At 41.2% G+C, this 72,089-nt stretch overlaps 4 protein-coding genes and 1 long non-coding RNA gene across 11 annotated transcripts in view; all 5 read right to left on the bottom strand.

Annotated features, from left to right (window-relative positions):
* The window catches only part of LOC123723759 (zinc finger protein 239), an 11,402-nt gene extending 4,123 nt beyond the window's left edge, over window positions 1–7,279 (bottom strand). For 2 of the 3 annotated variants that reach the window (XM_045719738.1, XM_045719739.1), the window contains exons 1-2: window positions 7,065–7,279; window positions 6,121–6,156 (exon numbers count right to left, since the gene is read on the bottom strand). In XM_045719738.1, coding sequence (XP_045575694.1) covers window positions 6,121–6,129 — 9 coding nt within the window. In that variant the 5' untranslated portion in view covers window positions 6,130–6,156; window positions 7,065–7,279. Of the gene's footprint in view, window positions 1–469; window positions 3,484–6,120; window positions 6,157–7,064 lie in introns of those variants that run through there. The other variant, XM_045719737.1, reaches the window with a different exon arrangement.
* The window catches only part of LOC123743383 (uncharacterized), a 16,378-nt gene extending 5,826 nt beyond the window's left edge, over window positions 1–10,552 (bottom strand). The window contains exon 1 of the long non-coding RNA XR_006770142.1: window positions 9,791–10,552. This is a non-coding gene — a long non-coding RNA (uncharacterized lncRNA). The remainder of the gene's footprint in view (window positions 1–9,790) is intronic.
* A 12,425-nt stretch (window positions 10,553–22,977) lies between these two features.
* Window positions 22,978–33,450, bottom strand: LOC123723720 (zinc finger protein 883-like). Its single transcript, XM_014202437.2, has 3 exons — window positions 32,960–33,450; window positions 24,631–24,811; window positions 22,978–24,280 (listed from the first exon to the last, which is right to left on the bottom strand). Exons 1-3 carry the CDS (start codon window positions 32,969–32,971, stop codon window positions 23,016–23,018), a joined length of 1,458 nt encoding a protein of 485 aa, XP_014057912.1. The 5' UTR covers window positions 32,972–33,450; the 3' UTR covers window positions 22,978–23,015.
* A 2,066-nt stretch (window positions 33,451–35,516) lies between these two features.
* Window positions 35,517–50,342, bottom strand: LOC106606296 (zinc finger protein 239). 4 transcript variants are annotated; one of them, XM_014202453.2, is made up of 4 exons: window positions 49,599–50,342; window positions 39,671–39,718; window positions 37,979–38,168; window positions 35,517–36,830 (listed from the first exon to the last, which is right to left on the bottom strand). In XM_014202453.2, exons 1-4 carry the CDS (start codon window positions 49,605–49,607, stop codon window positions 35,905–35,907), a joined length of 1,173 nt encoding a protein of 390 aa, XP_014057928.1. In that variant the 5' UTR covers window positions 49,608–50,342; the 3' UTR covers window positions 35,517–35,904. The 4 variants fall into 4 exon arrangements, with proteins under 4 accessions (XP_014057928.1, XP_014057929.1, XP_014057930.1 ...); XM_014202454.2 differs by having other exon boundaries at window positions 37,991–38,168; window positions 49,599–50,340; XM_014202455.2 differs by lacking the exon at window positions 39,671–39,718 and having other exon boundaries at window positions 49,599–50,336.
* A 4,431-nt stretch (window positions 50,343–54,773) lies between these two features.
* On the bottom strand, window positions 54,774–69,502 carry LOC106606293 (zinc finger protein OZF). 2 transcript variants are annotated; one of them, XM_014202447.2, is made up of 3 exons: window positions 69,234–69,502; window positions 57,254–57,434; window positions 54,774–56,922 (listed from the first exon to the last, which is right to left on the bottom strand). In XM_014202447.2, the coding sequence occupies exons 1-3, from the start codon at window positions 69,240–69,242 to the stop codon at window positions 55,772–55,774; spliced, it is 1,341 nt and encodes a 446-aa protein (XP_014057922.2). In that variant the 5' UTR covers window positions 69,243–69,502; the 3' UTR covers window positions 54,774–55,771. The 2 variants fall into 2 exon arrangements, with proteins under 2 accessions (XP_014057922.2, XP_045575712.1); XM_045719756.1 differs by having other exon boundaries at window positions 56,646–56,922; window positions 57,240–57,434.
* Window positions 69,503–72,089: the final 2,587 nt, after the last annotated feature.

Here is a 72,089-nt window from a genome sequence, read left to right as displayed (position 1 = left end):
TTGACAAACTGACTTGTTGGAAAGATGGCATCTTATGACGGCACCACATTGAAAGTCACTGATCTCTTCAGTAAGGCCATTCTACTGCCAATGTGGGTCTATGGAGGTTGCATGGCTGTGTGCTCAATTTTATACACCTGTCAGCAACGGGTGTGGCTGAAATAGCCAAATCGAATAATTTGAAGGGGTGTCCACACACTTATGAATGTACTGTATTTATACTGTGGACTCCGACATTGCTCGTCCTAATATGTATATATTTCCTAATTCCATTCTTTTAAATTTGTGCAACGTTATTGTTGTGAATTGTTAGATATTACTGCACTGTTGGAACTAGGAACACAAGCATTTTGCTACACCTGTAATAAGATCTGATATGTATGTGTATGGACCAATACAATCTGATTTGTTTCCTCAGCTACAGTTTGAGTTGTGTCCTGTCTGACAGTGAAATATGGCTAGCACTTACTGTAGCTTGGACTATGGAGTAGCTAGCTACCGTTGCAGAAGTCCATTGCGTTGCATGCACTCTAAGGTAGCAGTGTGACAATTTTGTTTTGAACTGATGTAGTTCAATGCTGTGGGGCTTCCAGGCAGCCGCCCGAGAGTAACACGTATTACAATGTTTGTGTTGTTTTTTCATTTTTTGTGACGCACTGCATACTGTTCCTTGCTCTTTTAACGGATTAAGCATGACTTTGACAACGATGAACTGTACAAACGTTGTGGAATACTCATCACATTTCCTATGGTTTGACGAAAACATGCACCTCCACTGGCACCGCATATCCGAGACAAACTTTAGTGCTTCGGGATAATGCGCGTAAAAAGCCGGGTGAGATGGACTACAGCTGGTAAGGGCAGAGGGAGCAAAATACTGACAATAGAAGGTAACAGACCTAAAACACATCAAAAACACAATCACTCACGTGAATGCAGAATTCTAACTGAATTACGTGACGTCACAAAGACGTCCCAGAATGCCCCAGAGACCCCGAATGTGCTTGTTTGTAATCCAAGATCATTGAAAAACAAAGTGGATGAAGTTGAACTGCTTCTTCAAATCAGTAAATGCAGACATTGGATGCGTCACTGAAACTTGGGCCCACGAAAATATCCCAGATTAATCTATTTTCATATATAACTATCAGCTGTTCCGAAATGACAGGTCCAGAGAGGGGATGTGGCTATGTATGTGAACCACAGTATGCAGGCAAAGAGAAGAACTGACCCAGAGAAAGAGGAATTTGAGTGTATGTGGCGTCGGCTCCGTCCTAAACGACTCCCAAACTCAGTTTCAACTCTGTTCGTGAGAATACTCTACCATCCACCACGGGCAAATGAGAAAACACTTCGGTAGAACACTGTGGATTATCTCATCAACACTGTCGATGTGATCAGAATGTCCTATACCTAAAGTGTCAAACCCATGTACAACGAGTGACTGAAGGTCCATCTCTCTAACGTCATGCCTTGGAAAAATCCAGGAGAACTTAATTAAAAGAAAACTCATGCCAACAGTTTTATCTGAGTGCACAAATCAGTATGCCTGCCTACCTACCAAAGTCTGGCACTACTACCGCCCTTGTGAAAGACACACACTCCTGGCTGACTGCTAGACTCCAAAAAAAACCCAACAAGGTGAGGGTGTTACTTGCTGATATGTCCAAAGCCTTTGGTCGAGTAGATCACGCAAAGCTCCTGCAACATCTGTCTAACATTGAACTGTGTCCAAGGTTACTAGCCTGGCTCAACAGCTACACCACAGGAAGAAGGCAGAGGGTGATGGTTACTAGCCTGGCTCCACAGCTACACCACAGGAAGAAGGCAGAGGGTGATGGCAAATGGCACTTTTAGCCCTTGGTCAGAGGTGATCTCTGTTGTGCCACAAGGGGGCGTGGCCTCACCATATCTGTTTCTCCTTCACATGTCCACCCAAAAAGTTGTCTTCAGTGACACTCTGGACACTGGGTATGCAGACAGTGTAGGGCTGTCCCGAGTCATACCATTAACCAGCATCAAAGAGGACATTTCCATGGGCTTTGAGGCAAAGCAGCTGGAAGAGTGGGCCACATCCAACATGCTCCTGAATGGGAAAACGTCTGTGGAAATTGGGATATGTTTTTCTAGAGACCATCCACAACCTGCACCACTAATCCTAGGACAGGAAGTAACAGTGGTAACAACACCTAAGTATCTTGGTTTTCTGTTAGACTCGAAACTCAGTGGCGACACGTGGAGCAGTCAGTGAGGAAGGCCTCAAAAGGCCTGCACTTTTTGACTGTTCTTTCCAGAAATGGCATAGCCACTGAAGATCTGGTCACAGTCTATAATACACTGGTCTTTGTCTGGAATACGGTGGAGTGCTGTTAGTTGGATGCAGTAAAAAGCAGCAGGCCCAACTAGACAGGGTGCAGAGGAGGGCCTTGATCATCTCCAGAGGTGAAGCAGTCCAACCACAGCTCCCCTCACTGCAGAGCAGGCTGCAGTGCGTCTGGTGATGACCATCCACTGAATGACTTGCTCCCTCCAAAAAGCAGTAACTGCACCACCATGCTCCTGAGAAACAGCAACCAACTGTCCTGTATAACTGCCGTACGAATCGCCTGCGAAACGCCACTCCACCCACTGCTATGAGACTGTAATAACTCTAGATCTTAAATGGTTCACAATTATAGTTAGCTACCTTTCTTTGCCTTTTCGTTAGCTAGCTAGCTAGCTTCCAGCTGACTTGTGTTAGCTACCTAGCTGCAGAGGCTAGCTGCTTAAGCATCTAACGTTAGCTAATAGCAGCTGTATTGCTGCCAAGCATCCAAGTTGCTGACCAGGTTAGATAGTTTCAGCCAAATTTCAGAGTTCTAAGTTAGCATTGTCAGAAATACTACAAAAAAGGTAGCACATTGTTGGTTCTTAATGGACAGAAATGTGCACGTGATATTGATAAATTATAAATGTAATAAAAACTGTGGCACCTACAAGGTTAGTCAAACATTTCAGTCCAATGGTCACTTTATGGAAGCTAGTGACATTTTAATCCGCTAATTCTTTTTAGCTAAGTAGGAGCAAGAAATTCTGAACACACTACTAGAATATAATGAAATATATGACAATAAAATAGAAAATAATAATTGTGGTGACAGTCATTTTTATCTTAGCCAGGAAGACTAAGACAACAAAAACTAAAAAAGTGTGTACTGTATGACTGACTAATAGACCGTTCAGGGAACATGAAAGATGAGGATGGCATTAGCGTTTCTCTACAAGTTGGGTGAGTCAACATGTTATTTTTATTTTATATTTGCAAGCACACACAGAAATCAGTACCATGGATAGACGCATCCTATTCAGCTTAGGTTGATTGAACTAAATCGTTTTTGGCAGGGGAGCATCTTTGGTTTTATAAGTGGGGGGACATATATTTAAAACATTTTATCCAGTCGGATAAACACTCCAAACAGCCTACCCGACCTCTATCATGGTCCTAAAGCACACCGTTGCCTCGTTTTGTATCACATTCCAATTCTAACATTGGGGGGGACAAAAAAGCTATTTCAGAATGTGGGGGGACATGTCTCCCCGCCCCCAGTGAAAGTTGCACGTCTGATTGTTTGTATATTTTAGTTGTCACTGTAGTAGACTAAACATAGGTGATTAAAAACATATCAAGAATGTTTCAAGGACAGCTTTTTTCCATCTACGTAACATCACACAAAATCTGAAACTTTCTGTCCAAAAATGATGCAGAAAAATGTATCCATGCTTTTGTCACTTCTAGATTAGACTACTGCAATGCTCTACTTTCCGGCTACCCGGATAAAGCACTAAATAAACTTCAGTTAGTGCTAAACGCGGCTGCTATAATCTAGAACTCCAAAATTGTATCATATTACTCCAGTGCTAGCCTCTCTACACTGGCTTCCTGTTAAGGCTTGGACTGATTTCAAGGTTTTACTGCTAACCTACAAAGCATTACACAGGCTTGCTCCTATCCATCTTTCCGATTTGGTCCTGCCGTACATACCCACATGTACGTTCCGGTCACAAGACGCAGGCCTCCTTACTGTCCCGAGAATTTCTAAGTAAACAGCTGGAGGCAGGGCTTTCTCCTATAGAGCTCCATTTTTATGGAACGGTCTGCCTATCCATGTGAGAGACGCAGACTCGGTGTAATGGAAATTATATGATTAAAGGTTTGACTAAATGATTTCACTCAGAAACCATATAACCTGTTGAAATGTATTAGAAATAATAATGTGTTAAAGACTATAATCCAATGATGTGTGTGAGTAGACTTTTTAAGACTAGGACACTGTTACTACTTCAAAAGCAGGGCAGAGTTGATACGACAACCTTGGGAAAGGAACAGGAGAAGAGGCCTCCCTAAGTTAGAGAGAGAAACAACGGCCTGAGAAAGGCTTAGCTGGCAGGAGATTAGAAGACAGGTTGCAAGGTTTGATAATGAATGTATGTGTACTGTGGAAAAATACAGCCGCCTAAAGCGGGGTGGAGTTCTCTACTGATGAGAGTTCATTTGGGTGTGTGTGTGGTAATATAAAAGGCTTTGTGCATTGTATGGATTTTAGAGCTCTCATAAATAAACGTCCTGACCATTGTTAGCTGGGTCTCAGTCTGTTTCTTTCAACCGGAACCTTACACCTTCTGGTACAAACTGAGTAGTTAAATTGAAGTTCGGTTTAAGAATATTGATAACTTAATTCCCGTAACACTCGGTCGTGACCTTTTAAGTCTTTATTGAAGACTCATCTCTTCAGTAGGTCCTATGATTGAGTGTAGTCTGGCCCAGGGGTGTGAAGGTGAACAGAAAGGCACTGGAGCGACGAATCGCCCTTGCTGTCTCTGCCTAGCCGGTTCCTCTCTCTCCACTGGGATTCTCTGCCTCTAACCCTATTATGGGGGCTAAGTCACTGGTGTTCTTCCATGCCTTCCCTAGGAGCGGTGCGTCACTTGAGTGGGTTGAGTCACTGACGTGATCTTCCTGTCCGGGTTGGCGCCCCCCTCGGGTTTGTACCGTGGGGGAGATCTTCATGGGCTATACTCGGCCTTGTCTCAGGGTAGTAAGTTGGTGGTTTGAAGATATCCCTCTAGTGGTGTGGGGGCTGTGCTTTGGCAAAGTGGGTGGGGTTATATCCTGCCTGTTTGGCCCTGTCCGCAGGTATCGTCCAAATGGGGCCAGTGTCTCCCGACCCCTCCTGTCTCAGCCTCCAGTATTTATGCTGCAACAGTATATGTGTCGGGGGGCTAGGGTCAGTCTGTTATATCTGGATTATTTCTTCTGTCTTAACCAATGTGAATTTAAGTTCTCTCTATCTCAAAAGCCAACTGACATTTACTCCTGAGGTGCTGACCTGTTGCACCCTCTACAACCACTGTGATTATTATTATTTGACCCTGCTGGTCATCTAAGAACATTTGAACATCTTGGCCATGTTCTGTTATAATCTCCACCCGGCACAGCCAGAAGAGGACTGGCCACCCCTCATAGCCTGGTTCCTCTCTAGGTTTCTTTCTAGGTTCTGGCCTTTCTATGGAGTTTTTCCTAGCCACCGTGCTTCTACACCTGCATTGCTTGCTGTTTGAGGTTTTAGGCTGGGTTTCTGTACAGCACTTTGTGACATCGGCTGATGTAAAAAGGGCTTTATATATACATTTGATTGAATGATTAGATGATGTTGAAATGGTGCTTGAATAGTGGAGGCAGCGCCTGTTTTCTTTGCGTTAACAATAATTCAATAGTTATTTAGTAGTCTGAAAACATGCAAACCATTCACTTGCTTGACCATTCTGTAGGTCATGTAACTGTTTGTTACATGCAACATGTTTTGTTAACCTAACATGAAAGATGTTGCTCTCCGGTTTTATGATTAAAACAAAAAGGTGTGGTTGAATTTATTCTGCCACTGTCTTCTTGTCACGTCTGTGCCAAAGCATATGAACGAACAGGTTAGAGCAAACAAAATATCCCAAGTTTTTAATTACCATGATTGTTTATTTTGTCCAGCTGTTCAAATGGAAAAGGAAGATCAAAGATGACGAAAAGCAGGCCTAGACATGTTATACACCACAGTAGGCATACTGTTAATAAAATAAAACCAAACTTACCCGATCCATGTTGAAGCTATTTTTTCTTCAACATTTCTTAAAATAAAAAAACGTGACAGTAAATCTGTAGCTAGCCTACACTAGTTACTTTCTTTGCTACAACGTTCAGATAAAGAACACCTAGACCAGAGCAATCACACGTCCTTTTAAATATCAAAACTAGATTTAAAATTGTGACAAATAAATGTCCGATGTAAGCTAATAAGATCCTGGATAAGATCTTACCTGATCTATTAAAGTCAGGAAAACGTTTAACACCCTATTCACCAAGAATCCTGATGTCTGTTATCGTCTAACTCTACCCGAGAGTCTGTTGGAACAACGTCCTCTTCGAGATTCCAGATAGTTTTAATTGTCTGAGGCCCAGTAAGGGAAGCCTATAAAATACCAAACTGATTACAGCAGCGCTATCCGTGTACCGAACCAGTAAAACCCAAAGTATGTTCAATCCGACGTCCGCAGTGGCCATGCAGCCCTTACAGCAATGCAACCTCCGCAGTAGTCAGTGCATTTATACTTCCGTTTCACGGAGCAGCCTCAAATCAGTTGAGAAGGAAGTGGTCTTCTTTCTTTTGGTATTATGGCGGTCCGCCATAAACAATTGTTATAGGTTCATACATCCATCAAGTGTATTTGCTGTGTATCAGTCTACTATTCTGTAGTATTAATTCATTGCACTTAGTGAAAAACCAACTAACCCTACACCCATTACAACCTCATTATTCCACTACTTTGTCCCTCTGTTCCTACACCAGGCCAGCAGCCTGGGAGGACGGGATATTATCGTTCAAAACACCTTGGAACTCTGCAGTAAAATATTGTACACCCAAATACTTCTCTGCAGCTGCCACCACAACATATATCCACTGTGTTTTACATTCTATTCCTGCGGTACAGTTGACAACCATAGCTATGAACGCCCCAACAAAACAAAAAAAACTTACTGAAGCATGTTATTCCTATCACTCTCTATTGACATCGGCGTAATCACAGGAATCCTCTGGAGATCCTCAGGATCTCCAGCACCATGTGTAACCCTATAGTTTACACACACAACTTGTTCCATGAATACTACACATTAATTTCGCTCAGGTCCTCCTGCACACGTCTCACATCTATGAATCTCCCTGCTACACACTGCTGGAAGGAAGTAGTCAAGGAACGGAGCTTGTGTTTATACAGGAAGTACCGCCCCCACTTACCGTCAACCAATCATGTCAATGTCGAGCTATACAGAGCTTTAGATCTCGCCAGCTTGTTGTTTTAATACTCGAAAATTAGTTACTTTTGGCTCGTTCAGCCATCCTTGAGGGAAAAAAATGAAGGGGGAAAATGTGGGTTTTGGATTAAACGCCCAAAATAGGGTCAGGACAGGCTAAGGAGATCTTATACGTTTATTCTATGAGATAATAGCAGTCAGTTAATATGACCTTTATTAATTATGAATCCTTTATGTGATTGAAATGCTTTTTTATTGCATAAAGGATAGCTGATAAAGATTGATGAACAAAACGAACAAGATCTCCTAAACCTGTGTTTACAACAGTCCTTATTTTTGGCATTTATCAAAACAGCATACAAAACCGCCATTCATTTTCCCCATTTTGCCATGGTCCAACGAACCATGGCAAAATTTGTGCCTATAGAAAGATGCCATTACTATTTCTCGCTATAGAGCCCCACAGTGGACGAGTCATAATACCCATAAAACCTAGTGGCCAAACAGGGAAATGGTTCCAATTGTTTTCCACCATTCACTTTTCCCATAGGGGATTTTCCATAGGCTTACCCTGGCGAGACGTTTTGAGAACCATTTCAATCTCTCTTGGACAAGGTGACTTGTATCAATATAACCGTCTCTATTACACTCAAATGTCGCAAATGCAAATTAGGATAAAAGTAGACCATGCAAGACTAGAAATCCCTGGAAGCTCCTGCACATCTCCAGCTGACACCTTTGCTAACAGGTATTGTGTCATTTCAAATCTTGCCCATGACAGGTCACAGAATTGTCAATTTAAAAAAAGTTTGCCAATTTATTTATTACTACATTTAGCTTACATTAGATAGTTAATCCAGAGATTCTTACCTTTAATGCTAGGTCATTGATTGCAAGATATTAGCTGTTGTCCCTTAGTCTTTTAATGAATGCATAACGGTAAACCTAGACACTTGCATCCTATAGTATTCTGAGTGGTGACTCAAGGCTCGCTACTTTTGCTAGATTCATTGATACAATTATGGGTCTTTAGCATTCACATAATATTGGAGTCAGAGTCAAAATGTTCTTCACTCTTCACCTTCTTCTGGCATCTGTCCATACTTGGTCCCTTGCTCTTTTTAACTTACTTCAATGATCTTCACCTTTTCCTAATGTGTATTTTGGTCCTGTTTCATCCAACTGACAACACATTACATTATCAAAGTATGTTTGTCTATTTTATGTTTCTATCTGGAAACATCAGAGTCCTCTGAGGCGTGGGGTGGGGGTGGGGGTCCGGTCGGGGGTTCTCCCCGCCCGAGGCCTGGACACTTTTGAAAGGTAATTTATGACTTTTCAGAACCACTTGTCAAACAAAGTTTAAATGTATAATTTTCTTTTAAAAGCTATGACAGCTAATTTTGATATGCATACTAGAGGTCAAATATCAAATTTCTGTCAATCTGAACATTCTGAAGATGTGTCTGATGGATAGCTATGAATCTAATATTTCCAATGATATATGATTAAAGGGTAAACATGAGTAATAACCTGATGTACTGTATGCTGACGTTGTCATAGGGTAAAACCTCTATGGGAAAACTGAATGGGATCGAGGGATGAATAGAAATAGTGATAAAACACAGAAAGCTACCATTGCTGCAATGATAGAACACATTTTCAACTCCAGGGACATAGACCTTCAAAAAAAACACTATGAGACATTTTCACCCCAAGTGAGACAACCGAGCCCCCTGACTCATTGAATATAAGGCCTACAGATTCATTCAGTTTATTTCTGATCAATGTATGTGTATGAATGTACATGTGTGTACATTTCAAGAATTCCATTATTTTACTTTTGTATTTGTGTGTATTGTTGTATTTTTTTAGATATTACTGGACTGTTGGAGCTAGGAACACAAGCATTTCTACAGCCGCAATAACATCTGCTAAACATGTGTATGTGACAAATACAATTTTGAGGATTAGAGTGTGTGTTTGTGTGTGAGTACAGGTGCATAGGTTTGTAATTGGTGGAGGGTGGTATGTGCATTAACGTTAGTGAAGTAACACATAAAACATTGGTTTAGGAGTTATTACATGATCGGTTGAAATTATTACATTACTCATTAAAAAAAAGTTGTTACTCACATAATGTAACTTATTACATTAAATGTAGAAAGTTATTACGACAATCCAACATTTTATCATATTAACCAACAAGATATTACATTTACCGGTTTTATTACATTATAAATCTAAAAGTTATTACATTAACCGTTGTTACAAGACACAACATGCATAGTTCCTTCCTTGACCTCATGGATATTATTGTCCAAAGTATTATTGATCAGTTCAAGGAGCATTTTAATCAATTTAGATATTATTATAAAAATAAAGTGATAACTTCTTGTTCAGAAGATAACGGATTTCATTTATTGATCAATTGAATACATGAATATGCACCTATTGTTGAAACATTATTCTACATAATGACATTTAATAATAATAGAATCATAAGTATATGAAAGATACAATTATCAACATCCCCCCACACAAACAGGTTCACTATGACATTTTCTATAATATTTATCCACTTAGATCCCAATGTGTGATATTACATAGACACAGGGGAGACCTGATCCTAGATCAGAGCTGCATATTATGCTGCACAGAGGTTACCATGGTGATCAGACTAAGTCAACTGTTTAACAATAGGAGATGGATATGACTGTTCACTAGATGTTTTCTACTGATCCTTTATTTAGGGATCTGGAACTGGTGTCGGATAGGAGGGAGATGAAACATGCCATGTTTGTGCTTTTTGGTGTTGTCTCATTGGTCCTAAATTAACAAAGCTCTTCCCACATATATCTAAGGCTTCTGTCCTGTGTGTGTGTTCGCTGGTGTCTAATCAGGGCGGAAGCTAGAGCAAAGCTCTTCCCACATAGACAGACATAAATTCTTGATAGCATTTGTGTGTTATAAAAAAAGTAAATTTACAAAAGAAACATACTGCAATTTGACATACCAGGTATAAAGCAGAAATTCACTTGAAAAATAAAAATCATTTTGGTGCCCCCATCAATATTACAAACTTACAGTATCATATTTATGCTCATATTTATGCTCATATATATATATATATATATATATATATATATATACTGCTCAAAAAAATAAAGGGAACACTTATACAACACATCCTAGATCTGAATGAAAGAAATAATCTTATTAAATACTTTTTTCTTTACATAGTTGAATGTGCTGACAACAAAATCACACAAAAATAATCAATGGAAATCCAATTTATCAACCCATGGCGGTCTGGATTTGGAGTCACACTCAAAATTAAAGTGGAAAACCACACTACAGGCTGATCCAACATTGATGTAATGTCCTTAAAACAAGTCAAAATGAGGCTCAGTAGTGTGTGTGGCCTCCACGTGCCTGTATGACCTCCCTACAACGCCTGGGCATGCTCCAGATGAGGTGGCGGATGGTCTCCTGAGGGATCTCCTCCCAGACCTGGACTAAAGCATCCGCCAACTCCTGGACAGTCTGTGGTGCAACGTGGCGTTGGTGGATGGAGCGAGACATGATGTCCCAGATGTTCTCAATTGGATTCAGGTCTGGGAAACGGGCGGGCCAGTCCATAGCATCAATGCCTTCCTCTTGCAGGAACTGCTGACACACTCCAGCCACATGAGGTCTAGCATTGTCTTGCATTAGGAGGAACCCAGGGCCAACCGCACCAGCATATGGTCTCACAAGGGGTCTGAGGATCTCATCTCGGTACCTAATGGCAGTCAGGCTACCTCTGGCGAGTACATGGAGGGCTGTTCGGCCCCCCAAAGAAATGCCACCCCACACCATGACTGACCCACCGCCAAACCGGTCATGCTGGAGGATGTTGCAGGCAGCAGAATGTTCTCCACGGCGTCTCCAGACTCTGTCACGTCTGTCACGTGCTCAGTGTGAACCTGCTTTCATCTGTGAAGAGCACAGGGCGCCGGTGGCGAATTTGCCAATCTTGGTGTTCTCTGGCAAATGCCAAACGTCCTGCACGGTGTTGGGCTGTAAGCACAACTCCCACCTGTGGACGTCGGGCCCTCATACCACCCTCATGGAGTCTGTTTCTGACCGTTTGAGCAGACACATGCACATTTGTGGCCTGCTGGAGGTCAATTTGCAGGGCTCTGGCAGTGCTCCTCCTGCTCCTCCTTGCACAAAGGCGGAGGTAGCGGTCCTGCTGCTGGGTTGTTGCCCTCCTACAGCCTCCTCCACGTCTCCTGATGTACTGGCCTGTCTCCTGGTAGCGCCTCCATGCTCTGGACACTATGCTGACAGACACAGCAAACCTTCTTGCCTCAGCTCGCATTGATGTGCCATCCTGGATGAGCTGCACTACCTGAGCCACTTGTGTGGGTTGTAGACTCCGTCTCATGCTACCACTAGAGTGAAAGCACCGGCAGCATTCAAAAGTGACCAAAACATCAGCCAGGAAGCATAGGAACTGAGAAGTGGTCTGTGGTCAGCACCTGCAGAACCACTCCTTTATTGGGGGTGTCTTGCTAATTGCCTATAATTTCCACCTGTTGTCTATTCCATTTGCACAACAGCATGTGAAATGTATTGTCAATCAGTGTTGCTTCCTAAGTGGACAGTTTGATTTCACAGAAGTGTGATTGACTTGGAGTTACATTGTGTTGTTTAAGTGTTCCCTTTATTTTTTTGAGCAGTGTATATATATATATTATGTTAACTAATAGCAAAGAACAGTTTTGGAATTGGCCTAATCAAGACCAAATTAAATCTGTGTGACATGATACCCTTTGGCTTTATCATTGTACACAGTGCAGGTTTTAATCATGACCAGAGGGACCGCCTAAGCGCCAAATTATCCTAGGTAGATTTAAAACAGAGTAAATCTGCGGTTCTAGTGAGAACTGGAAAAATGTTTCACAAACTCATTCATGTTGAGGGAGCATGCCCTCCTTGACTCAACACTGAGAATTCTGAGGTGACTTTACCTGTCATCAACCATTGGTGTGTTTTAATCAGTTTTAAAGCTGAGAAGCTTCTCTCGCAAGAAGCACTGCTGACTGATGTAACAACAGAAAACTTACAAAGTCGAAATAGCTCATGGAAGACATCTTTATAAGGTTCTAGAAACACAACAAAGTCAAGGAGAGCAGACGGTCTGTCCCTTCCACTTTTCTCTCTCCTATCAAGAAGCCGTTTGGTCTAAATCTGACTCAGAGGTCTGAGCAAAGGCAAACAGAGGCTCATCATTCAAGAATGTTGTACTCTTTGGGTAGAGAGACTGGACCCCTTGCATTATGTCGCAATTCTTCTTTGAAAAACTCCTCTGCAGCTCAGCTGTGAGACTGTCAAGCACCTGATAAAAGATAGTTCTTTGGAAGCTCTCACCATCACTTTGGTCACTATTTTTCTGTCCTACAGTGCTCATCATCAATGAGTCGTGAAATCTTAAGCTTGTTTTAGGCTGTCTTTTACACACTGTTTGTACACTTATTTTGCAGTGCTCTGCAATCTCTTCAACCTCTTTCCATAATTCTCCAAAGTAACCCTCACTTCTGTAGTCCTGTAATGTGTCTGTAAGGGCACCTACTAGATCCACAGCCCTTGCTAGGTCAAGAGAGCTTGATTGGAGCATGTCAGAAAGACATTTGGCATCAAGCACTTTACAAAAGGTAACCAAAAGCCCTCTGAAATGTAAATCTATCTGAGAAAGAAGGCCCCTTGCCTCCACTGATCTATCACCACTATTTTCAAGTGTGATATCCTGTAGCACTCTCAGAACTGTTGGAAGCCTGTCCTTCAGATTATGGCATGCTATGTATCTGCATGCCCACCTTACATCTGTAAGTCTCTGTAGCTCCCTGGGCTGCTGCTGTGGATACAACTCTTTCTGAACTGCAACTTACAAAAACCTGACAGTGATGTGAAGGCAGATTCAGGTGTATTGGGCAGAGAAAAATGCCTACAGGCGAAACATTAAGTAGAATCTTGACTTACAGAATGTTCAGGCCATGAATTGTCCTCATACCAGGAGTTGTTGAACGCCCTTTTCCTAGTACCATGCTGAGTTCAGGAAATGTCTTCAAACACGGCTTTACGGGACCCTCTTCTCTGGATCTTGAAATGTCTGAAATACACATTAAATAATGTGTCATATCTCTATGGAAATGTATAATTAATTAATTAGATACTAACAGCTGCTAACTAAAATGTGTAGTTTAAAGTATAGGCCTGGCCTACCATTGGGTCCTCTTGTAAGATTATATCTGGTGCTTGATGCAGTTGGGAGGGGCTCGATGACATCTCCTGGCAGCCCTGGCTCACGGTCTTGCTCAGAGCCAGAGGTCTCTGTGTTATCTCTTGATACATCTATTACATTAAAATAACACAGGAACCATTAGTGTATAATCATGTTTAAAGAAAGTGATATCACAAAGATCACAGTGCCCACCAAATCTATGACAATAGAGAATGAATTGTAAGCACCAAAATGTGTTTGTCAAAATGATATCTGAAAATGTCAGTTGTTGAACATAATACTTATATTTGCAATAGCAATTCATGACATATGCAGTTGAGGAATATTCCATGTACCAACACTACATATAGGATGGACATTCCAAAATACAGTATTCCTTTATTTATTTTATTTTTTATTTCACCTTTATTCAACCAGGCAAGCCAGTTGAGAGCAAGTTCTCATTTACAACTGCGACCTGGCCAAGATAAAGCAAAGCAGTGTGACACAAAAACAACAGTTACACATGGAATAAACAAATGTACAGTCAATAACACAATAGAAAAATCTATATACAGTGTGTGCAAATTAAGTAAGATTAGGAGGTAAGGCAATAAATAGGCCGTAGTGGGGAAATAATTACAATTTCGCGAATAAACACTGGAGTGATAGATGTGCAGAAGATGAGTGTGCAAGTAGAGATACTGGGGTGCAAAGAAAATAAAAAAATATAAATAACAATATGGGGATGAGGTAGTTGGATGGGCTATTTACAGATGGGCTATGTACAGGTGCAATGATCTGTAAGCTGCTCTGATAGCTGATGCTTAAAGATAGTGAGGGAGATGAGTCTCCAGCTTCAGTGATTTTTGCAATTCGTTCCAGTCATTGGCAGCAGAGAACTGGAAGGAAAGGCGGCTAAAGGAGGAATTGGCTTTGGGGGTGACCAGTGAGATATACCTGCTGGAGCACGTGCTACGGGTGGGTGCTGCTATGGTGACCAGTGAGCTGAGATAAGGCAGGGCTTTACCTAGCAAGGACTTATAGATGACCTGGAGCCAGTGGGTTTGGCGACGAATATGAAGCGAGGGCCAGCCAACGAGAGCATACAGGTCACAGTGGTGGGTAGTATATGGGGCTTTGGTGATGAAACGGATGGCACTGTGATAGACAGCATCCAATTTGCTGAGTAGAGTGTTGGAGGCTATTTTGTAAATGACATCGCCGAAGTCAAGGATCGGTAGGATAGTCAGTTTTACAAGGGTATGTTTGGCAGCATGAGTGAAGGATGCTTTGTTGCGAAATAGGAAGCCAATTCTAGATTTATTTTTGGATTGGAGATGCTTAATGTGAGTCTGGAAGGAGAGTTTGCAGTCTAACCAGACACTTAGGTATTTGTAGTTGTCCACATATTCTAAGTCGGAACCGTCCAGAGTAGTGATGCTAGGCGGGCGGGCAGGTGCGAGCATCAATCGGTTGAAGAGCATGCATTTAGTTAACTTGCATTTAAGAGCAGTTGGAGGCCACGGAAGAAGAGTTGTATGGCATTGCATCTCGTCTGGAGGTTAGTTAACACAGTGTCCAAAGAAGGGCCAGAAGTATACAGAATGGTGTCGTCTGCGTAGAGGTAGATCAGAGAATCACCAGCCGCAAGAGAGACATTATTGATATATACAGAGAAGAGTCGGCCCGAGAATTGAACCCTGTGGCACCCCCATAGAGACTGCCAGAGGTCCGGACAACAGGCCCTCCGATTTGACACACTAATCTCTATCTGAGAAGTAGTTGGTTAACCAGGCGAGGCAGTCATTTGAGAAACCAAGCCTGTTGAGTCTGCTGATAAGAATACGGTGATTGACAGAGTCGAAAGCCTTGGCCAGGTCGACAGCTGCACAGTATTGTCTTTTGTCAATGGCGATTATGATATTGTTTAGGACCTTGAGCGTGGCTGAGGTGCACCCATGACCAGCTCGGAAACCAGATTGCATAGCGGAGAAGGTACGGTGGGATTCGAAATCGTCGGTGATCTGTTTGTTAACTTGGCTTTCGAAGACCTTAGAAAGACAGGGTAGGATAGATATAGGGCTGTAACAGTTTGGGTCTAGAGTGTCTCCACCTTTGAAGAGGGGGATGACCGCGGTAGCTTTCCAATCTTTGGGGATCACAGATGATACGAAAGAGAGGTTGAACAGGCTAGTAATAGGGGTTGCAACAATTGCGGCAGATAATTTTAGAAAGAGAGGGTCTAGATTGTCTAGCCCAGCTGATTTGTAGGGGTCCAGATTTTGCAGCTCTTTCAGAGCATCAGGTATCTGGATTTGGGTGAAAGAGAAATGGGGGAGGCTTGGGCAAGTTGCTGTGGGGGGTGCAGAGCTGTTGACCGGGGCAGGGGTAGCCAGGTGGAAAGCAAGGCCAGCCATAGAAAAATGCTTATTGAAATTCTCGATAATCATAGATTTATCGGTGGTGACAGTGTTTCCTAGCATCAGTGCAGTGGGCAGCTGGGAGGAGGTGCTCTTATTCTCTTTACAGTGTCCCAGAACTTTTTGGAGTTTGTGCTACAGGATGCAAATTTCTGTTTGAAAAAACTAGCCTTTGCTTTCCTAACTGCCTGTGTATATTGGTTCCTAACTTCCCTGAAAAGTTGCATATCGCGAGGGCTATAATCGATGCTAATGCAGTACGCCACATGATGTTTTTATGCTGGTCAAGGGCAGTCAGGTCTGGAGTGAACCAAGGGCTATATCTGTTCCTGGTTCTAAATTTTCTGAATGGGGCATGCTTATTCATGATGGTGAGGAAAGCACTTTTAAAGAATAACCAGGCATCCTCTACTGACGGAATGAGGCCAATATCTTTCCAGGATACCCGAGCCAGGTCGATTAGAAAGGCCTGCTCGCTGAAGTGTTTTAGGGAGCGTTTGACTGTGATGAGGGGTGGTAGTTTGACCGCGGACCCATTACGGATGCAGGCAATGAGGCAGTGATCGCTGAGATCCTGGTTGAAGATGGCAGAGGTGTATTTAGAGGGCAGGTTGGTCAGGATGATATCTATGAAGGTGCCTGAGTTTACGGATTTGGGGTTGTACCTGGCAGGTTCCATGATAATTTGGGTGAGATTGAGGGCATCTATCTTAGATTGTAGGACGGCCGGGGTGTTAAGCATATCCCAGTTTAGGTCACCTAACAGTACAAACTCTTAAGATAAATGGGGGCAATTAATTCACATATGGTGTCCAGGGCGCAGCTGGGGGCTGAGGGGGGTCTGTAACAAGCGGCAACAGTGAGAGACTTATTTCTGGAAAGGTGGATTTTTAAAAGTAGAAGCTCGAACTGTTTGGGCACAAATCTGGATAGCATGACAGAACTCTGCAGGCTGTCTCTGCAGTAGATTGCAACTCCACCCCATTTGGCAGTTCTGTCTTGGGGGAAATGTATACACATACAGAGAGGCATTTTTCAGCTATGATTTTACCACTCAGAATCCAGAATGGATATGACAATGGGACCAGTACAGGACGTAATACACCCTTACAACAATCTGCTTTTTGATCTTCTTGACTTCTTATCTGGTAAACTGCTACTGTGTGTCAAGAAAAGAGCCCCAATTAGGGGTTAGTGTACTCCAGTAAAAAAGGATTGGTTTAGATTAAAAACTATTGCCCTGTGTCCCCGTTCATAGGGGCATGAGAGACTAGTCAGTGGTAGAATTGAGTTGGCACTTTATTGGCCCAAACACCCACAAGGTTGAGGTTACTCATGGACAGTAATTAATATATATATATATTTTTTGTTGTTGCATTGATGCATTGTGTCTTCTAACTGTCCAAGAATAGGATCCAAAGTGTTAGGAAATATTTGTTCCCATAAATACAAAGGAGGATGTCTCTCCTCATACCTCTGGCACTTTAGTCAGACTGCCAGACTTTACACCACAGAGCCAATCAGGAGAGAATACATACAGGTCAAGGGTGCCAATTGAAAGTCAAGGGCTGTGTCTGTGCCTTTTGGATTACTCTCTCTCTCTTTACAGAGAACCCCTGTGGTTCAAGTCAAGAGCTACCCTTCCCATTTCAGTCTGCTCTGCGCACGTCTGAAAGTGACAGAGCCAGCAGCCAAGATAATTTTTCACAGTATGTCATAAAAAAGTATTACACTTATGAATGTATGTAAAATGCTAATATGTATTAGATCCAGTACAATGGAATAACTAAGACCTGAATTAGAATGTAGCATGTTCCGATTCCTCCTTCTCTTTCTGTCCAGCAGGGTCAACCAAAAACACTTGGCCTGATGGTTCATGCAGATATTGGGGAAGCAATATAGAAACGTATTGATCCCTTAAATTATTTCACTATTAAGTGACCCATATCACAACCCTCATACCTCTTCACAAAAATGTACCTAAATCAATTTTGGAAAAAGGATTTTACTCACAAAAGATGTTGGAATTTATTTTTCCAGTTAGAAATCGTAGGCCATGAATCAAATAACTATTTTCATCAGAAAAACGAACCCTCAAATGCAATATTGCATTTTGTAAGTTGTCTGCAGGTGGCTTGTTGTGAATGCACTCAAATATCAAGTCATTATCAGGTTATGGAAACTGCGTTCTAATACTCAACGTAGAAGGATTTGTCTTAATGTACAGTATATGAAAGTGATGCTATGAAAAGGATTCATTCACGTTATCAAGCTCACTCTGACTGACAAATCACTGCCTATTACTGTGATTAAAAAGACCATATGAAACATTGTTTTGCATGAGGCCTACCTGTGCACCTTCCTTTAAGCACCTCTGTTTGAACACCTCTCCTGTCCTTGATCCATACCACATACAGCCGTTTGCGGATCTTTTCAGTGTCTATGTGAAAGATAGCAAAATGTTCCAGCCTCACAATAACTAACTTTAAAAAAAATATGTAACACCCATGTAAAATGAAGGCCTGCAAGCTTACACTTATATTTTGAAAAATTAATGTAAAATCATGTGAGATGAAAATTGACAAACTATAGGGTGTGCAATGTGTAAGCCCACTGACTGGACATTTTGAACCTTGTTTGAAGTAACTAGGTCACATGACCAAGGAAGGAGCTATTGAAATGTGAATTTTTTTAAAATTCCTATAAAAACGTGAGAGATGAAAACGGACAAACTAAAGGGTGTGCAATATAGAAGGGTAGTAAGTGGACATTCTGAACCTTGTTTGAGTCCAGTAGGTCATATGATTAATGCAAAACAAAAAGGGCGACCCGCCCTGAATTACGGGTCACAAATGGCCATACAGCTGTAACAATGTTCGCTGATAGTCGGGATGCAAGTTCAGGGAGTGAGTATTTTAATAAATAAACGCAACATAATACGAAGCACGAACAACGCATAGACAAGAAACAGAAACAATAACGCTTCGGGAAGGAACCAAAGTGAGTGACATATATAGGGAAGGTAATCAGGGAAGTGAAGTCCAGGTGAGTCTAATGACGCGCAGGTACGCGTAACGATGGTGACAGGTGTGTGCCATAATGAGCAGCCTTGTGACGTAGAGGCCGGAGAGGAAGCACACGTGACAACAGCGATGCAGCCTCCGCAGAAGTCAGGGCATCCATACCTCTTGCGCTTTACCGAGTAGAGTTGTTGTGACGGAAATAGTTTTCTTCTTCGGTGTCATTACGTTTGCACATTTTGTTTGTGCGTGCTGCCACCTACTCTGCAGTAGTAATCAATCACGTTACATGTGACACACACAAAAAATAAAATTGCACCACCAACCCTAAACCTATATTACACTATTTCATAATATATACAGCACTAGTCAATTGTTTGGAAACACCTACTTATTCCAGGGTTTTTCTTTATTTTTGCTATTTTCTACATTGTAGAACAATAGTGAAGACATGTAAACTATTAAATAAGACTCAAGAATCATGTAGTGTAAAAAAAAGAAGATGAAATGTGTTAAGCAAATCTGGAACGCATTTCAATTAACAGGTGTGCCTTGTTGAAAGTTTATTTGTGGAATTTGTTTACTTCTTAATGCGTTTGAGCCAATCAGTTAGGGTGGTATACAGGTAGGGGTGGTATACAGAAGATAGCCCTATTTGGTAAAAGACCAAGTTCACATTATGGAAAGAACGGCTCAAATAAGCAGAGAGAAACTACAGTCGATCATTACTTTATGACATGGTCAGTCAATCTGGAAAATGTCAAGAACTTTGAAAGTTTCTTCAAGTGCAGATACAAAACCCATCCAGCGCTGATGAAGAAACTGGCTCTCATGAGGTCCACCACAGGAAAGGAAGACCCAGTGTCACCTCATTAATTACCAGCATAAAAAAAAAAATCCTTCAGAGTTCAAGTAAGAGACACATCTCAATATCAACTGTTCAGAAGAGACTTGAATCAGGCCTTCATGGACGAATTGCTGCAAAGAAATCACTACTAAAGGACACAAATAAGAAGAAGAGACTTGCTTGGGCAAAGAAACACAAGCAATGAACATTAGACCGGTGGAATTATGTCCTTTCGTCTGAGTCCAAATGAGAGATTTTTGGTTACAACCACCGTGTCTTTGTGAGATGCAGAGTAGGTGAACGGATGATCTCCGCATGTGTGGTTCCCACCGTGAAGCATGGAGGAGGATGTGTGATGGTGCGGGGGTGCTTTGCTGGTGACACTGTCTGTGATTTATTTAGAATTCAAGGCACACTTAACCAGCATGGCTACCACAGCTTTCTGCAGCGATACGCCATACCATCTGGTTTGCACTTAGTCCCACTATCATTTGATTTTCAACAGGACAATGACCCAACACACCTCCAGGCTGTGTAAGGGCTATTTAACCAAGAAGGAGAGTGATGGAGTGCTGCATCAGATGATCTGGCCTCCACTATCACCCAACCTCAAATCAATTGAGATGGTTTGGGATGAGTTGGACTGCTGAGTGAGGGAAAAGCAGCCAACAAGTGCTCAGCATATGTGGGAACTCCTTGAAGACTGTTGGAAAAGCATTCCAGGTGAAGCTGGTTGAGAGAATGCCAAGAGTGTGTAAAGCTGTCAGAAAGGCAAAGGGTGGCTACTTTGAATAATCTCTAAAACAAATCAAAATGTATTTTATATAATACTTTTATGGTTACTACATGATTCCATATGTGTTATTTCATAGTTATAATGTCTTCACTATTATTCTACAATGTAGGAAATAGTAAAAATAAAATACAAAATCTACCTTGAATGAGTAGGTGTGTCCAAACTTTTGACTGGTACTATATATTTTATTCATTTATCTCAAAACATCTTATAACACTTCCCCACTAGCCCTGAATTACAGGTCGCCACTGGTCATACAGCATTCATGGCGATGCAGCCTCTGCAGAAGTCAGGGCATTCATACTTCTTGAGCTTCACGGAGCAGAGCTGTGGTGATGGAAATTGTCTTCTTCGGTCTTATGGCATTTGCACATTTTGTTTGTGGATGTTTCCACCTACTCTGCAGTAGTGAGTGTTTTCAATCACGTAACATGTGACACACATTTAATTGCGCCACCAACCAACCCTACACATACCACTATTTCAGAATATAACACTATATATATATATATATATATATATATATATATATATATAAAATCTCAAAACATCTTATAACTCTTCTGCAGTAAAATATTGTACACCCAGGTACTTCTCAGCAGCTGCCCCTACACTCATTAAAAACCCACTACCCCATGTCAGTTCATGCTGCAAGAGCTCTGATAGGTTGGAGGATGTCCTCCGGAAGTTGTCATAATTACTATGTAAGTGTATGGAAGGGGTTGAGAACCATGAGCCTCCTAGGTTTTGTATTGAAGTCATTGTACCCAGACGAGGATGGAAGCTAGCTGTCTTCCACCTACACCATGGTGCTACCCTACAGAGTGCTGATGAGGCTACTGTAGACCTTCATTGCAAAACAGTACGTTTTAATCAATTACTTGGTGACATGATTATATTTAGTATAGTTTTATCTAAAAAGGATAACTTAAAATGTTTTTTCCCCACTGAAAAATCACTGAGGATGGTTCTCCTCTTCCTCTTCTAAGGAGTATGGTAGTAGGTGCCAGGAGCTCCAGTTTGTCTCAAGAACTGAACCCTAACACGACATCCAGCCAACTTGACAAAAGTGTGGGAAGCATTGAGTCAACATGGGCCAGCATCCCTTTGGAACACTTGACACTTTGTAGAGTCCATGCCCCAAGAAATTAAGGCTGTTCTCAGGGAAATGTGGGGGGGTGCAACTCAATATTAGGAAGGTGTTCTTAATATTTTGTGCACTCAGTGTATACAGGTAAGTCTGTATTCTAGAGGTCGAAGATCAAAGTTCTGTCAATCTAAACATTCTGAAGATGTGTCTGGTGGATAGCTATGAATCTAATATTTCCAATGATATATGATTAAAGGGTAAACATGAGTAATAACCTGATGTACTGTATGCTGACGTTGTCATAGGGTAAAACCTCTATGGGAAAACTGAATGGGATGGAGGGATGAATAGAAATAGTGATAAAACACAGAAAGCTACCATTGCTGCAATGATAGAACACATTTTAAACTCTAGGGACATAGACCTTACAACAAATCTATGAGACATTGTCACCCCAAGTATTTGTATTTACTATGGATCCACATTAGCTCTTGCCAAGGCAGCAGCTACTCTTCCTGGGGTCCAGCAAAATTAAGGCAGTTTATACAATTTTAAAAACATTACAATATATTAACAGATTTCACAACACACTGTGTGTCATCAGGCCCCTACTCCACCACTACCACATATCTACAGTACTAAATCCATATGTATGTGTGTATGTTATCGTGTGTGCATGTGTCTGTGCCTATGTTCGTGTTGCTTCACAGTCCCCGCTGTTCCATAAGGTGTTTTTTAATCTGCTTTTTAAATCTAACTTTACTGCTTGCATCAGTTATTTGATGTGGAATAGAGTTCCATGTAGTCATGGCTCTATGTAGTACTGTGCGCTTCCCATGGTCTGTTCTGGACTTGCGGACTGTGAAGAGACCTCCTGTGGCATGTCTTGTAGGGTATGCGTCGGTGTCCGAGCTGTGTGCCAGTAGTTCAAATAAATAAAAGTAGTGATGAAGTCAATCTCTCCTCCACTTTGAGCCAGGAGACATTGACATGCATATTATTAATATTATCTCTCTGTGTACATCCAAGGGCCAGCCGTGCTGTCCTGTTCTGAGCCAATTGCAATTTTCATAAGTCCTTTTTTGTGGCACCTCACCACACGACTGAACAGTAGTCAAGGTGCGACAAAACTAGGGCCTGTAGGACCTGCCTTGTTGATATTGTTAAGAAAGCAGAGCAAGAATGGGAGATGGATATGACTGTTCAATAGATGTTTTCTATTGATCCTTTATTTAGGGATCTGGAACTGGTGCCGTTTCAGAAGATGAAATACGGCACATTTTTGCTTTCTGGTGTTTTTTCATTGGCCCTAAATGAGCAAAGCTCTTCCCACAAAAACAGACATAGGGTTTCTCTCCAGTGTGTGTTCGCTTGTGTGAATTTAGGCTCCCTGATTGACTGAAACTCTTCCCACACTGATCACAGCTGTAAGGTTTCTCTCCTGTGTGTGTTCGCTGGTGTGAAATCAGGTGTACTGACTGACTGAAGCTCTTCCCACACTGATCACAGCTATAAGGATTCTCTCCAGTGTGTGTTCGCTGGTGTGTATTCAGGTGTACTGATTGACTGAAGCTCTTCCCACACTGATCACAGCTATAAGGCTTTTCTCCTGTGTGTGTTCGCTGGTGTATAGTTAGTTTTTCTGATACAGCAAAGCACTTTCCACACTGATCACAGCTATAGGGCTTCTCTCCTGTGTGTGTTCGCTGGTGTGTAATCAGAGTGGAAGCTAGAGCAAAGCTCTTCCCACATAGACAGACATAAGTTCTCTCTCCAGTGTGTATTGCCTGGTGTCTAATCAGGGAGGAAACTACAGCAAAGCTCTTCCCACACTTATCACAGCTATAAGGCTTCTCTCTCGTGTGTGTTACTTGGTGTCGATTCAGGGTGGAAGATACAGCAAAGCACTTTCCACACTGATCACAGCTATAAGGCTTCACTCCAGTGTGTGCTAGCTTGTGTGTGGTCAGGTGGACTGCCTGATTGAAGCTCTTTCCACACTGATCACAGCTATAAGGCTTCACTCCAGTGTGTGTTAGCTTGTGTGTAGTCAGGTTGCATGACTGGTTGAAGCTCTTTCCACAATCAAGGCAGGGGTAAGGCCGCTCCCCTGTATGAATTCGCAGATGATATTTGAAGGCGTTAGAAGCAGTAAAACACTTCCCACATTCTGAGCATCTGTAAGGCTTCTCTCCAGTATGGATTCTTTGGTGTACTTTAAGACCTCCTGCACAGGTGAAACTCTTCCCACACTGAGAGCAGCAGTACGGTTTCTCTCGGGTGTGAATCCGCTGGTGATTAATGAAGCCACTCAGGCTAGTGAAACTCTTCCCACAGTCAGAGCAGCAGTGGTGAGGTTTCTTCCCTCTACATATCTGCTGGTGTTTCTTGAGATGTTCTGATCTGGAGAGACTCTTCTCTGTCACGTCAGTAACATGTTGAGGCTCCCCAGATGATAAGCTCCTCCCACTGGGAGAATGATGGTTAGGGGTGGCACCTGTGAAACAAAGACACTGAATAACTAGGTTTTGGAAATATGGGTCCATAAACACTTTATTTTTGTTATTTAGCAGACGCTCTTCTCTAGAGCGACTTACAGGAGCAATTTGGGTTTTGTACCTTTCTCAAGGGCACAGACAGATTTTTAACTTATTCGGCTCAGAGATTCGAACAAGCAACTTTTCGATTAGTTGCCCAACGCTTTTAACTACTAGACTACCTGCTGTCCTTATCATCAATATACACTCATTGGACAGTTTATTCAGTATACCCCCCTCCATTCATGAAACTGGATCAACAATTGCAGAAGCATATTGTAGTCTCATCCACACACCCCATTGTTCTTACTTGATGAAATCAAATCTCCCTCCTCCTCGTGTCCTTCTCTCACAGTTCCACTCTGCCCTGGTGTTTTCCTGCAGTCGACCAGCCTCACAGACACCCTCTTCAGACCCAGCAGTAAGGTGCTACCAGGAGAGTTGTGACCAGGGGACTCCAGCAGAGTGGAGGGGGATGGGATAGCTCTGTCCTGGTGACCACAGGAAGTATTGTACTTAGAATATCATTACACCAAACATTTGATTACTTTAGTCTAAATCTCAGATTGGTGCATCCTTATAATACCTCCATTCTCCTGAAGTGTGCAATCGTTCACTACTTTACACATTATCAATCACTCTGGCAAATTTTTCATATGGAAGTGGTATATTTTTTACAAATGTCAAAACTGATAACACTTGTAATGCCTCCTGTCTTACAATGACGGAAAAACGTATTTGATCCCCTGCTGATTTTGTACGTTTGCCCACTGACAAAGAAATTATCAGTCTATCATTTTAATGGTAGGTTTATTTGAACAGTGAGAAACAGAATAACAACAACAAAAATCCAGAAAAACACATGTCAAAAATGTTATAAATGTATTTGCATTTTAATGAGGGAAATAAGTATTTGACCCCCTCTCAATCAGAAAGATGTCTGGCTCCCAGGTGTCTTTTATACAGGTAACAAACTGAGATTAGGAGCACACTCTTAAAGGAAGTGCTCCTAATCTCAGTTTGTTACCTGTATACAAAAGCAATCAATCAATCAGATTCCAAACTCTCCACCATGGCCAAGACCAAAGAGCTCTCCAAGAATGTCAGGGACAAGATTGTAGACCTACACAAGGCTGGAATGGGCTACAAGACCATCGCCAAGCAGCTTGGTGAGAAGGTGACAACAGTTGGTGCGATTGTTCGCAAATGGAAGAAACACAAAAGAACTGTCAATATCCCTCGGCCTGGGGCTCCATACAAGATCTCACCTCGTGGAGTTGCAATGATCATGAGAACGGTGAGGAATGAGCCCAGAACTACATGGGAGGATCTTGTCAATGATCTCAAGGCAGCTGGGACCATAGTCACCAAGAAAACAATTGGTAACACACTATGCCGTGAAGGACTGAAATCCTGCAGCGCCCGCAAGGTCCCCCTGCTCAAGAAAGCACATATACATGCCCGTCTGAAGTTTGCCAATGGACATTGAATGACTCAGAGAACAACTGGGTGAAAGTGTTGTGGTCAGATGAGACCAAAATGGAGCTCTTTGACATCAACTCAACGTGTTTGGAGGAGGAGGAATGCTGCCTATCACCCCAAGAATACCATCCCCGCCGTCAAACATGGTGGTGGAAACATTATGCTTTGGGGGTGTTTTTCTGCTAAGGGGACAGGACAACTTCACCGCATCAAAGGGACGATGGACGGGGCCATGTACCATCAAATCTTGGGTGAGAACCTCCTTCCCTCAGCCAGGGCATTGAAAAAGGGTCGTGGATGGGTATTCCAGCATGACAATGACCCAAAACACACAGCCAAGGCAACAAAGGAGTGGCTCAAGAAGAAGCACATTAAGGTCCTGGAGTGGCCTAGCCAGTCTCCAGACCTTAATCCTATAGAAAATCTGTGGAGGGAGCTGAAGGTTCGAGTTGCCAAACGTCAGCCTCGAAACCTTAATGACTTGGAAAAGATCTGCAAAGAGGAGTGGGACAAAATCCCTCCTGAGATGTGTGCAAACCTGGTGGCCAACTACAAGAAACGTCTGACCTTTGTGATTGCCAACAAGGGTTTTGCCACCAAGTACTAAGTCATGTTTTGCAGAGGGGTCAGATACTTATTTCCCTCATTAAAATGCAAATAATTTTATAACATTTTTGACATGCGTTTTTCTGGATTTTTGTTGTTGTTATTCTGTCTCTCACTGTTCAAATAAACCTACCATTAAAATTATAGACTGATCATTTCTTTGTCAGTGGGCAAACATACAAAATCAGCAGGGGATCAAATACCCGAGTTAAGAACTAATGTCTCACGTAATTGGTCAGCCACACGATTTAGTTCTGGGTTCATACGTGTTAGGAGGAGAGCTTAAGAGATGATGGAACGAGGAGGACGCCAACACCTGCAAAATCGTGATTTGTCAAAATAATCAGATGAAAAACTAAAACATGAACTACTGCTGCTCATTATGATGTAGTATTTGGAGCCAAATTCATTAATTATTTGGTTTTACCTTCCACCGTAAATTAAATTAATGTCAATTTATACAGTTATCCCCATGTACAATAGAGCCACGTCTTTCTGGTGCCTTTTACAGCTTGTTTCTAGCCTAAAGCGTTGCAGAGTTATGCATCCTATATATTTATATAGTCAGAGTTTGGGGAGCATTAGTCCCCTCTCTACCCAAAGCACCACACCACTGGAATGGCCGTTGACAAATATCCAACACATGGGCTTGTCCACCATCCAGATCAGAGCTGTGAATACAATCAAGGCTGTCTAATGGCAGAGTTGTTAATTTGGCACTGTTGACCAGCACAGATTTGGATAAAAAATGTCAAGACAGGAGAAGGAGCATACTAGAATCTATTCTGAATGTCCAAACTGGTGAGTTTCTGATGCTACCCAGCATGCATTTGCACAATGCAGTGGACAATGTGCTGTTTACATGTGTATTTGCCCTCCTCTGTCCTACCTTTGCAAATCAGATCACAACTCCAATCTGGTCCTCTTTGCCCATCCACATTGACTGGGCCGGTCAAGTTCCTTTGTGTACACATCACTGACAATCTGAAATGGTCCACCCACACAGACAGTGTGGTGAAGAAGGCTGAACAGCGCCTCTTCAACCTCAGGAGGCTGAAGAAATTCAGCTTGGCCCCTAAGATCCTCACAAACTTTTACAGATCCACCATTAAGAGCATCCTGTCGGGCTGAATCACCGCCTGGTACGGCAGCTGCACCGTTCACAACTTCAGGGCTCTCCAGAGGGTGGTGCGGTCTGCCCAACGCATCACAATGCCTGCCCTCCAAGACAAAAACAGCACCCAATGTCACAGGAAGGCCAAAAAGATCAAGTTCATCAACCACTCGAGCCACGGCCTGTTCACCCCGCTATCATCCAGAAGGCGAGGTCAGTACAGCTTTTATCTCAAGGCCATCAGACTGTTATATAGCCATCACTAGCTGGCCTCCACCCAGTACCCTGCCCTGAACTTGTCACTAGCTGGCCTCCACCCAGTACCCTGCCCTGAACTTGTCACTAGCTGGCCTCCACCCAGTACCCTGCCCTGAACTTGTCACTAGCTGGCCTCCACCCAGTACCCTGCCCTGAACTTGTCACTAGCTGGCCTCCACCCAGTACCCTGCCCTGAACTTGTCACTAGCTGGCCTCCACCCAGTACCCTGCCCTGAACTTGTCACTAGCTGGCCTCCACCCAGTACCCTGCCCTGAACTTGTCACTAGCTGGCCTCCACCCAGTACCCTGCCCTGAACTTGTCACTAGCTGACTACCACCCGGTTGCGCTACCATGTACCTTAGAGGCTGCTGCCCTATAGACAGAAATGGAACACTGTCACTTTAATAATGTGTACATAATGTTTTAACCACTTCATATGTATATACTATATTCTAGTCAAGTCCATCCTATTCAACTATTGCTGTATATATATACACACACACACACACACACACACACACACACACACACACAATTCTATCCTAAAGGTAGAATATTTAGTATATCCATACTGTCCATAATGTCTCTACATCCTGTGATGGGACATTTTATCATGTGAAGAGCAGCCTTGAAAATGTTCATCTTGTCTTAGTGTCATAAATAATACTTGGTTCCTGCCAATTATTCCTCTTCCACCAAACTTCACAGTTGGCAATATGCATTGCGGCAGGTAGCGTTCTCCCCCCTGCCAAACCCAGATTTGTCCGTCAGCGGCGAGCCTTACACCACTCCAGCTGACGTTTGGCATTGCGCATGGTGATCTTCAGCTTGAGTGCAGCTGCTCAGCTATTGAAACCCATTTCATGAAACTCCTGTTGAACAGTTATTGTGCTGACTTTGCGTCCAGAGGCAGTTTGAAACTCGGTAGGGAGGGTTGCAACCAAGGACGGACAATTTTTACTCGCTACGCGCTTTAGTACTTGGCGGTCCCACTCGGAGATATTGTGTGGCGTACCACTTCTCGATTGAGCCATTGTTAATCCTCGATGTTTCTACTTCACAGTAACAGCACTTACAGTTGACCAGGGAAGCTCTAGCAGGGCAGAAATTTGACAAACTGATTTGTTGGAAAGGTGGCATCCTATGATGGCGCCACATTGAACGTCACTGAGCTCTTCAGTAAGGCCACTCTACTGCCAATGTTTGTCTATGGAGATTGCATGGCTGTGTGCTCAATTGTATACACCTGTCAGCAACACGTGTGGCTGAAATAGCCAAATCTGATCATTTGAAGGGTGGTCCACATACTTATGAATGCACTGTATTTATACTCTGGACTAATATTAACATATTTCTGAATTCCATTCTTTAACTTTTAGATTTGTGTAACGTTATTGTTGTGAATAGTTAGATATTACTGCACTGTTGGAACTAGGAACACAAGCATTTCGCTACACCTGCAATAAGATCTGCTAAGTATGTGCATGCGACCAATAAAATCTGATTTGATTTGTTTTCTCAGCTACAGTTTGAGTTGTGTCCTGTCTGACAGTGAAATATGGCTAGCTCTTACCATAGCTTGGACTATGGCGTAGCTAGCGTTTGTGGTAGAAATTACAACATTGTTATTCAAATGACCTTTTATAGAATATTCTTCAGTTAGTACTTTCACACTGTCTGTTGGCCTGAGAGGAGCCTCTGGTGCTTAATGCTGGCAGTTTTTTTTTACAATGCCTTGATGATAAGACCTAAAGTCTACATTCCACTGCATGATTAGTGTCTGTGTGAAATGCTGGTCTGTCTGCCAGGGAAACTCTCCCTCCAGTTTCTCTCTCCCACATCACAAATGGACACTGGATTTCATCTGTTGAGGGAAGGATCTAAGTGTCCAATGTTGTATAAACAAGCAGTACATGACCTAGAGACTAGAGGTCGACCGATTATGATTTTTCAACGCCGATACCGATTATTGGAGGACCAAAAAAGCCGATACCGATTAATCAGCCGATTTGTTTTATTTATTTATTTATTTGTAATAATGAAAATTACAACAATACTGAATGAACACTTATTTTAACTTAATATAATACATCAATAAAATCAATTTAGCCTCAAATAAATAATGAAACATGTTAAATTTGGTTTAAATAATGCAAAAACAAAGTGTTGGAGAAGAAAGTAAAAGTGCACTATGTGCCATGTAAAAAAAGCTAACGTTTAAGTTCCTTGCTCAGAACATGAGAACATATGAAAGCTGGTGGTTACTTTTATCATGAGTCTTCAATATTCCCAGGTAAGAAGTTTTAGGTTGTAGTTATTATAGGACTATTTCTCTCTATACGATTTGTATTTCATATACCTTTGACTATTGGATGTTCTTATAGGCACTTTAGTATTGCCAGTGTAACAGTATAGCTTCCGTCCCTCTCCTCGCTCCTACCTGGGCTCAAACCAGGAACACATCGACAACAGCCACCCTCGAAGCAGCGTTACCCATGTAGAGGAAGGGGAACAACTACTCCAAGTCTCAGAGCGTGTGACATTTGAAACGCTATTAGCGCGCACCCACTAACTAGCTAGCCATTTCACATCGGTTACACCAGCCTGATCTTGGGAGTTGACAGGCTTGAAGTCATAAACAGCGCAATGCATTGTGAAGGGCTGCTGGCAAAATGCACGAAAATGCTGTATGAATGAATGCTTACGAGCCTGCTGGTGCCTACCATCGCTCAGTCAGACTGCTCTATCAAATCATAGACTTAATTATAACATAATAACACACAGAAACACGAGCCTTAGGTCATTAATACGGTCGAATCCGGAAACTATCATCTCGAAAACAAAACGTTTTTCCTGTCAGTGAAATACGGAACCGTTACGTATTTTATCTAACGGGTGGCATCCCTAAGTCTAAATATTCCTGTTACATTGCACAACCTTCAATGTTACGTCATAATTACGTAAAATTCTGGCAAATTAGTTCGCAACGAGCCAGGCGGCCCAAACTGTTGCATATACCCCGACTCTGCGTGCAATGAACGCAAAATGACACAATTTCACCTGGTTAATATTGCCTGCTAACCTGGATTTCTTTTAGCTAAATATGCAGGTTTAAAAATATATACTTCTGTGTATTGATTTTAAGAAAGGCATTGATGTTTATGGTTAGGTACAGTCGTGCAACGATTGTGCTTTTTTCGCAAATGCGCTTTTGTTAAATCATCCCCCATTTGGCGAAGTCGGCTGTCTTTGTTAGGAAGAAATAGTCTTCACAGTTCGCAACGAGCTAGGCGGCCCAAACTGCTGCATATACCGTGACTCTGTTTGCAAGAGAAGGGACACATTTTCCCTAGTTAAAAGAAATTCAAGTTAGCAGGCAATAATAACTAAATATGCAGGTTTAAAAATATATACTTGTGTATTGATTTTAAGAAAGGCATTGATGTTTATGGTTGGAGCAACGTGTACCTAAGCGATTATATGCAACGCAGGACAGGCTAGATAAAATAGTAATATCATCAACCATGTGTAGTTAACTAGTGATTATGATTGATTGATTGTTTTTTATAAGATAAGTTTAATGCTAGCTAGCAACTTACCTTCTTACTGCATTCGTGTAACAGGCAGGCTCCTCGTGGAGTGCAATGTAAAGCAGGTGGTTAGAGCGTTGGACTAGTTAACCGTAAGGTTGCAAGATTGAATCCCCGAGCTGACAAGGTAAAAATCTGTCGTTCTGCCCCTGAACAAGGCAGTTAACCCACCGTTCCTAGGCCGTCATTGAAAATAAGAATGTGTTCTTAACTGACTTGCCTAGTTAAATAAAGGTCTAAATAAATAAATAAATAATAATAACAATAATAAAAAAATATGGCCAAATCGCCGTCCAAAAATACAGATTTCCGATTGTTATGAAAACTTGAAAATCGGCCCCAATTAATCGGCCATTCCGATTAATCGGTCGACCTCTACTAGAGACAGACATTTGCCGCCATGTAAATCTTGCTGTCTGTACCCTTGTATAATTTCACAAATCTGTTATTTGAGGACTCAGGAGGACTACAAAAAGTTGTAACCCAACACTGCTTATTTGGTCTTTTAGCTCTACACCATTGGGTGACCGTTAACGCTCCATTACTGCAGTAATTATTAATAGTTTGATGGTTTTGTAGAAATCTGTAAGTCTCTCCTTTGATTAGAATAATTACCACAAGTTGCATAAGTCCATTGCATGCATTGTAAGGTAGCAGCGTGACAATTTTGTTTTTAACTGATGTAACTAGCTAACCATGGTTTGTGGGAAAATGGAGGACTGCCATTTAGACATGAACTAGCTATTGTTGTCAGCAGTTCTTGTAAGTTATTTGTGTAAAAAATCTTTCATTATCAATTACAGCTATCAACCTTCCATTGCTTGCTCGTTAGCTAGCTACATAGGTTAGCTGCTGGACTATGGACAAGCAAGCTAACGTTAGCTAATAGCAGCTGTATTGTAGCCAAGCAACAGAGTTGCTGACCGGGTTTGATAGATGAGATGAAGCTGAAAATAAATTAGTATCAGAAATGCTACAAAAAGGTAACACATCATTGGTTCTTAATGGACGGAAATGTGCACCTGAGGTAGTGGAGGCAGCCCCTGTTTTCTTTGCGACTTGGGGTAACTAAATCAATAGTTATTTAGTAGTTCGAAAATGTCGCAAACATTAACTGGCTTGACCATGTTGTTGGTCATGTAACTGTTTGTTACATGCAAAATGTTTTGTGGATTTCACCGGTTTTATGATTGAACAAAGGTAGTTGTTGAATTTATTCTGCCACCTTCTTGTCTCGGCTGTGTCAAGTCATATGAACTAACATGTTATAGAGCAAACACAATTATCACAACACATAGGTTGTAATATGGCTGTTTTTTCTGCCTTGGCTTCCCGGTGACATTACCCACGCACCGGTACAGGAAGGTGTAGCTTTAGCCTCATTATTTCTCCATGGTTCTGACGTAACCTGCTCATTGCCTTGTTTCAATCTGTGTGCTTTAGGCTAGTAGGCTACTTTGCTGAAGGACAAAACAACCCTGGTGTTTATTGGAACGAATGGATATGGAAGATCAAAGATGATAACTAGGCCTAGACATGTTATACACTACAGTAGGCATACTGTTAATAAAAGTAAATCAAACTTACCCGATCCATCATGGAAGCTATTCTTTCTTCAAATAAAAATGTGACAGTAAATCTGTAGCTAGCCTACATTACAGCCACTTTCTTTGTTACAGCGTTCAAATTAAAAAACTAAACAGCAGAGCAATCAGACGTCCTTTTCAATATTAAAACTTCAGTGGCGACAAATAAATGTCTGATGTAGGCTAATCTCATCTAGATTTTACCTGATCTATTAAAGTAAAAACGTTTAACGCCCTATTCACCAAGAATCATGTTGTCTGTTATCGTCTACTTCTACCAGAGTCTGTTGGAACAACGTCCTCTTCGACAGTACAGATAGTTGTAATTCTCTAAGGCCCAGTAAGGGAAGCCTATAAAATACCAGACTGATTACAGCAGCGCTATCCGTGCAGCGGACCAGTAAAATCTGATGTTCAATCCGACGTCTGCGGGGGACTTTTACAGCAATGCAACCGTGGTAGGGCATTCATACTTCCTGCGAGAAGGGCTGTTGAAAAGCAAGGAAACGGTCTTCTTCTTCGGTATTATGGCGGTTTACATACAATTATTATTGGTGCATGCCGCCACCTACTGATTTGTCTGTTCATCAGCTTAGCATTTTGTAGTACTATTCTGTAGTACTAATTATTTACACTTCGTGACAAAAATTGCCCAACCAACCAACCCTACACTCCTTAAAACCTCATTATTCCACTACTTTGTCCCTCTGATTCTACACCAGGCCAGCAGCCTGAAAGGACGGGATATTATCGTTCAAAACACCTTGTAACTCTGCAGTAAAATATTGTACACCCAAGTACTTCTCTGCAGCTGCCACCACCACATCTATCCACTGTTATTTACATTATATTCCTGTGGTACAGTTGAAAACCATGGCCATGAACGCAAAAAAATACAAACTTACTGAAGCATGTTTTTCCTGTCACTCTCTATTGACCTCAGTCTAATCACAGAGATCCTCTCAAGATCCTTCACCCTGGACCCATCTTCCTCTACTACTCTCCTCACTGCCTCAGCATATGACACCTTTTGTGATCCTGGTAACCTCAACCTGTCCTTCTCTCACCGGACACGTCTGACCTCCAGCACCATGTGTACCCCTACAGTTTACACACACAACTTTTTACATCAATACTACACATTCCTTTCTCTCAGGTCCTCCTGCACACTTCTCACATCTAGGAATCTCCCTGATACACACTGCTGGAAGGAAGTAGTCAAGAAAGAGAGTTTGTGTTTATACAGGAAGTACCCCCCCCCATTTACCATCAAATGCTAACTAGCATGAAAGTAGACATCATGCAAGACTACAAACCCTTAAAAGCTCCTGCATGTCATCTCCAGCTGACACCTTTGCTAACATGTATTGTGTAATTTTAAAACTTGCCCATGACAGGTCACAGAACTGTCAATTTAAAGAAATGTAGCCAATTTATTCAATACTACATTTAGCTAACATTAGATAGTTAATCCAGAGATTCTTAACTTCAATGCTAGGTCATTGATTGCAAGATATTAGCTGTTGTCCCTTAGTCGTTTAATGAATGCATAACGGTAAACCTAGACACTTGCATCGTATAGTATTCTGAGGGGTGACTCAAGGCTCGCTACCTTGGCTAGATTCATTGATACAATTATGGGCCTATAGCATTCACATAATATTGGAGTCAGAGTCAAAATGTTCTTCACTCTTCACCTTCTGGCAACAGTCCATACTTGGTCCGTTACTCTTTTTAATTTGCTTTTATGATCTTCATCTTTTTCAAATGTGTATTTTCGTCCTGTTTCGTCCATCTGATAAATACATTACATTATCAAAGTATGTTTGTCTATTTGTCTATTTTTTCCCCTTGCTCTTACATTGACATCAAAGTCCTGAGGCATGTAGTGACCTCTGAAGAGTGGAGGTCAGGGTGGGGGTGGTAGCCCATGATGGGGTGGGAATGCGGTTTGGGGTTCTCCCCGCCCGAGGCCTGGCCACTTTTTAAAGGTAATTTTTATGACGTTTCAGAACCACTTGTCAAACCAAGTTAAAAATGTATAATTTTCCTTTTAAAGCAATGACAGGCAATTCTGATATGCATCCTAGATTTCAAAGATCACATTTCTGTCGATCTGAATATTCTGAAGATGTGTCTGATGGATAGCTATGAATCTAATATTTCCAATGATATATGATTAAAGGGTAAACATGAGTAATAACCTGATGTACTGTATGCTGACGTTGTCATAGGGTAAAACCTCTATGGGAAAACTGAATGGGATGGAGGGATGAATAGAAATAGTGATAAAACACAGAAAGCTACCATTGCTGCAACGATAGAACACATTCAACTCTAGGGACATAGACCTTAAAAGAACATTAATCACTATGAGACATTTTCACCCCGACCGAGCCCCCTGGCTCATTGACTAATTCATTTTATCATTGTGTGTGTGTGATTGTGCAGGTGTGTACATTTCAATATTTCCTTTCTTTTACTTTTAGATGGGTGTATTTTGTGTATTGTTAGATATTACTGCAATTCAACATTTTATCATATTAACCAACAAAATATTACATTTACCGGTTTTATTACATTATAAATCTAAAAGTTTACACATTAACAGTTGTTACAAGACACAGCATACATAGTTCTTTCCTTGACCTCATGAATATTATTATTCAATGCGTCATTGATTAGTAAACACACACGTTGACTATGACATATTCTATGATAAAATGTATCCATTTAAATCCCAAAGTGTGATATTACATAGACACAGGGGAGATCTGATCCTAGATCAGAGCTGCATATTATGCTGCACAGAGGTTACCATGGTGATCAGACTAAGTCAACTGTTTAACAATGGGAGATGGATATGACTGTTCCATAGTTTTTTAAAATGTATTTATCCTTTATTTAGGGTTAGGGTTCACTAGATGTTTTCTATTGAACATTTATTTAGGAATCTGGAACCGGTGTCGGATAGGAAGAAGATGAAATACAGCACGTTTGTGCTTTCTGGTGTTTTCTCATTGGCCCTAAATGAGCAAAGCTCTTTCCACATAGACAGACATAAGGTTTCTCTCCAGTGTGTGTTCGCTGGTGTGTATTTAAGGTCCCTGATAGACTGAAACTCTTCCCACACTGATCACAGCTATAAGGTTTCTCTCCTGTGTGTGTTCGCTGGTGTCTATTCAGGTGTTCTGATAGAGCAAAGCTCTTCCCACACTGATCACAGCTATAAGGTTTCTCTCCAGTGTGTGTTCGCTGGTGTCTATTCAAGTGTCCTGATAGAGCAAAGCTCTTCCCACACAGACATACATAAGGCTTCTCTCCAGTGTGGGTTACCAGGTGTGTAGTCAGCTCTCCTGATCGAGCAAAGCTCTTCCCACAATGATTACAGCTGTAAGGCTTCTCTCCAGTGTGTACACGCTGGTGTATGGTTAAAATTCCCGAGTTAGCAAAGCTTTTACCACAATCAAGGCAGGGGTAAGGCTTCTCCCCTGTATGAATTCTCAGATGAGATTTGAAGGTGTTAGAAGCAGCAAAACTCTTCCCACACTGAGAGCATCTGTAAGGTTTCTCTCCTGTATGAATTCTCAGATGAGATTTGAAGGTGTTAGAAGCAGCAAAACTCTTCCCACACTGAGAGCAACAGTACGGTTTCTCTCCGGTGTGAATCCGTTGGTGCATTATGAAACCACTCCTGCTAGTGAAACTCTTCCCACAGTCAGAGCAGCAGTGGTGAGGTTTCTTCCCTGTACGTCTGTGCTTCTTGAGGTGTTCTGATCGGGAGAGACTCTTCTCTACCTTGTCACAAACATGATGTTGAGGCTCCCCAGATAAGTCCCTCCCATTGAGAGAGCGAAAGTTAAGGGTGTCCCCTGCGAAACAAAGACATTGAATGAATAGTTTTTGGAAATATGGGTCCATAAACAAATATCACCATCAAGATACTCAGTAGCCAGTTTATTAGGTACACTACCCCGTTCATGAAAATAGATCACTCCTACAGACAGTTTCACGCGGCTGTGGCTTGCTATATAAAGCAGGCAGACAGGCATTCAGTTACTGTTTGATTGAACATTAGAATTGGCTAAATAAGTGACCTAAGCGACTGAGTGTGTGGTATGATCGTCGGTGCCAGGTGAGCCGGATCCAGTACCTCAGAAACAGCCGCTCTCCTGGACTTTCACACGACAGTGTCTAGGGTTTACCAAGAATGGTACATCAAACAAAAAACATCCAGTCAGCGGTAGTCCTGTTGGTGAAAACAGCTTGTTGACGAGAGGTCGAAGGAGAATGGCAAGAATTGTGCATACAGACAAATAACGGCGCAGTACAACAGTGGTGTGCATCTTGGAATGCACAACTCGTCGATCCTCGTCACTCATGAGCTAATGCAGCAGACGACTACACTGTTCCACTCCTATCAGCTAAAAACAAGAAGAAGCTGCTCCAGTAAGAACGCAATAACCAACACTGGACAATTAAGGAGTGGAAAAACATTTCCTGGTTTGACGAATCCCAGTTCCTGTTGCGTCATGCTGATAAGAGTCAGGACTTGGTGTAAGCAGGATGAGTTCATTGCACAGCCTGGTGTCAACGGTACAGGATGTTGGTGATGGTGTACTGGTGTGGGGAATGTTTTTCCTGGCACATGTTAGGTCCCTTGATACCAATTCAGCAACAATTTAACGCCACAGTGTATCTGAACATTGTTGCTGACCAAACCCAATCGAGTATGTTTGGGATGAGATGGAACGGGCTGTTGGCAGCATGAATGTGACGCTGTCCAATCTGCAGCAACTGTGTGATTCCAATGCGTCAGCATGGACCAACGTCACCGGGGAATGTTTCCGACGCCTTGTAGAATCCATGCCCCGAAGAATTCAGGATGTTCTGGAGGCAAAGGGGGGTCCGATCCGGGTACTAGATGGGTGTACCTAATAAACTGGCCAATGAGTATATATTGTTTATTAATCAATCAACAGAAGTTTCAGAAGCAGATTGCAGTCTAATCCACACACACCATTGTTCTTACTTGATGAAATCAAGTCTTCCTCCTCGTGCCCCCCTCTCACAGTTCCACTCTGCCCTAGTGTTTTCCTGCAGTCGACCAGCCGCACAGACAGCCTCTTCAGACCCAGCAATAAGCCGATATCAGGAGAGTTGCGACCAGGGGACTCCGGCAGGCTGGAGGGGGACGGGCTGGCTCTGTCCTGGTGACCACAGGAAGTATTGTACATAGAATATAATTAATCAAACATTGATTACTTTAGTCTAAATCTCTGATTGGTGCATCCTTATATCTCCTTTCTCTTTTAGTGTGTAATTGCTCACTACTTTCCACAAAATGTACAGATTTCTTCAAACGGAAGTGGTTTATATCTTGTTTTACTCTTAGTACAAATGCCAAAACTGATAACACTTGTAATGCCCCATTTTATGTTCAGAACCTTGATTGAGCATTCATTGGAGTTGAACATATCTTTCACCTCCAAGTTAATCTTGGTTAACCAAGAACTAAAGTCTCACGTAAATGGTCAGCGGCTCAATTCAGTTCTGATTTCATACACGTTAGGAGAGATATAGGAGATGCTAGAACGAGGAGCAGGACCGGAATGAGGAGCTCCCCTGTCTCTTTCAAGATACAGGCTGAATGCCCCCTCCTCTTCTGAAATGTGAAAGATGGTAACACCTGCTAAATCATGATTTGTTCAAATAACCTGTGATGAAAAACCTAAACACCAGAACTACTGCTGCTAGTTATCCCACTTGCAGCATGTTGAGAAAAATGTCAGTCTCATAGTTTCAGTATCCTTATACAGTACATAAATAGAAGAAACCATTAGATATGGGGTATTGTGGCATGTAGTAGAAACCTACAGTAAAAAGGTATTGTGTAGCCTGGTGAAATTTCTGCCCCATGCAACATTGCTCAGATCAACTTGTCTATGTGACTTGTTACTGTAACAGCATCCTCATCTAAAATCATCAGCTTACAGCGTATCAACAACATTCAGATAATGAGTGGATTAAACTGTAATTTATCACCCAAGTATTTCAGCAGTGCATTGTACACTACATCATTTCAAATGTTTTTTAGATTTTTTTAACTGAAAGTAAACTAGACACTATATAATTTTGGTTTCGTAGCTCAGATTTGAGCCGTTTGAATAAATTATTGTTAAATGTCGTAACAAATGACAGGAAAATATTTTCAAAAGTAATCAATTGAAAATGGCCGAAGAGTTTTGAAACAGATTTTTGTGCTTAGAGTTGTGAAAATGTACCACATTCTTGTGAAAATTGCACCAAAGACAATTGGTGGAGTCATGGGCTAGGGGGAGTATCCACCATATGTTTTATACCAGTCATTTCCCTTCAAATCAGTGAAGGAAAGTGAACAAGTGCACACTTAGGGAGGACAGAAAGATAATTAGGGATTCATTAAGATTATCTTGGCAGAAGCAGAGCTAGCGTGAGGGCCACATAGGACTGTTCCTGCAGATACAAAGAAACCATTATTTAACACTATAAAATATTTAGTGTTACATATAAAATATTATGTAACACTATAAAGACTTATTTAACACTAATTATTATGTTACACTATAAAACATGGCAAAAGTGATATGATTGAATTAAATCCTGGAATTGGTCTAGGTGGTTGTTGCTTATTTTATAAAGCAATGTACCCTACAGATGTCTCGAACTATACCTCCTTGAGGGGTCCCCTGGGACTGGTAGCTGCACTGCTGGTTGGCTGCTGGTGGGGGAAGGACCAGGGTATTTATTTAGTAAGTTATTTATTAAGTTGAATAGTTAAAATAAGTTAACACTGCCGGGACTTGAGGTAGGCCTATACTAGAATAATCTAACAATGACGCGTACGGTGTCTACATTTTAAACACTCTAACATATCTTTAGGCAGGAATTAAGAAAATAAAAACATTCAAAAGAACAGAATAGCATATTCTAAGTTGAAGGTAGACTCAGAAAAATGACGTATACAAAGTTATGTACAAAGTAAACAGCATGGTGGGTCAATTTCCGCAATAACCAAGAACATTGAAGCGCGAGGCTAAACTTCTCCAATGTTTGAAAAAATTATACTGAACAAATACATAAAACGCAACCATTTCAAAGATTTTAGTACATATGAGGAAATTAGTCAATTGAAATAACTTCATTAGGCCCTAATCTATGGATTTCACGACTGAGAATACAGATATGCATCTGTTGGTTACAGCTACCTTAAAAAAAGGTCTTCACAATGGGCCTCAAGATTGTCAATTTGAATGCACACAAATACTGCAACAATCGATAAAATGCAATGGTGTTTGTTGTCCGTAGCTTATACCATAGCCCATACCATAACCTCACTGCCCCCATGGGGCACTCTATTCACAATGTTGACATCAGCACACCACTCGCCCGCACAATACACATGGTCTGCGATTGTCAGGCCTGGTTGGACGTACTGCCAAATTCTCTAAAAGAACGTTGGAGGCGGCATATGGTAGAAATTAACAGTCAATTTTCTGCCAACAGCTCTGGTGGACATTCTTGCAGTCAGCATGCCAATTGCACGCTCACTCAAAACTAGGAGACATCTGTGGCATTGTTTTGTGTGACAAAACCGCACATTTTAGTGTGGCCTTTTATATCAACTTCTTGATATGCCCCACCTGTCAAGTGGATGGATTCTCTTGTAAAGGAGAAATGCTCACTAACCGAGATGTAAACACATTTCTGCCAAAAAAATAGAGAAATAAGCTTTTTGTGCGTCTGGAAAATTTTTGGGGATCTTTTGTTTCAGCTCATGAAACATGGGACCAACAATGTACATGTTTCCTTTATATTTTTGTTCAGTGTATATGAAAGCAAGCTTTGCTTTTACACTTGCAAGACCATCATGATTAATTGACCAGGCGTTTTTTTCTGGTAGTAATGTGGAACCTGCCTGTATTTCCTTAAACCTTTGTTTTAGCAATACATGTCATTCAGAAGAAAAACTAATATTTCATAACATATTTTCTTGCCCTAATTAGCGCCTCACCACTAGAACGCAGTGCAAACATCCAACACATGGGCTAGTCCAGCATCCAGATCAGAGCTGTAAAAATAATCAAGCCCGTCAAATGGCAGTTGTTCATTTGGCACTGTTGATCTACACAGATGTGGATTAAAATGTCAGGAAGACAGGAGAAAGAGCACACTGGAATCTATTCTGGATGTTTGAAACTGAGTTTGTCCTGATGTTAGCAAGCATACATTTGCTCACTGCAGTGGACAACATGCTGTTTACATTTGTATTGTTTTCTCAGCTACAGTTTGAGTTGTGTCTTGTCTGACAGTGATATATGGCAAGATCTTACCGTAGATTGGACTATAGAGTAGGTAGCTGGTGTTGCAAAAGCCAAATTGCATTGCAAGGTAGTATCGTGACAATTTTCACAAAGTTTGTTATTGGTTTTGAAATTATATAGTTAGCCATCTGTTTTGTGGAAATATTTAGGAAATATAGCTAGCTACATTTATTTGCCTGTTCATTAGCTAGCTAACTAGCTTTCAGCTGACTGGTGTTAACTATTTACAGAGGCTAGCTGTTGGACAAGCAAGCAAACATTAGCTAATAGCAGCTGTGTTGTTGCAGAGCAACAGAGTTTCTGACCCGTTCAGATAGAACTCTGAAATTCAGCTAAAGTATGTTAGCATTGTCAAATGCTACAAAAAAAGGAGCTCATTGTTGGTTCCTAATGGACAGAATTATGCTTGTGAGAGCAATAACTTACAAAATGTAATAAAATCTGTTGCAACTAGAAATTTAGTCAATCAGACATTTTTTAAATCACATTGTCACTTTATGGTAGCTATATGCTTGTTGTAATCTGACTTCTAGACTTGAGGCATGTGGGTGCAGAAAATACTCTGAAAACTCAATTGCTAAAGACCCTGTTAGAAATCCAGTATATGGTACTCTAACGGCTGGACAGCTCATGAGGTGGGGAGTGTGTTGTATCTCCAATCAAGTTGATTTGCGAGATTATCAACATTGGCGTCATAATGGCTTAGATATGATGGTAGGTGTCATGTTCTGTTAACTTCTTTGGGATAGGGGGCGGTATTTTGATGTCTGGATGAAAAGTGTGCCCAAAGTAAACTGCCTGCTACTCAGGCCCAGAAACTAGGATATGCATATAGATAGGTAGATTTGGATAGAAAATACAAAAGTTTCTAAAACTGTTAAAATAATGTCTGTGAGTATAACAGAACTGAAATGGCAGGTGAAACCCCGAGGACAAACCACCAACAACAACAAAAAATCTGCATACCACTGATTTCAATGCCTGGCACTTTTATAATAGGGCGAAATTGTCCCCGATTACAGTTCCTAGGGCTTCCACTAGATATCAACAGTCTTTAGAAATAGTTTCAGGCTGGTTTTTGGAAAAATGTGGGAGAAGTTGTAGTTTTTCTAAGTGGCTCCCATTTTGGCTGTAGTGTTTCCAAGCGCTTATCTCCGGTAAAGACAATAACGATTCTCCGTCTTAAATGTTATTGTTTATTTGCGTATTAGGGTACCTAATGTTTGATTATAAAACTTTGATTGACTTGTTTGGATAAGTTTATTGGTAACGTTTGGGATTCATTTTGTATGCATTTTGAAGGAGGGAAACTGAGTGGATTATTGACTGAAGTGCGTCAGCTCAACTGAGTTTTTATGGATATAAAGGACTTTATCGAACAAAATGACCATTTGTAATGTAACTGGGACATTTTGGAGTGCCAACAGAAGAAGATCTTCAAAGTTAAGGCATATACAGTGGAGCAAAAAAGTATTTAGTCAGCCACCAATTGTGCAAGTTCTCCCACTTATAAAGATGAGAGAGCCCTGTAATTTTCATCATAGGTACACTTCAACTATGACAGACAAAATGAGGGAAAAAAAATCCAGAAAATCACATTGTAGAATTTTTAATGGATTTATTTGCAAATTATGGTGGAAAATAAGTATTTGGTCAATAACAAAAGTTTCTCAATACTTTGTTATATACCCTTTGTTGGCAATGACACAGGTCAAACGTTTTCTGTAAGTCTTCACAAGGTTTTCACACACTGTTGCTGGTATTTTGGCCCATTCCTCCATGCAGATCTCCTCTAGAGCAGTGATGTTTTGGGGCTGTCGCTGGGCAACACGGACTTTCAACTCCCTCCAAAGATTTTCTATGGGGTTGAGATCTGAAGACTGGCTAGGCCCCTCCAGGACCATGAAATGCTTCTTACGAAGCCACTCCTTCGTTGCCCGGGCGGTGTGTTTGGGATCATTGTCATGCTGAAAGACCCAGCCACGTTTCATCTTCAATGCCCTTGCTGATGGAAGGAGGTTTTTACTCAAAATCTCACGATACATGGCCCCATTCATTCTTTCCTTTACACGGATCAGTCGTCCTGGTCCCTTTGCAGAAAAACAGCCCCAAAGCATGATGTTTCCACCCCCATGCTTCACAGTGGTATGGTGTTCTTTGGATGCAACTCAGCATTCTTTGTCCTCCAAACACGACGAGTTGAGTTTTTAACCAAAAAGTTATATTTTGGTTTCATCTGACCATGTGACATTCTCCCAATCCTCTTCTGGATCATCCAAATGCTCTCTAGCAAACTTCAGACGAGCCTGGACATGTACTGGCTTAAGCAGGGGGACACGTCTGGCACTGCTTGGATTTGAGTCCCTGGCGGCGTAGTGTGTTACTGATGGTAGGCTTTGTTACTTTGGTCCCAGCTCTCTGCAGGTAATTCACTTGGTCCCCCCGTGTGGTTCTGGGATTTTTGCTCACCGTTCTTGTGATCATTTTGACCCCACGGGGTGAGATCTTGCGTGGAGCCCCAGATCGAGGGAGATTATCAGTGGTCTTGTATGTCTTCCATTTCCTAATAATTGCTCCCACAGTTGATTTCTTCAAACCAAGCTGCTTACCTATTGTAGATTGTCTTCCCAGCCTGGTGCAGGTCTACAATTTTGTTTCTGGTGTCCTTTGACAGCTCTTTGGTCTTGGCAATAGTGGAGTTTGACTGTTTGAGGTTGTGGACAGGTGTCTTTTATACTGATAACAAGTTCAAACAGGTGCCATTAATACAGGTAACAAGTGGAGGACAGAGGAGCCTCTTAAAGAAGAAGTTACAGGTCTGTGAGAGCCAGAAATCTTGCTTGTTTGTAGGTGACCAAATACTTATTTTCCACCATAATTTGCAAATAAATACATTAAAAATCCTACAATGTGATTTTCTGGATTTTTTTAAAAATCTCATTTTGTCTGTCATAGTTGACGTGTACCTATAATGAAAATTACAGGCCTCTCTCATCTTTTTAAGTGGGAGAACTTGCAGAATTGGTGGCTGACTAAATACTTTTTTGCCCCACTGTATTATATCGCTATTTCTGACTTTCGTGTCGCAACTCCCTGGTTGAAAATGATTTGTTATGCATTTGTGTGTTGGACGCTGTCCTCAGATAATAGCATGGTTTGCTTTCGCCGTAAAGCCTTTTTGAAATCTGACACCTTGGCTGGATTAACAACAAGTTAAGCTTTATTTTGATGTATTGCACTTGTGATTTCATGAAAGTTTAATATTTATAGTAATTTAATTTGAATTTGGCGCTCTGCCATTTCACCGGATGTTGGCCAGGTGGGACGCTACCGTCCCACGTATCCATAAGAAGTTATTACTGATGTCCCCTTTAAGAATGGAGCACCATTGGTCATGCACAGTGTTGTTCTATGTTATTCTGGTACTAACTCATTTCAGTAAATGTGAAGCACCAGTACAATTTATTGTATTCAGTCTTTCTTATTATATAAATAAGTAATAAGAGCTAAGACACTACAATGGCGACGAGGATGATTACCTGCAGTGTGCATCACGAATGCAGATAGAGCTCGTAGGAAGAGAGGAAGATTTTGACCCTGTAGCACAACAGCTAGCAAGCAGTGACGACGAGGGGAGAGCTGACGAGAACGAGGCAGATCAAAGACCCGTGTAGCCGGAGGTAAAGAGAATGGCTAGCGTCGGGAAAATAGATGTGTTTGATGACACGCAAGAAAACTGGGCAACTTACATTGAACAACTGGAACAGTACTTCATTGCTGATAACAAGAGAGTACCAGCGTTGTTGAGTTTAATTGGCCCAAAAACGTACAGTTTGCTAAGAGATCTGACTGCCCCTCTAAAGCCCTCCAATAAAACATTCAGAGATTGTGGAGATATTGCAAAATCACCTATCACCTAAACCACTCCTCATCGCGGAATGTTTTCGTTTCCACAAGAGAGATCAGAATGAGGGGGAGGGTGTTAGTACATACGTAGCAGAGTTGAAGAAACTGTCTGAACATTGCCAGTTTGGAGAGAACCTAAATTACACATTAAGGGATAGATTTGTTTGTGGACTGAAACATGAACACATTCAAAAACGTTTGCTCACAGAATCAGATCTCACTTTTGCAAAGGCTGTTGAAATTGCTGTGGCTATGGAAATCGGGACTAAAGATGCATTTGAGTTGCAAAGTAAAAGAAATACTGACCGATCACAATCTTCCCTGCACAAGTTTTCATGCAGCCGACAGCGCCCCCGTGTGGCCGAAATATGCAACAGGTGTGACAGATGGTCACAGAGCAGAGGACTGCCGTTTCAAAGACGAAATTTGTCACAAATGCAGTAGAAGGGGGCACATTCAAAGAGCATGCAGAGCAAAATTCAGTCACAACAGGAAAAATGAGAAAATTAAAAGGGTCTGTGAATGCAGTGGCAGTGATTTTGATGAACGATTAATTTGTACAATGGAGTTAAACACAGTGACTTCTCCCAGCAGTAGCATAATATGGGTGACACCAGAAATCAGAGGCAAACCCCTCAAAATGGAGCTGGACACAGGATCTGCAGTGTCTATAATTTCCACTGCTGTCTACAATGAGCACTTCAAGGCTATCAAGCTGAAGAACACAAATGTGTTGCTGAAGACCTACTCAGGAGAGAGATTGAGCCCAATGGGGGCGTTGCAGGTCAGAGTGAGTTATGGGGTACAAACACAGCAGTTACAGCTGTATGTGGTGCCTGGAACTGGCCCCCCATTATTTGGCAGGGAATGGCTTTCAAAAATAAAGTTGAACTGGTGTGACTTGAAAATGCTCCACATGTTCCAGCCCAAAAAGAAAGGCACAGGCTAAACACTGGAACACTTGCGGAAGAAATACAACACCGTTTTCAGTGATCAGATGGGAACAGTAAAAGGTTTCACAGCCAAACTTGTACTATGAGATGACGCAACCCCAAAATTCTGCAAAGCCAGATCTGTTCCATACTCCCTGAGACCAAAGGTGGAAGCGGAAATCGATCGCTTGCAGGATACAGGGATCCTGACGAAAGTGGACAGAAGCGAATGGGCCACACCCATAGTTCCTATTGTGAAGAAAGACGGGTCTGTTAGAATGTGTGGGGACTTCAAGGTAACTGTGAATTCAATGTTGCATGTGGACCAATACCCCCTGCCACGTCTGGATGACATCTTTGCTGCACTAGCTGGTGGGAAACACTTCAGTAAAATCGATCTGAAACAGGCTTACCTGCAGCTACCGGTTGAAGAGAGCTCCAAACAGTACCTGACAATAAACACACACAAAGGTCTATACAGGTATAACCGCCTGGTTTTTGGCATTGCATCAACCCCAGCCATTTGGCAACGAACTATTGACCAGATTTTGCAAGGAATCCCAGGAACCCAGTGTATCCTGGATGACATGATCATAACAGGACGCACCGACAAAGAGCACCTGGCTAACCTGGGAGAGGTCCTGAAAAGACTGAAAGAGTATGGTCTACAGGCAAACTTACAGAAGTGTGAGTTCTTCAAAGACAAGATTGTCTTCTGTGGACATGAAATCGACCACAATGGATTGCACAAAACACAGGACAAAATCGGGGCAGTGGTACAGGCACCACGACCACAAAATATCACAGAAGTGAGATCTTTTACGAGACTGATCAATTACTACAGAAGATTACTCCCAAACCTTTCAGCAGTACTCCAGCCTCTAAATCAGCCCCTGGAAAAGAATAGGACATGGCGGTGGACAGAACAGTGTGAAAATGCGTTTCATGAGGAAAAACGGCTCATCACATCTGAACAGGTCCTGATGCATTATGACCCTGAACTGCCAGTGAAGTTAGTTTGTGATGCATCCCCTTATGGCTTAGGGGCCGTCCTTTCACACACACTGAAAGATGGGTCAGAGAGGCCAGTTGCATTTGCGTCACGAACATTGAATGATGCAGAGAAAAACTACTCACAAATCGACAAAGAAGCACTGGCACTAGTGTGGGGCGTCAAGAAATTCCACGCATACCTATATGGCAAGCGTTTCACACTGGTTACGGATCACCAGCCGTTGCTTTCCATTTTCAGTCCAAAGAAAGGCATTCCGGCAATGACAGCAGCCAGGTTACAGCAATACGCCTTGCTCCTTGCTAGTCATATGTATGACATTGAGTTTAAGCCGTCGTCCCTCCACACAAATGCAGATGGATTTTCCAGACTGCCGTGTACAAGAGAAAGACAAAGGAGTGTGGATGCAGTGGACATTTTCCATACCGCTCAGCACGAGGCACTACCGGTCACAAGCACAGTTATCAAACAGGAGACAAAGAAATATGTGACCTTGTCAAAAGTGTACACCTACACCACGTCAGGATGGCCAGCTACAGGCAGAAAGGAGCTGACTCCGTATTTCCAGTGGAGAAACGAAATTACAATGTACCAAGGATGTTTGATGTGGGGAATGAGAGTCATGATACCCCAGAAATGCCAACATCAGGTTTTGCAGCAACTACATGAAGGTCATGTTGGAATTGTCAAAATGAAGCTGCTCGCAAGGAGCCACTTCTGTTGGCCCGGTCTGGATCATGGCGAAGAACTGTAGCGGATGTTTGGAAACCCTTCACATGCCTGCTCCTGTCCCAGTCCACCCATGGGAATGGCCCACAGAGCCATGGCAGAGAATTCATGTGGACTACGCTGGTCCCTTTGAAAAGGACATGTTTCTGGTTATAGCTGATGCCCATTCCAAATGGCCAGAGGTGTTTTGCACTGACTCCTCCACCTCAGCTCAGAAGATAGAGTGTCTCAGAACAACGTTTGCACGCTTCGGATTGCCGCTGCAGCTGGTAAGTGACAACGTGCAAGCATTTGTAAGTGACGAGTTTACAAGATTCATGTCAGTAAATGGAATCAAACACTCAACCTCACCTCCGTACCACCCTGCCACCAATAGGCTGGCAGAACGCTTTGTGCAAACCCTAAAGCAAGGACTCCGTGCAGCAAAACGAGACGAAGGGACTTTGCAAACAAAACTGGCCAAGTTCCTGGCCTCCTACCGAAACACCTCACATGCCACGACAAATGAAAGCCCAGACGCACAGATGTCCGGGAGGCCTCTCCGCACACAGCTGGACATCATGAAGCCAAACAGGCATAATGAAGTGCTGAACAAACAAGCCAAGATGCTCTCCGGTGGCCGGGAGCGCCATCTCCAAACAGGACAGGAAGTGATGGTGCGAGACTACAGAGGGGGAGGGAAATGGACAAGAGGGACCGTACATACACAAACGGGACCCAAAACTTACCAGGTTCAAGTGAGCCCAGACATAATGTGGCGGTGTCACATTAACTAAACGCATTCCACGGAAAACAGCACAACAATCGAGAGAGAATGGGCACAGAGAGCTCCTGAGAGTGACACACAGGGAACTGTAGAGGATGGTGGGGCAGTAAAGAGACCCCAGGCTGAAAGAAGGGAACGTGTTGATGAAGGTACTGTTATAGCAGAAGCTATAATGGAACAAGCCTACAGACAATCCAAGGCGCTACCCAGAACGAAGGCACCGTCCACCAGACAGACTGGACTTAGAAACAAACAAAAACCAACTGTTCAAGTTCAAATCAAAAGATGCTAAATAACTACAACAAGTTCTGGGAAATGTTTCAGTTGTGGTTTGGTAAAAGTAACTCTGATTGTATAAGAGAAGGAATGTTATATTCTGTTAATTACTGATGTCCCCTTTAAGAATGGAGCACCCTTGGTCATGCGCAGTGTTGTTCTATGTTATTCTGGTACTAACTCGTTTCAGTAAATGTGAAGCTCCAGTTCAATTTATTGTATTCAGAGTATTTTTTATTATATAAATAAGTAATAACAGCTAAGACACTACAGTAGGGAAATTTGTATTTAGCATTGCGATTCAACTAATGCATACTCAGCGCGACTACAACATAATGGAATAGAACTATAAAATATTTAAAATGTTGCAAAGGTGAGATGTAGCATGCATCATTGGTGTAGCCTCTCAATGGCCAATACATAGCATCAGCAATCCAGGGTTTATATACATCATGGTTCTGACTTTACCTGCTAACCATTGCTTGTATCATCAATCTGTGTGCGATTGGCTAGTAGGCTACTTTGCTGAAATTACCACCCTGGTTTATTTTGTTTAGCTGTTCAAATGGAACGCATGGATATGGAAGATCCAAGAAAACTAGACTTAGACATTGTATACAGTAAGGACACTGTTCATAACAGTCCACCAAACTTACCCGATCCATCTCGGAAGCGATTCTTTCTTAAAATAAAAAAACATGAAAGTAAATGTGTACGCTAGAGTTACTTTCTTTGTCAAAGCGTTCAGATAAAGAAAAGCTAGACCAGCGCAATCAAACGTCCTTTTAAATATCAAAACTGGATTTAAGTTGTGACAAACAAACGTCTCATGGAGACACATTTTACATCAGAATTTTTTATTTTGGTTTGAAAACTCGATAGAGGATGGCAACAAAGAACTTCCTGTTGATGCTTTTCGGCTTCTTCTGTGGTGTTTAAGAGGTGCCGCCACCTACTGTACATAGTCATCAACACTTTTCTTCAAGTGGGTGAGGCGGTTGAGGGAGTATAATTTATTGCTAGAAAATAACTTTGTATTCCCTCATATATAGTATGTTAAATTAATGACAAATGTAGCCGATTTTTGGTATAATCAATATGTAATTAATCTATTTAAACTGTAAATAATTAGATGCATCACATTGTCAATGATTGTAAATGCATTTTGTCCATGTGTGGTTGTATTGTTTTTAAAATTGGCAAATACAATAAAAATCACAAATCCTAAGGTATTTATATAAACAACTAAAATAGCTTGCAGCCTCTGACTGGCTGTGGTTTGCTGGAAGGTGACAGGCTGAATATGAGATTAGAGAAATTCCTTATTGTCTTTCAAATTACCTCACGGCTAGATGGTTTTCTATGGTTTATTTATTATTTATTATGGATCCCCATTAGTTCCTGCCAAGGCAGCAGCTACTCTTCCTGGGGTTTATTATGGATCCCCATTAGTTCATGCCAAGGCAGCAGCTACTCTTCCTGGGGTTTATTATGGATCCCCATTAGTTCCTGCCAAGGCAGCAGCTACTCTTCCTGGGGTAAAGCAACATTAAGGCAGTTATATACAATTTAAAATATTACATGACATTTCATACCACTTTTCACAACACATTAAGTGTGTTCCCTCAGGCCACTTCTCTACTATCACATATCTACAATGCAAAATCAATGTGTACGTGTGTGTAGAGTGTGTGTTTAATGTGTATGTGTGTCTGTGCCTGTGTGTGTCTCTTCACAGTCCCTGCTGTTCCATAAGGTTTATTTGTATCTGTTTTTAAAATATGATTCTCCTGCTTGCATCAGTTACCTGATGTGGAATATATTTCCATGTAGCCAAGGCTCTATCTAGTACTGTGCACCTCCCATAGTCTGTTCTGGACTTGGGGACTGCGTAAAGACCTTTGGTGGCATGTGTAGTGGGGTATGCATTGGTGTCAGATCTGTGTGCTAGTAGTTTAAACAGACACCTCTGTGCATTCAGCATGTCAACACTTCTTACAAAACAAGTAGTGATGAAGTCAATCTCTCCTCCACTTTGAGCCATGAGAGATTGACATGTTAGCTCTCAGTGAACATCTAAGGGCCAGCCATGCTGCCCTGTTCTGAGCCAATTTAAATATTCCGAGGTCCCTACTAAACAGTAGTCCAGGTGTGACAAAACTAGAGCCTGTGAGACCTGCCACTATGATGTGATTTTTGATTGCATTTGATGTCAAACACTTATCATCAAAACAGTATCATGCTTTTAAAACTCACTTCACGGTGAAAATACATTTGAAGAAAGAAATTCAACAGCAGGTTGTTTCAAAGCCTAGCACAACGAAATGGACAGCCTTTAAGGTGAACAGCCCTAGGCGATGCTGTTGGTTCATTGAGTGTGCAGGGTGGCTTATAGTTAGCCTACAATTATAGTGAATTTGTTTTTAAATAGCCTAGTAGGGACTTTTTTCTATTCATATTTGTATTTAATTAATAGGATGACACATTCCCTTTAGCTATACAGAATATCTCAGCCCCATGTGTTTCCATCTCCTCCTCTCTCTCCTTTATTCCTTTCCTGATCGCCTTCTTCCTTCTTGATGTTCCCCAACAGATTTCACTTGGTTTCCCAAATTAAGCACTGGGTAGCTGCAGGAACAGGTTTGGAGAGCCCATGGCATACAGAGTTTGGGTGGAACATCACCTGTTGCGCAAAGAGCACATGCTCCTCAAACAGTTGTTGATGCGTGGAGTGAAATGTGTTTTTATATTTATTTCTCAGCTGCTCATATTAAGCACATGCTCTGCAACAACAAAAGTTGCCTACCTGGTCAATGTGCTGCCACCATTTGCTATTCAAGTGCATAAGGATAACATGTCTTTTTTCCCCTGCCCCTGTTCCTGTTCATTTGATAAAGGGCCATTCTAAATCAGAACAAATTTTACACATTAGTAAAGACCAGATTAAATTGAGAATAGTCTGATGGGTGAAAATCTGATCACTTGATGTAAGAACAGCTGTGCAGCCTGAGGCAAAGAACAGAGCACAAGCTTTTTTTTTGTAACTTCCCAAAATCATCAATAGGCTATAATCGCATCATGCAGCCCATATAGAATGTCTTTGAAATCATAACATAAGGTTGATCATTTACAACTAAAGTTGCCAAATAACTCAAAAACGAGTGTATACGACCAGTTTCAAATGATCACTTTTACATTCAACAAAGTCACTTCATATTCGCTCCAGAATGGGAAAAATATCCTATTTTATTCAGCTAAGATCAATTATATTCATCTTACTATGAAAATAAATTAATATAAAATAACGACATGGGCCTTATAAGCATATTTTATCAGCTAAATGAACAAGCCTACAGCCTTTGCAGGAAGCATATCAGCCTGCATCCCACTGCTGGCTGGCTTCTGAAGCTAAGCAGGATTGGTCCTGGATGGGAGACCAGATGCTGCTGGAAGTGGTGTTGGAAGGCCAGTTAGGAGGCACTCTTTCCTCTGGTTTAAAAAAATATCCCAACGCCCCAGGGCAGTGATTGGGGACATTGCCCTGTGTAGGGTGCTGTCTTTCGGACTGGACGTTAAACGGGTGTCCTGACTATCTGGTCACTAAAATATCCCATGGCACTTATTGTAAGAGTAGGGGTGTTAAAACCTGTTAAGGTATAGGGGGCAGTATTTTCACGGCCGGATGAAAAACGTACCCAAATTAAACTGCCTACTACTCGGGCCCAGAAACTAGAATATGCATATTATTAGTAGATTTGGATAGATAACACTCTGAAGTTTCTAAAACTGTTTGAATGATGTCTGAGTATAACAGAACTCATATGGCAGGCAAAAACCTGAGAAAGATTTCCCACTTCCTGGTTGGATTTAAGAATTGTAGTTCTTCTTTTGAATCCCTATCGAAACTACAGTGTCTGTGGGGTCACGTTGCACTTCCTAAGGGTTCCATTGGCTGTCAACAGCTTTTAGAACGTTTTTTCATCCTTCTCCTGTTACTGGGCAGAGAATAGTAGCTCAGTCAATGAGTGGACTGCCTGAGGACAAAGGGCTTGGTGATGCGCGAGCTTGCGAGCACGCCGGTCCGTCTTTTTCTCCTGGAATGAATACGCTATTGTCCGGTTGGAATAATATCGCATTTTCATGTTAAAAATACCCTAAAGATTGATTGTAAACAACGTTTGACATGTTTCTACGAACAGTAATGGAACATTTTGACTTTTCGTGTCTCGAATTACGCTTGCGCATTATGCCTTTGGATAGTGATCTGAACGCACAAACAAAACAGAGGTATTTGGACATAAATATGGAGTATTTCGAACAAAAAGAACATTTCTTGTGGAAGTACGAGTCCTTGGAGTGCATTCTGCTGAAGATCAGCAAAGGAATGATTTATAACACTAATTCAGAGTTTTGTTGATGCCAGAACTTGGCGGGTAGCTGTATAACTTGCATTGATGGTTGAGCTATGTACTCAGAATATTGAACAATGTGCTTTCTCCGTAAAGCTATTTTAAAATCTGACACAGCGGTTGCATCAAGGAGTAGTGTATCTATAATTCTTTAAATTATTATTATATATTGTCAACGTTTATGAGTATTTTTGTAAATTGATGTGCTCATTCACCGGAAGTTTTGGTGGGAATAAATTCTGAACATCACACGCCAATGTAAAATGCTGTTTTTGGATATAAATATGAACTTTATCGAACAAAACATACATGTATTGTGTAACATGATGTCCTAGGAGTGTCATCGGATGAAGATCGTCAAAGGTTAGTGCTTCATTTTAGCTGTATTTTGGGTTTTTGTGACAGATCTCCTTGCTTGGAAAATGGCTGTGTGGTTATTGTTTGTCTATGTACTGTCCTAACATAATCTAATGTTTTGCTTTCGCTGTAAAGCCTTTTTGAAATCGGACGTGGTTACATTAAGTAAGGAGAAGTGTATTTTTAAAATGGTGTAAAATAGTCGTATGTTTGAGAAATTGAAATTATTAGATTTTTGATGTTTTGTATTTCGCGCCCTGCTGTTCCATTGGATGTTGGCTAGGGGAACACCTGTCCTCAACAGGTTTTAACCCCGGTGTCCTGGCTGAATTCCCAATCTGGACCTCATATCATCAGTCACCTAATCATCCCCAGCTTCCAAATGGCTCATTCATCCCCCCTCCTCTGCCCTGTAACTATTCCCCAGATCGTTGCTGTAAATGAGAATATGTTCTCAGTCAACTTACCTGGTAAAATAAGGGTTAAATAAACTATGGCATGGAGCATAACCAGATAACATACAGCAGGCCAACTCATATTCTGTTCTTCTGAAATACATTTTCTTCATATGATAATATTTTGTTAGTCCTGACTAAAATAAATAATGGATTTTTTGTGATGGTGTATATTAAATAGATTTTAGACTTTTTTTAAATGTAGGTGTTTCAAAGGTGTGAATTAGCAGCTTGTATGTGTGGAGGCCTGGAGATGCTAAACATGCACATGTTAATGGTCAATAACTGAGACCGGCAGTCTGCATAATAACAACCGACTGACAAAATGTCACAGCCCAAAGTGGGACAACATTCCACCAGCCACAACGAACAGCCTGATCAACTCTATGCAAAGGAGATGTGTCATGCTGCATGAGGCAAATGCTGGTCACACCAGATGCTGACTTTTTCTCATCCACTCCCCTAGGTTTTTTTTTTTAAGGTATATGTGACCAACATACGCATATCTGTATTCTCAGTCATGTGAAATCCATAGATTAGGGCCTAATGCATTTATTTAAATTACTGATTTCTTTACATGAACTGTAACTCAGTAAAATCTTTGAAATTGTTGCGTTTTATATTTTTATTCAGAGCAGATGATCAGGACAGTCTAGAGTACTATTTGCCTGAAGAGGTGAAGTCTTGCAATGAGCTATATGACTGTACTTCTGATTCTAATTCTCAAGAGGAAAGTTAAAACCCTCAGCCACAAGGTCACTGAGACTGACCAACAGTTGTAAGGGGATCGTCTGAAAGGAACTGACATGCAGGAATGGAACTTAAGGATTTTGGTCACTGGCCTGCAGACCGCAATTTCTACTAGCCTGGGTAACATATGGGACCTAAATCTGTGGCATTCGTTGTTTGTAAAGGCAACATTTCACTGCTGTGTCGGGCTAGCCCAATCTGAAAAGTACTAGCGTTGGGATAGCTTAATTTCCATCCCTGCTGACGTGTCTAACTGACTTCACAGGTCATTTGACTAATCATGTACAACAGAAGCACTCTGGAACAAAACCGTTTTTGTAGTTTGTATTGGAAAAACATTGAGTCCACAAGTCCTTTGTGAGCTAGTTAGCCAACTAGTTAATGTTAGCTCACTGTTTGTGTAATCACACTTTTCCAAGTGGTGACATGTTAGCTAGCCCACCAGGGCAGGGATATTTAGCTAATGTTTAGCTAGCTAGCTATGTTAGTTAACATTAGCTCAACATTTGTGTAGTCAGACTTTTTACGTGGTGACATGCTAACTAACTACTCTTGCCCTAGTGCTGGGCTAAAGTTAGCAAGTCTGACTACACGAACGGCGAGTTAACGTTATATAGCTGGTTAGCTCACAAAGGACTTGTCAATAATGAAATGTCAGTCACTATGCTGTCCTATGCTGGGTTTCTTTTTACCTGTAAGGAAGGTAAAGTGCGTTGCACACAACTAACGTTACAGTCAGTGGCTTTCTAGCTAACGTACATTTTTAAAAGCCCCTAGCTAACCAACCACTGATCTTTGACACACCCAAAATAGCTTGTTCGCAGCTATCAACAGGGCTTACCTGTACTGCATATCTATCTAATGTTTCTCTGCAGTGTGTGTTCGGTGGTGTCTAATCAGGTTGGAAGCTACAGCAAAGCTTTTCCCACACTGATCACAGCTATAAGGCTTCTCCCCAGTGTGTGTTCGCTGGTGTGTATTCAGGGTGGAAGCTACAGCAAAGCTTTTCCCACACTGATCACAGCTATAAGGCTTCTCTCCAGTGTGTTTTCGATAGTGTCTAATCAGGGTGGAAGCTACAGCAAAGCTCTTTCCACACTGATAACAGCAATAAGGCTTCTCTCCAGTGTGTGTTCTCAGGTGTATAGTTCGTTTATCTGATAGAGCAAAGCTCTTCCCACACTGATCACAGCTATAAGGTTTCTCTCCAGTGTGTGTTAGCTGGTGTCTATTCAGGGTGGAAGCTCGAGCAAAGCTCATCCCACACTGATCACAGCTATAAGGCTTCACTCCAGTGTGTGTTAGCTTGTGTGTTGTCAGGTTGCCTGACTGATTGAAGCTTTTCCCACACTGACCACAGCTATAAGGCTTCACTCCAGTGTGTATACGCTGGTGTATAGTTAGGGCTTTTGATAGAGCAAAGCTCTTCCCACACTGATCACAGCTATAAGGCTTCTCTCCTGTGTGCGTTCGCTGGTGTCTATTCAGCTCTCTTGACTGAGCAAATCTCTTCCCACACCGATCACAGCTATAAGGTTTCTCTCCAGTATGTGTTCGCTGGTGTGAATTTAAGGTCCCAGATTGACTGAAGCTCTTTCCACACTGATCACAGCTATAAGGCTTCTCTCCTGTGTGTGTTCGCAGGTGTATGTTTAGGGCTCCCAAATAAGAAAATCTTTTCCCACAATCAAGGCAGGGGTAAGGCCTCTCCCCTTTATGAATTCTCAGATGAGATTTGAAGGTGTTAGAAGCAGCGAAACACTTTCCACACTGTGAGTAGCAGTACGGTTTCTCTGCCGTGTGAATAATGAAGCCACTCTGGCTTGTGAAACTCTTCCCACACTCAGAGCAGCAGTGGTGAGGTTTCTTTCCTATACGTCTCTGCTGGTGTTTCTTGGGGTGTTCTGATCTGGAGAGACTCTTCTCTGTCTTGTCAGCAACATGATGTGGTTGAAGCTCCCCAAATGATAAGCCCCTCCCACTGAGAGAACGACGGTTAGGGGTGTCCCCTGTAAAACAAAAAAATGTTATTTAGCAGACGCTCTTATCCAGAGTGACTTACAGGAGCAATTCGGGTTATGTACCTTGCTCAAGGGCAGACAGATTTTCCACCTAGTCAGCTCAGAGATCCAAACCAGCAAGCTTTCAATTTGTAGCCCAATGCTCTAAACCAAGACTACCTGCCTCTCTTATCATCAATACACTCATGGGCCAGTTTATTAGGTATACCACCCTCCTTTCACGAAATTCAATCGACAATTAACTAGCAACTGAGCGTTTTACTGTTTATAAATCAATTAAGCAGATTGTAGTCTAATCCACACACCCCATTGTTCTTACTTGATGAAATCAAATCTCCCTCCTCCTCGTGTCCTTTTCTCACAGTTCCACTCTGCCCTGGTGTTTTCCTGCAGTCGACCAGCCTCACAGACACCCTCTTCAGACCCAGCAGTAAGGCGCTACCAGGAGAGTTGTGACCAGGGGACTCCGGCAGGTTGGAGGGGGACGGGATAGCTCTGTCCTGGTGACCACAGGAAGTATTGTACATAGAATATCATTAGACCAATAATTTGATTACTTTAGTCTAAATCTCTGATTGATTGGGTGCATCCTAATAATAACGACTTTCTCCTGAAGTGTGTAATTGTTCACTACTTTCCATAAATGTCTAGTATATTTTTTTTAATCACTTTGGCAAATTTTTCAAATGGAAGTGATATTTTTAACAATGTCTTATGTTAAGAACCTTTGATTGATTGATCATTCATTGGCGTTGAACAAATTAGCCACTCAATTTAGTTCATACATGTTAGGAGAGCTTAAGAGTTTCTGGAAAGAGGAGCTCCACTATCTCAAGATACAGGCCGAATGTCCCCTTCCAAAATGTGAAAGATTGTAACACCTGCTAAATCACTATGCACACGCTCCAGCAGGTATATTTCACTGGTCATCTCCAAAGCCAACACCTCCTTTGGCTGCCTTTCCTTCCAGTTCTCTGCTGCCAATGACTGGAACAAATTGCAAAAATCACTGAAGTTGGAGACTTACATCTCCTTCACTAACTTTAAGCATCAGCTGTCAGAGCAGCTTACTGATTGCTGCAGCTATACACAGCCCATCTGTAAATAGCCCATCCAACCAACTACCTACCTCATCCCCATATTTGTTTTTATTTTTCTGCTCTTTTGCACACCCGTATTTCTACTTGCACATATCACTCCAGTGTAAATTACTAAATTGTAATTACTTCGCCACTATTGGCCTATTTATTGCCTTACCTCCTTACTTCATTTGCACATAATGTGTATAGATTTTTCTATTGTGTTATTGACTGTATGTTTGTTTCTCCCATGTGTAACTCTGTGTTGTTTTTGTCGCACTGCTTTGCTTTATCTTGGCCAGGTTGCAGTTGTAAATGAGAACTTGTTCTCAACTGGCCTACCTGGTTAAATAAAGGTGAAATAAATGTTTTATTTATTTATTTATTAAATGGTTTGTTCAAATAACCAGTGACGAAAAACCTAAACACAAAAACTACTGCTGCACGTTATCCAACTTTTGCAGCATGTTGAGAAAGTCAGTCTTACAGTTTCAGTATCCTACTGCAGTACATAAATAGAAGAAACCATCAGATATGGGGTATTGTGGCATGTAGTAGAAACCTACAGTAAAAAGGTATTGTGTAGCCTGGTGCAATTTCTGCCCCATGCAACATTGCTCAGATCAACTTGTCTATGTGACTTGTTACTGTAACAGCATCCTCATCTAAAATCATCAGCTTACAGCGTATCAACAACATTCAGATAATGAATGGATTAAACTGTAATTTATCACCCAAGTATTTCAGCAGTGCATTGTACACTACATCATTTCAAATGTTTTTTAGATTTTTTTAACTGAAAGTAAACTAGACACTATATAATTTTGGTTTCGTAGCTCAGATTTGAGCCGTTTGAATAAATTATTGTTAAATGTCGTAACAAATGACAGGAAAATATTTTCAAAAGTAATCAATTGAAAATGGCCAAAGAGTTTTGAAACAGATTTTTGTGCTTAGAGTTGTGAAAATGTACCACATTCTTGTGAAAATTGCACCAAAGACAATTGGTGGAGTCATGGGCTAGGGGGAGTATCCACCATGTTTTATACCAGTCATTTCCCTTCAAATCAGTGAAGGAAAGTGAACAAGTGCACACTTAGGGAGGACAGAAAGATAATTAGGGATTCATTAAGATGATCTTGGCAGAAGCAGAGCTAGCGTGAGGGCCACATAGGACTGTTCCTGCAGATACAAAGAAACCATTATTTAACACTATAAAATACTAAGAAACCATCAGATATGGGGTATTGTGGCATGTAGTAGAAACCTACAGTAAAAAGGTATTGTGTAGCCTGGTGCAATTTCTGCCCCATGCAACATATGCTCAAGATCCACTTGTCTATGTGACTTTACTGTAACAGCATCCTCATCTAAAATCAACAACATTCAGATAATGAGTGGAATAAACTGTAATTTAACACCCAAGTATTTCAGCAGTACATTGTACACTACACCATCATTTCAGTTGGTAGCACAGTGACCCACTTTGCCCTACTGTATAGAAGTACACTGGCAGAAGGACAGTGGTATTTACAGCCATATCCATCCATTATTTGGTTTTACCTACCAACATAAATTAAATGAATGTCAATTTATACAGTTGTCAAACTGTACTTAAACTTGACACTATACAATTTGTTTAGTTAAGTTTTGAGCAATTTGATTAAATTATAGTTAAAGGTATTGTTTACAAATTACTGGAAAATATTTTTTTATGTAATTAATTGTAAATGGCCTTTTGAAACGTGTTTAGAACTGTGAAAATGTACCACATACATCACAAATGCAACAAAGTGATAAAAAAATAGCAAAAAACTAACAGCATTGGATTGGTGGAAGCATGGGCTAGTGGGAGTTCACACCATATGTTTTATACAAATAATTTCGTTTCAAAATAAGTGAAGTGAACAAGTGACAACGTTGGAAGGAAAGATAATTAGGAATTCCTTAACATGGTATCTAGCCTACCAAAAAACATGATGTAACACAAACATGATGTAACACTTACAAATATTAATTAAATGCCTATGCAGAAATTGCTCCACCATTTCCTGGTTGCTAAAATTGCTAAGAAGTGTACTGTAGAGATTTGTTGTACCACCTACACCGCTGTGAAATATATTTTCCATAACCCTAAATATTGTATTTTCAGATGTTTGTAGCTGGTGCACAAAACCGAAAGTAAGACTGAAAAACAAAATAAAAATGGGAAGCATAGAAATAACACACACAGAACAGATTTACTGATTCTTAGACTTGCTTTCAATGAGAATGACAGATCTACAATTGACATTGCTATGTGAATTCTCCCAAAAACAAACACATTGCAGCTTTAACACTAAAACATAGCAACATTGATATACAGTGCCTTTAGAAAGTATTCACACCCCTGGACTTTTTCCACATTTTGTTGCGTTACAGCCTGAATTTAAAATTGATACAATTGAGATTTTGTCACTGGCCTACACACAATAACTCCACTTTGACATTATGGGGTATGTTTTTCCATTTAATTAATTTGTATTTATTTTTTACAAATGAATTAAAAATGAAACTGTCTGGAGTCAATAAGGATTCAACCCCTTTGTTATGACAAGCCTACATAAATTCAGGAGTAAAAATGTGATTAAGTAACAATATGTTGCATGGACATACTTTCTGTGCAAAAATAGTGTTTAACATGATTTTTGAATGACTACCTCATCTCTGTACTCCACACATACCGATAATTGTAAGGTCCCTCCGTCGAACAGTGAAATTCAAACACAAAAAGCAGGTAGGTTTTATGCCTCGAAAAGAAGGCCACCAATTGGTAGATGGGTAAAAAAAAAAAAAAAGATACTGAATATCAGCCAGCCGAATATCCCTTTGATCATGGTGAAGTTATTAATTACACCTTGCATGGTGTATCAATACACCCAGTCACTACAAATATACAGGCGTCCTTACTAACTCAGTTGCCAGAGAGAAAGGAAACTGCTCAGGGATTTTACCATTAGGCCAATGGTGACTAAAACAGTTACATAGTTTAATGGCTCTGATAGCAGAAAACTGAGGATGGATGAACATTGTAGTTACTCCACAATACAAACTCAATTGACACAGTGAAAAAAGGAATTCCTTAACATGGTACAGAATAAAAATATTCTAAAACATGTATCATGTTTGCAACAAGGCACTAAAGTAATACTGCAAAAAATGTGGCAATGCAATTCACTTTTTGTCCTGAAAACAAAGTGATGTGCTTGGGGCATTTCCAATACAACACATTACCGAGTACCATTCTCCATATTTTCAACCATAGTGGTGGCTGCATCATGTTATGTGTCGTTACGGACTGGGGAGTTTTTCAAGATAAAAAAGAAACGGAATGGAGCTAAGCACCAGCAAATTTCTAGTGGAAAACCTGGTTCAGTCTGCTTTCCACCAGACACTGGGAGATGAATTCACCTTTCAGCAGGACTATAACCTAAACCACAAGGCCAAATCCACACTGGAGTTTCTTAGCAAGAAGACAGTGAATATTCCTGTTACAGTTTTGAGCAGTAATCGCTGCCACAGGTGATTTATAATATGTATTGACTCAGGGGTGTGAATAATTATGTAAATGAGATTTCTGTATTTCATTTTCTATAAATGTTTAAACATTTCTAAAAACATGTTTTCACTTTGTCATTATGGAGCATTGTGTATGTATGGGTGAGAAAAAAATGCTCCATTTAGGCTGTGACAAAATGTGGAATAAGAAAAGGAGTATGAATACTTTCTGAAGGCACTGTATAATACATTTTAATTAAATGCTGGAATTGGTCTGAGCGGTTGTTGCTTATTTTATAACGCAAAGTACCCTACAGCTGTCTGTCACTATACATACTTGAGGGGACCCCTGGGACTGGTAGCTGCACTGCTGGTTGGCTGCTGGTGGGGGAAGGACCAGGGTCTTCAAAATGATTTATTTATTGAGTTTAATAGTTTAAATTAAGTTAACACACTGCCGGGACTTGAGGTAGGCCTATACTAGAATAATCCAAGAATGACACAGTTAGGCCTATACTAGAATAATCCAACAATGACACAGTTAGGCCTACACTAGAATAATCCAAGAATGACACAGTTAGGCCTATACTAGAATAATCCAACAATGACACAGTTAGGCCTACACTAGAATAATCCAAGAATGACGCGCACGGTGTCTACATTTTAAACACTCTAACATATCTTTAGGCAGGAATTAAGAAACATTATGGAATGAAAAACGTTCAAATTACAGAATAGCATATTCTGAGTTTAAAGGTATGACGCAGGCTAGATGCACAAAGTAAACAACATAGTGGGTCGATTTCTGTTATAACCAAAAGCCTTGACGTGCAAGGCTAAACTTCTCCACTGTTTTGGTCCAGTGGCTACCATGCTGGAACAGTGTGAAGCATACCAGTGCACATGCCGGTGCAGATACTGTGTGTGACAGTGTGAGAGCAAAGTCTTGCATCTTGCTCATTGCAATATCTGCAGTGCTGCTTGTGGCATCATTTAGCCGAGTCTGCCTTTAAATGTAGCATATTTTACAGTAGCTATGCAATTCAGTTTGGGATGGGCATTTTACATTTTTTTGACAGTTTGACTGACTCATCTTTTTCAATACTTCAATGAGATAGATAGATAGATAGATAGATAGATAGATAGATAGATAGATAGATAGATAGATAGATAGATAGATAGATAGATAGATAGATAGATGATAGATATAGAACACAAGGCCCACACTGGGAAAAAATATATGTGCATTTATCTATACGCCTACAGCGTGCAACAATGCCTAATTTATCAACCCTTAAAGGTGGTCTAATTTCCCCATACACACACACATACATACATTAGTCTGTCAAAAAAACAAGTGCCATTTGAGAATCATTCATTGAAACCATGACTAGCCGTTACCTGCTCTGCGGGGTCACAGTTGCGCTTTGAAGAGGCAAAATATGTGATGCGAGGTTGCTACTGCTGCTTCTCACGCTCCAAACATTGTTATTTGCGCTTGATGAGCATATGATTAATCATGTAGCTAGTTGTAATTTCCGCTCGGCATCAGACAAATGTCTGCAGTAATTGCACTTCACAACACCGATGAGAATTCACGAACTGGCATTCATTCGATCAGCAGAAAGCGCTCTGATGTGTAGCTACTTTTCCCCGGTACTTTTCCCAGTGTAGTTTCATTTCTCCGATAAAACAGATTAGGAAATGTAGCTTTTTAGGATAAAACAGAAATATGATAGCCATGCATCGTTTTTTAGGGCTTGCTTTTCTGGTGTGGCTGCTAACCAAATAGCGTTGCACTTATGTTGTCATCTGATGAAAATTAAGTTACTTTATGATGAATGCGCTGCAGTAATGCATTTTCTGTAAAGCAAAACTATAGTTGCACGCCCCTGGTCACGCAAAACAAACGCCGATTTCCTATACAAAACGCAGGTGAAAAGATTTTTAAAAACAGCTTTTTTGATGGTCTGCATTTTGAAAATGGGGATTTATATACTCTGTTCGAGACCGCTCAGACCAGGTAGAATACATCTGTGCGCACTCAAGCAATAGCTACGAGAAAGAAACCAGACGTGCTCCAGACGAAAGACAACGAAGACAAACAAAACTGGTACATGTAATTAAATAAACCAGAACATTATCACTGTGAGTTCTCCAAACACTATGAGAATAAGAACGGTACGCAGTATTAATACAGAAATGACCATAACAAAACAGTCTAGGTTACTGGGGAAACGGCAATGATTAATGGTAGCCTACATTAACTACTGGTGGTACTTTTGATATATAGCGGGAAACTCAAACAACTCACACCATGAAAACTATGAATGAGCACGAATCGGCGGGAGTGCGCATGTGTTGGCTAAAAACGTGATCTCTGGTTAAAGATTGATTTTTGACTTCCATTCAGTACTCGATTACTCATGCACATCCCTATAATTGAGTTAATTTCTTGAGTACCTGGCCTGAGACGCCTCCCACAGAATTCATTGTCTCACTGACTGAATACATTTTTCAGGACAGGTCTTCCAGGACATATCTTTAAACATGTCAAAGGATGTGCAAAGGGAGCTTGTTACAGCCCTTCTTAAACTGGTTTGTACTTAGGTAAAAATGGGAAAATTACTTCATTTTGGATCCTTCTAAAAACCAGTTCTTTGACCTGATTATATGGTGGGGACACTATATTGATGATGTTAGCCTGTTCTGGTCCGGCTCAGAAGATGAACTTATTTCCTTCCACCAATACCGTAACAGCATTAACCCTTACATACAACTAACTATGGAGTACAGCAAGGATAACCTTAATTTTTTGTGATCTTGACATCAGTACAAATGACAAAGTTTGTTTGTACATCAATCTTTAGGAAGCCTACAGATGGGAATACCATTTTGAGGGCAGACAGCTTCCCCCTAAAAGGCTAAAAGAGAACATTCCATATGGCCAATCCCAAAGAGTCCACTAATTCTGCGATCAGGAAACGGACTACAGTGTCAAATCATCCGATTTGGAGAATCACTTCTTGAACTGGGGTTACAGCAGGTATACCTGCATCGTTCAGGACCTAAGGGCCGGATGACTTTAGAGAACTTGTTGCGAAGGGGAGAGCCTTGTGATGCACCAGAGATAGTGTACTTTGTTACACAATAGAGCACTGGAGCAGAGAACATTAAAATAACTGGGGAAAGTGAAACGCTAACGAAAAGTCTTCCCAGAGCCACCAGTCATAAGCTTTAAGAGATGTCCTACCCTAAATTACAAATTTGTCCACAGCTATCTTCCTGGTGACTAAGACTAAGCTAGACCACTAAAGACTAAGCTAGACCACAAACCCAGGGGCTCTTTTAAAAATGCAAACATTGCAGAAATATTGCACAGAAGTAGTATTTTGTTGACACAGCTTCTAAAACAGAGTATCAAGTGAAGCATTTCATTAACTGTAAAACCACTCACATCATCTACAGATTGAAATGTCCACAGTGCAAGGTATTCTACATTGAACGGACAAAGAAATGCCTTTACCGCTTAGTGGAATACAAGTACACCATACGGGTAGGCAACGAAGACAACCCCATGCCAAGGTACACAAGTCCTTACACCATGACAACCTTACAAGCTATTGGTATTTTATTAGGATCCCCATTAACTGTTGCCGAAGCTACTCTTTTTTTTAAATCACGTTCTGGCCTTAATTAGAAAAGGGGACCGTCTTAAACAGCAAAACAAAAGGGAACGTTTTGGGATTTACAAACTACAGGCCACTAAGTACCCTGGTTTAAATGAAGATATGGATTTCTCACATTTCCTGTAGGATCAGGAGAGGTCCCTTTGCTGTCATCTAGTGGACATATTTCTCTATTGCCCTTATCTAGGTTAAGACTTTTGTGGTCCATGTTTGCTGTGATCTAGTGTACTATAAAATAGATGTCTCTCCTATTCTTACCACATTGCCCAGTCATGTTCAAGGTTAGAACTACTTTTCTAGGGGTTCTGATGCTTCTAGACTTGATTTGCATTTTGATAACATCCATTTCACTTTTTTTATGTGTATACTATTGCATACTAGGTGTTGTCCAATGAATTATGTAACCACTACCTCTTCAAATCAGGGTGGATTTGAAAAAGCTGTTCAAAAGAGGACATTGTATTATCATATATCTTTGTACTCCCTTAAGAAGGACATGCAGCCGAAACACATGAGGTTTTAATCCTTGTTTTCATTGAACATGCCATACAAATAAATGCATTTTAATGAAATATATGAAGAGTGCTTTCTTTTTGATGACGTAATATCCATACAATTAACTTTGGTTATGGGAGATGGAGGAGACAAACAAAAACATGTACTTAAAGTACTTTGCTTACTCTTTCAAAATATTGTTTGGTGAGTCATGGGTACTTCGTCATTTGTAACAAAATATTTTTTGTAGCATTTCTATGTTGACGATTTAAAAAATAATTTGGTGCATTTTCCCCCTTATTCCATCCAGTTTGCGTACAATTTTTATATTACACTTGATCTTTCTTGAATAAATTAAATTTAAAAAAAGTTTTTCTCTAAATTACTCTGTGCGTGCGTCTATGGTACAGTTTATTGCCATCTGTACTGTTAGTCCCTCTATTTCCTTTGTTAATATGAACTCCTTTGACCTAAATTGCTTTTGTTTTAGAGTACTGAATTGCAAGGCACATTTAAAAAGTGTCCCATACAATAAGGGGATGTGCTGTATGTCGCAAAAAAAAATCTGTTATAAATTCTTCTGTCCTGGTTAAAAACAAGTTGTCATCCTAAGGGCTTTGATTACATTTCCAATATTTTCTCTCCCACGTGGAAATTGTAAGAGTAATGTATATGGCAATTATACAATGGTCCGACCACATTCTGCCCCTATCAACACTAACTTTTGGTGCCAGCGAGAATGACATAAGAAAGTAGTCAAGACTCCAGCCACCCTTGTCATAGACTGTTCTCTCTGCTACGGCACAGCAAGAGGTACCGAAGCGCCAAGTCTAGGTCCAAGAGGCTTCTAAACAGCGTCTACCCCAAAGCCATGACTCCTGAACAGTTAATCAAATGGCTACCCAGACTATTTGCATTGTTCCCCCACTGCTACTCTGTGTTATCTATGCATAATCACTTTACCCCTACCTACATCGACATATTGCCTCGACTGACTTGTGCCTCCGCACATTGACTCTGTACCGGTACCCCCTGTATATACAGTTGAAGTCGGAAGTTTACATACACTTAGGTTGGAGTCATTAAAACTAGTTTTTCAACCACTCCACAAATGTCTTGTTAACAAACTATAGTTTTGGCAAGTCGGTTAGGACATCTACTTTGTGCATGACACAAGTCATTTTTCCAACAATTGTTTACAGACAGATTATTTTACTTATAACTCACTGTATCACAATTCCAGTAAGTCAAAAAATTACTGTGCATTGAAACAGCTTGGAAAATTCCAGAAAATTATGTCATGGCTTTAGAAGCTTCTGATAGGCTAATTGACATCATTTGAGTCAATTGGAGGTGTACCTGTGGATGTATTTCAAGGCCTACCTTCAAACTCAGTGCCTCTTTGCTCGACATCATGGGAAAATCAAAAGAAATCAGCCAAGACCTCAGAAAAAGAAATTGTAGACCTCCACAAGTCTGGTTCATCCTTGGGAGCAATTTCCAAATGCCTGAAGGTACCACGTTCATCTGTACAAACAATAGTACGCAAGTATAAACACCATGGGACCACTCAGCCGTCAATACTGTTCAGGAAGGAGATGTGTTCTGTCTCCTATAGATGAATGCACTTCGGTGCAAATCAATCCCAGAACAACAGCAAAGGACCTCGTGACGATGCCGGAGGAAACTGGTACAAAAGTATCTATAGCCACAGTAAAACGAGTCCTATATCGACAGAACCTGAAAGGCCGCTCGGCAAGGAAGAAGCCACTGCTCCAAAACCGCCATGTAAAAGCCAGACTACGGATTGCAACTGTACATGGGGACAAAGAGATCGTACTTTTTGAAGAAATGTCCTCTGGTCTGATGAGACAAACAGAACTGTTTGGCCATAATGACCATCCTCGTTTGGAGGAAAAAGTGGGAGGCTTGCAAGCCGAAGAACACCATCCCAACCGTGAAGCACAGGGTTGACAGCATCATGTTGTGGGGGTGCTTTGCTGAAGGAGGGACTGGTGCACTTCACAAAATAGATGGTATCATGAGGAAGGGAAAATTGTGGCTATATTGAAGCAACATCAAGACGTCAGCACAGATGTGGATTACAACGTCAAGAAGACCGGAGAAGGGGCATACTGGAATCTATTCTGGATGTTTGGAACTGGTGAGTTTTTCCTGACGCTAGCAAGCATGCATTTGCAAACTGCAATGCAAAACTTGCTGTTTACATGTGCATTTGTTTTCTCAGCTACAGTTTGAGTTGTGTCCTGTCTTGACAGTGAAATATGGCTAGCTCTTACCGTAGCGTCGACCATAGAGTAGCTAGCTAGTGTTGTAAAAGCCTAATGGCATTGTAAGGTAGCAACGTGACAATTTGCCCAAAGTTTGGTGTTGGTTTTTTTGAACCGATGTAGGTAGTTCGCTATGTTTTGTGGAAATATTTAGGCCTGACGTTTGGACGTGAACTACGTTAGCTACCTTATGTGTTAGTAAGCTGTTGTCTGGCTATAGTTAGCTAATGGCTGAAGTTGTGTAACAGACCTTACAAATATAGCTAGCTACCTTTCTTAGCCTGTTCATTAGCTAGCTAGCATTCAGTTGACTGGTATTAGCAAGATAGCTACAGAGGCTAGCTGCTGGACTTTGGACAACCAAGCTAACATTTGCTAATAGCAGCTGTATTGTTGCAGAGTAACAGTTGCTGACCCGTTTAGATAGAACTCTGCGATTCGGCTGAAAATGTCAGAAATGCTACAAAAAGGAGCTCATTGTTGGTTCCTAATGGATGGAAATATGCACGTGAGAGCGATAAATTATCAAATGTAATAACATCTGTTGCACTTACAAATTTACTCCGATATTTAAATCAAATGGTCTCTTTATGGTAGCTATATGCTCGTTTTCATTTGACTTATAGAATTTGAGCTAGGTGGGCGTAGAAAACGCTGAAAACTCAATTGCTAAAGACCCTTTTAGAAGTTCGGAATATGTTTCTCCGTAACGGCTGGACAGCTCATGAGAAGTGGGGAGGGAGTGTCGTCAAATTGATTTGCGAGATTCCATCGATAATGGCTTAGATATGATGGTAGGGAAATGTTAATTTGACATTGCGCTTCAACCAATGCATACTCAGCACGACTGCAACACATAATGAAATAGAACAATAAAATATTAAAATATTGCAAAGGTGAGATGTAGCATGCATCATTGGTGTAGCCTCTCAATGGCCAATACATAGCATCAGCAATCTGGGGTTAATATACATCACTGGTGTAGCCTATACTTAATTATTTCTCCCTGCTTCTGACTTGACCTGCTGGTTGCGCATTGCTTATATCAATCTGTGTGCGATTGGCTAGTAGGCTACTTTGCTGAAATTACCACCATGGTTTATTTTGTCTAGCTGTTCAAATGGAACGCATAGATGTAGAAGATCAAAGAAACCTAGACATTGTATACACCACAGTAAGGACACTGTTTATAAGTCAACCAAACTTACCCGATCCATCTTGGAAGCGATTCTTTATTCAAATAAAAAATAAAGTAAATGTGTACGCTAGAGTTACTTTCTTTGTCACGGCGTTCAGATAAAGAAAAGCTAGAACAGCGCAATCAAACGTCCTTTTAAATATCAAAACTGGATTTAAGTTGTGACAAACAAATGTCTCATGGAGACACATTTTACATCAGAATTTGTACATTTTTTTATTTTGGTTTGAAAACTCGATAGAGGATGGTAACAAAGAACTTCCTGTTGATGCTTTTCGGCTTCTTCTGTGGTGTTTAAGAGGTGCCGCCACCTACTGTACATTGTCATCAACATTTAAAGTGGGTGAAGCGGTTTAGGGAGTGTTAATTTATTGCTAGAAAATAACTGTATTCCCTGAAATGTATAATGTTAACTTAATGGAAAAAATGTAGGCTATTTTTGGCATAATCAATATCATCTATTTCACTGTAAATGATCAATGTATCCCTTTTGTGTCATCCTCAATGATTGTAAATGCAATTTGTCCAAATGTCCACGTGTGGTTGTATTGTTTTAAAAATTGGCAAATACAATAGAAATCTAGGTTATTTATAAACTCTGTTAAAAAAAGAAACGTCCCTTTTTCAGGTCCCTGTCTTTCAAAGATGATTCACAAAAATCAAAATAATTTACCACATCTTAATTGTGAAGGGTTTAAACACTGTTTCCCATGCTTGTTCGATTTAACCATAAACAATTAATGAACATGCACCTGTGGAACGGTCATTTAAAACACTAACAGCTTACAGACGGTAGGCAATTAAGGTCACAGTTATAAAAACTTAGGACACTAAAAGAGACCTTTCTGACTCTGAAAAACACCAAAAGAAAGATGCCCAGGGTCCCTACTCATCTGCGTGAACGTGCCTTCGGCATGCTGCAAGGAGGCATGAAGGCTGCAGATGTGGCCAGGGCAATAAATTGCATTGTCTGTACTGTGAGACGCCTAAGACAGCACTACAGGGAGACATGACGGACAGCTGATCGTCCACAGTGGCAGACCACGTGTAACGCCAGCAGCACAGGATCGATACATCCGAACATCACGCCTGCCGGACAGGTACAGGATGGCAACAACTGCCCGAGTTACACCAGGAACGCACAATCCCTCCATCAGTGCTCAGACTGTCTGCAATAGGCTTGTAGGCCTGTTGTAAGGCAGGTCCTCACCAGACTTCACTGGAAACGACGTTGCCTATGATCACAAACCCACCGTCGCTGGACCAGATAGGACTGGCAAAAATGCTCTTCACTGAGTCGTGGTTTTGTCTCACCAGGGGTGATGGTTGGATTCGCGTTTATCGTCGAAAGAATGAGCGTTACACCGAGGCCTGTACTCTGGAGCGGGATTGATTTTTGGCGTTGGAGGGTCCGTCATGGTCTGGGGCGGTGTGTCACAGCATCATTGGACTGAGCTTGTTGTCATTGCAGGCAATCTCAATGCTGTACGTTACAGGGAAGACGTCCTCCTCCCTCATGTGGTACCCTTCCTGTAGGCTCATCCTGACATGACCCTCCAGCATGACGATGCCACCAGCCATACTGCTCGTTCTGTGCGTGACTTCCTGCAAGACAGGAATGTCAGTGTTCTGCCATGGCCAGCGAAGAGCTCGGATCTCAATCCCATTGAGCACGTCTGGGACCTGTTGGATCGGAGGGTGAGGGCTAGAGCCCCCCCCCCCAGAAATGTCCGGAAACTTGCAGGTGCCTTGGTGGAAGAGTGGGGTAACATCTCACAGCAGGAACTGGCAAATCTGGTGCAGTCCATGAGAAGATGCACTGCAGTACTTAATGCAGCTGGTGGCCACACCAGCTACTGACTTTCTTTTGACCCTCCCCCTTTGTTCAAGGACACATTATTACATTTCTGTTAGTCATGTCTGTGGAACTTGTTCCGTTTCTCTCAGTTGTTGAATCTTATGTTCATACAAATATTTACACATGTTAAGTTTGCTGAAAATAAACGCAGTTGACAGTGCGAGGACGTTTCTTTTTTGCTGAGTTTATAACGATTTGAGATTAATCGCTCACTTTCATAAAAAAAAAAATATATAATAATCTGAATAAAGGCCAAAATAATTGTATTTTCCAGAAAGCAACAATTTGTTTACCTTCATTAACCTACTTTGTTCCAATATTTGTCAATCAGTGATATTTATTCCTATAGTAATTTGTTTTGGATCCATAAGGAAATGAACATCTGCATTTTGAAAGAGTATTTGTATCATTTTATTAACGAAAGCATAAAGATGCTGATGAAGAAATGCAGTACTGTACATTATATGCTTTATCCGACATTTTGTGGTTGCATGAGGTCGCCCACACGCAGCTTTATGTAGGCGCCGAGGCTATATTTGTGTGCCATCAACTTGCTTATTTAGCAGACATCACTTGCTTATATTCAGTCAACACATACACTACCGTTAAAGTTTGGGGTCACTTAGCAATGTCCTTGTTTTTGAAAGAAAAGCCCCCAAAAATTGTCCATTAAAATAACATCAAATTGATCAGTAATACAGTGTTAATGCTGTAAATGACTATTGTAGCTGGAAATGGCAGATTTTAAAAAATATTTTTTTATGGATTATCTACATAGGCGTACAGAGGCCCATTATCAGCAACCATCACTCCTGTGTTCCAATGGCACGTTGTGTTAGCTAATCCCATGTTTATCATTTTAAAAGGCTAATTGATCATTAGAAAACCCTTTTGCAATTATGTTAGCACAGCTGAAACCGTTTGTGCTGATTAAAGAAGCAATAAAACTGGCCTTTTTTAGACTAGTTGAGTATCTGGAGCATCAGCATTTGGGTTCGATTACAGGCT

The sequence above is a fragment of the Salmo salar genome, chromosome ssa06 (assembly GCF_905237065.1).
Source record: "Salmo salar chromosome ssa06, Ssal_v3.1, whole genome shotgun sequence".
NCBI classification, from domain to species: Eukaryota; Metazoa; Chordata; class Actinopteri; order Salmoniformes; family Salmonidae; genus Salmo; species Salmo salar.
This window is presented reverse-complemented; position numbering and strand designations above follow the sequence as displayed.

Coding starts and splice junctions, on each gene's coding strand:
- LOC123723720 (XM_014202437.2), bottom strand. Junction 24,281..24,630: donor GGGAGATTTGATTTCATCAA/GTAAGAACAATG, acceptor TTTGTTTCACAG/GTGCCACCCCTAACCATCAT.
- LOC106606296 (XM_014202453.2), bottom strand. Junction 38,169..39,670: donor CCAGGGGACCCCTCAAGGAG/GTATAGTTCGAG, acceptor TGTGGTCACCAG/GACAGAGCCAGCCCGTCCCC. Junction 36,831..37,978: donor TTCATCAAGTAAGAACAATG/GTGTGTGTGGAT, acceptor TTTGTTTCGCAG/GGGACACCCTTAACTTTCGC.
- LOC106606293 (XM_014202447.2), bottom strand. Junction 56,923..57,253: donor GGGAGATTTGATTTCATCAA/GTAAGAACAATG, acceptor TTTGTTTTACAG/GGGACACCCCTAACCGTCGT.